The sequence below is a fragment of the Oryza brachyantha genome, chromosome 2, assembly GCF_000231095.2.
Source record: "Oryza brachyantha chromosome 2, ObraRS2, whole genome shotgun sequence".
NCBI lineage: Eukaryota > Viridiplantae > Streptophyta > Magnoliopsida > Poales > Poaceae > Oryza > Oryza brachyantha.
In genome coordinates, this window is record NC_023164.2 from 18,510,686 (window position 1) to 18,581,206 (window position 70,521).

The following is a 70,521-nucleotide window of genomic DNA, read 5'->3' on the forward strand; positions in this document are numbered from 1 at the left end:
CAAATCTTTGAACATCTAAATGAAGCATTAAATATATATAAACATTAAAACTAATTACATAGTTATGGAGAAAATAGTGGAACGAATCTTTTTAGTCTAATTAGAACGTGATTAGCCATAAGTGCTACATTAACCAACATGTGCTAATAACAAATTAATTAGACTCAAAAGATTCGTCTCGCGGTTTCTAGACGGAATCTGAAATTTGTTTTGTAATTAGACTAAGTTTAATACTTTAAATATGTGTTTAAAGTTTTGATGTGATGTTTTTCTAAAATTTTCTGACAAACTAAACAACCCCGAGTAATTTTACATCTTAAAAAGGAGAAAAGAAAAGCAAACCCAGAGCAAGGAATCCAACACAGCCCGAACTGAAACACCCTCAGTACAACCAAAGTTTATCGTTTACCACCCGGTGAAGGCACCATTGCGAAATTCCATCTCTACCCTCATCCAATTACTCTCCAAAAAGCACAGCTGAAAAGCGCAAAAACAGAATTGTGGTACATATGGAGGCATCTCCACTTGCTTTCGAATTAAGGAAAGAAGGGTCCACCATGTTGATCGAGTTGTAGGTACATGATTCCATCTGCTGAAGATTTAAATCCGGGTGATTACTAATATTATGCATACATAACCGTCTGTTCACGGTTATGAAATTGTTGTATTGCATGTTTATATCGTGTAATAAAAAAGATTCAGCAAGTTTTCGTCCATTAGATTATGGTACATACGTGCATGCTATATTGTTTTAAAATGTTAGGGCTGATTGTCAAACGACAAATTTACAAACCAAAAATATTTTACGAATTTTATATATATGTTTAGCAATATAAAAAGGCAAACTGAAAAAATAAACTTGGGTGAAAAAAAAGACCAAAATCAACTCTAAATATATACTTATGTCTTTTCGCTTATGCTTATATAATAAAATTTAATTTTTTAGCTTTAAATTTGAAGTTGATTTTAAGTTTTTCACTAAAATTTATTTTGCCGTATTGACTTTTAGATCACCGAAAATACGTATATAAAAAGTTATTTCATAATTGTTTATTTGTAAATTTTTACATCATTTTTATCACATGTAACAATTTATTTAATTTTCCATATACCATACTAGTTCATTGTATTGTGAAAGACTTAATATACGCTTAACAACCTGAACATCCTTATATTTTGAAGAAAAAAAAAAGGCAACAGTACCTTTTTAAAATCTTTTATATTTTGAAGAAAAAAATGAGGCAATAGTACCTTTTTAAAATCCTTAGTTGTTTAATCATGGCCATTGTGTATGTATATGACGTAGTTATTTAAATTTACAGCATATCTCATTGTTTTCAACCAAATCCGGCTAGATTAATTTATTCATTCCATTTTCACGTTTATGCAACCATTCACTTATTTATTATTTATCATACCGTTTTGCATATTATGGATTTTACCAATATACTCCTATCCGCATATAATAGTTTCATTGATAGGTTGAATCCTATAAAAATATAAATAGGGATCGAAGGTTATAATAGGAAAGGCATAAAATGCTGCTGGCCTGGTCAGGCAGGATCCGAATATTCCGCTAGACCGGAGCGCGCGTCGTTAAATAGGCCACCACTTGGTGAGATGGAGTTTAACCCCCAAAATCCCAGGAAAAATTACTGAAGAATGAGTGGAGAGCTGAAGAGGGACTACGAGATTGGCGAGGAGATCGGTCGCGGCCGCTTCGGCGTGGTCCACCGCTGCACGTCGCGCGCCACCGGCGAGGTGTTCGCCGTCAAGTCCGTCGACCGCTCGCAGCTGGCCGACGACCTCGACCGGGAGCTCGCGGAGCTCGAGCCCAAGCTGGCCCAGCTCGCCGGCGCGGGCAACCCGGGCGTCGTGCAGGTGCACGCCGTGTACGAGGACGAGGCGTGGACGCACATGGTGATGGACCTCTGCGCCGGCCCGGACCTGCTCGATTGGATCCGCCTCCGCCGCGGCGCGCCCGTGCCCGAGCCCGTCGCTGCCGCCGTCCTGGCGCAGCTCGCGGAGGCGCTCGCGCACTGCCACCGGCGCGGCGTGGCCCACCGCGACGTCAAGCCCGACAACGTCCTCCTTGACGTCGTCGTCGGTGACGACGACGGCGCGGCGGCGCCGCGCGCGCGGCTGGCCGACTTCGGGTCGGCCGCGTGGGTCGGCGAGAGCGGCGGCAGCGCCGAGGGGCTCGTGGGGACGCCCCACTACGTGGCGCCCGAGGTGGTGGCCGGCGGGGAGTACGGCGAGAAGGCCGACGTGTGGAGCGCCGGCGTGGTGCTCTACGTGATGCTCTCCGGCGGCGCCCTCCCCTTCGGCGGCGAGACTGCGGCCGAGGTGCTGTCCTCCGTGCTCCGGGGCAGCGTCAGGTTCCCTCCCAGGCTGTTCGCCGGCGTGTCCCCGGCGGCCAAGGACCTCATGAGGCGCATGATGTGCCGCGACACCTGGAGGCGCTTCTCCGCGGAGCAAGTCCTCGGTAAGCACAACCCACCAATCTCCTCCTCCCCCCTTCTACAGACCCTACCTCATCCTGACCTCGAAAATGTTCATCGATTTCAACGCATCCCCTCCCCCCTCCTCCCGATCCAAACAACCATCTCATCGCCGCCGTGTTCGTTCGTTCGTAATGCAGGTCACCCGTGGATCGTGAGCGGCGGAGGAGCTCGAGCGATGGAGCAGCCAACCTGAGCGGCGGCCGTCCACGTCAGGGCAGCGACCGAATCAGTCGGCGCCGTACGCGTGTCGCCGTAGTCCGGGGGAGATACGGCGATATTTCACAGCCGTTTTGTCTATACGGTTTTGTATATACGATGCGTGCGACGGTAGAGGATAAATCCTGCACCTGGATGCTGCAGGGTTTCGCGAGTATTTGCAGAGTTGCAGTAGAGAGTAATCAGAGTATCGACCAAATAAGCTACTACTACTAGGCTTCAGTTTTTTTCCCCCGGTTTCAGCCTTGTAGTCTTAATTTTCGCCTACGTTTTTGTATGATGATGAGTCAGGCTGTACATATACGCTAACGTACGTATGTAGTAAGGCTTTTGTACAAATGGATCGGAGATGAATAAAATCGGTCTTGTGCTTTTGCTTCTCTTCGGCTTCCATTTTTTTTTCCTCTTCGCAATCATTTTCGTCTGGCTTTCGACGGCCCATGCTTGGATGTAGAATAATCAAACGAGGGGTGGGGGGAATGAATCTCCTGAAAAAGTATAATTCTTCTTGCAGCAAACGCTCCATTCAGAGCATACACGCGTACAAGGAGAGCGAGACGAGACCTTTACGCTGAGCATGACTGTTTTTCAACAACGAACGTTCAAAGGGTGAGGTGAGTACGGACGAGCTTATCACGGAGGCTCGTGGAGTCGCAACTCGCAAGCGATCTCCATTTTCTGCTTTCCTCTAAAACGAGGTACTACGTGAAGATGACCCGGCCGGTGACTGACGAGGATCCCACCACCGGCGATTTCCTCGCCTTTCACCTGTCCTGTCCTCTTGCTGCTCCACACAATGCCCACACATCCAACATCTTTACAACTATATTGTTTTTTTCCTTGCCTTTTCTTCACCTGCAAGAAGAGATTATTGATTCATCGAGGAGCAGTACTACTGTACGGGTGGCGTCCCCTTCGCGTGGAGCTCAGTTCTTCCGGGATTTTGGCGCGGCGCGGGGGGGAGAAGCGGGGGGCATATTCCGCGGTTTATCCGCCGTCGGCCTCGAGCACGCACAGCTGTGCCTGTCGCGTGTCGCGCCCGCGGTTTTCTTTTCCCGATCCCTCGTCGTTGGCTGCTCTGCTTGGTTTGCAAGCAGAAAAACCTGTGGAATTCGGAGGAATCCTCGTCGACGCGGGGCGGCGGCGGCCGTACGCACGCACGCGGCCGGCATCGGTTCGCACGCTTTTGGCTGAGCTGCTGCGATATAAGCAGTTGGGGCGAGATGATAGGCCCATGTCCTTATTCTGGTGGCCGTCTCCCTCCGAATCTCCGGTGGCCGGTGGCCTCCGGCCGGTGGAACGGCCAGGTCTAACTGTAGAATCTCCGGTAGATCAATAAGACGATATATAAAAGTTTTATTAAATTAACTTTTATTTATAAATATTCTATTTGATATTTTTCTCTTTAAACAAATGATGACCCTAATGAGATCAAACACAACAACTCTGTATATGTAATCATCTATATGGCCATTTGGATGATCATCCAAAAAAATTCTCATTCCATATCACCTTCTACTCAAAGAGATCATCCATAATACATCATCTATATCTATTTTATTAATATTTCACAACCACCGCTCTCATATGGATATTACTCCCTCATATTACAATTGGATGTTAAAATATATGTGGAGGAGAGAAAACATTCGATTTGAAAGACATCTCTCCAATTTAGATGACTATTTCTTTTTATATGATAGGATACATGATCTGCTGAAGCCAATTTTTATATATATCATTTATTTTTAATATAAATAATGCGATACATAAGCTGTTAGGTTTGCTCTAACGCAGCTTAAGCCGCAGCTAGCACAGAGTTACAGCACTGCCACCAGCTAACGGCCAAGGCCAAGTCTCCCCGTATCTTTGCGTTCAAAACACATCTTTTGAGTAGCATCTTATAAAAATAGTAGAGTTAGATGTCTCCGATGATTCTTCCCGGGCAAGTGGTGGCATCACTGGTGTAGTGGGGTGTGTTACTGCTGGTCCGGGTAATTGGTAGAGTATAAAATTCGTGATCGCTTTCGTTGTTTAGTAGGTGCGCAGATCAATAAGTGTGTGAAGAGTTGCGTGGGATCAATCATCTCTGCGCTTATCGCACGGCACGTTACCATGGTCTCCTCCTTGTATGGAATATTCTGATGAGTGATGAGCATCACCCGGTTTGTTTATTAACTGTCCTTGTTGATTTTTTTAATCCTTTTGCAGCGTTTGAGAACAGAATGAAGGGTTTCATTTTAATATTTTTAAGAGTATCATATAAACAACATATTATTTAATTGATGATTAAATTGTTCATACAATATATAAGTTCCATGTTATTGTTTCGTATTCCTTCCGTCCTAAAATAAACCATTTTTTCATTTTTTACCTATAATTTTTGAGTCTTCGTCTTATTCAAATTTTTTTGCGATTGATATTTTTGTTTTTATTAGATAATAAATCATGAATAGTACTTTACGTGTGACTAATTTTTTTCTAATTTTCTAAAAATTTCTCAAATAAGACGGATAATTAAACGTTGGACACGTAAATCAGAGAATTGGTTTTTTTACTGATGGAGTAGACAATAATACGCGCACAAAAGGCACTGGCAAAAGTGTAAACTGAGTTTCCTACAAATAAAACTATTTTCTCTCTCTTTATTAACTCCTTACCATCCCATCAAAAGTGTTAATGACAATAGACTTTCACCGGAGATGACCTAACGACAGGGATTAGGACTATTGCACTACAGTACATTTCTCCAGGACGACACTTATGATGGGCTCACATGACAGAACGTACTTTCACACTAGTTCATGCTGTTCATCTATGATTGGAGACGAAAAAAAAAAGGGACATTTCGGGATGTCGATTGATTAACGACGAATTTAGCGCTGCCACGCTAAGGCCAGCCAACTCATAACGTTTAAAATCACGTTACCAATTAAACCACTTCCGGAGAGAAAAGAAAAACGAGTGAACTCACAAAGCCGATGCTAAATTCGGTGCTAATTGAGACGTGATATGCTACCACGGAAAAAGCTGTTACGTATCGATTCCGCCGTGTAAATTGCGTGGGAAATTGAACGGGATCGTGCTAGCATCCGTTGCAGCATATGCGCGGTGAGCCGGTGACACATAAATTACGATTAATATTAAAAATATATAAAATAAATTACGATTAAAAATCATAAAATCAACTCTAAAGTTAAAAGTTTAAAATTTTATTTTGTAAGGGGTGCAAGCTAGTGTGACCGATACGATATTACGGTTAGATAGATGGCATACCGTGTTCGCCGATCGATCCGTTTCGCACGTACGCGATCTCTCGACCAGCCGGGCCACCAAACTTATCAACACATCGTATGCGACACGACGCGATGAATACATGATAGCTTAGCCGAGCTGCCGATCGAGGTGTGTACCGAATGATTGAAAGAGAGTAGCCAAGTTTTAGTAATAGGCGTAGTGGAACGGTGATGATGTGGGAGAGCGATGTCACGTTGCGGGGGGGGGGGGGGGGGGGGGGGGGGGTGTACGTGGGGTCGCGTGCGTGCGTGCCAGCGCGCGGCCGGTCACCTCACCTCACCTCACCTGACCTGGGGGATTGTGGGGTTGGGCCCGGCACGTGGTGCTGTCGCGCGCTCGCGCAGCTGGATGGACATGCTGCACGATGCACGCATCACCGATTCGATCATCCGGTGCAACCAAAAGCGAAGCGAGGCGAGCCCGCAAACGCCTCGCGGTCCATCGGTCTCGGCTGATCGTTTTCCGGTGGGTACGAATCGTACGATACGAAATTACGACAAGTCGAGTGCCTAGCTTCCTCTTCCTCTCTCTCGCTGGCTTATCCTTATAAACAACACCATCCGTTGGAGAAAGCCCGAGGCTGATGGAGACCGGAGGGCCTTGTTTAGTTTGAAATTTTTTTTTCAAAAACATCACATCAAACTTTTACACATATATTTAAAATATTAAATGTAGTCTGATTATAAAACAAATTTTAGATTTCGCCTGAAAACCGTGAGACGAATCTTTTAAGTCTAATTAATCCATCATTAGCACATGTTGGTTACTGTAGCACTTATGTCTAATCATGTCCTAATTAGGCTCAAAAGATTCGTCTCACGATTTTCTTCATAACTGTATAATTAGTTTTAATATTCATGTATATTTAATGCTTCATTTATGTGTCTAAAAATTCGATGGGATGTTTTTGGAAAAAGTTTTTGGGAACTAAACATGGCTTTAGTTTGCATAATTTTTTTTGCAAAAACATCACATCAAAACTTTAAACACATATTTGAAGTATTAAACGTAGTCTAATCAAAACAAATTTCAGATTCCGTCTGGAAACCGTGTCTAATTAATCCATCATTAGCACATGTTGGTTACTGTAGCATGGCTAATCACATCCTAATTAGGATTAAAAGATTCGTCTCACTATTTTCCTCCATAACTGTATAATTAGTTTTAATGTTTATATATATTCAATGTTTTATTTAGATGTTCAAAAATTCGATAGGATGTTTTTAAAAAAGTTTTTTTAACTAAACAGGGCCACGCAGCTACGCTGTCAGAAGGGACGTGTACAGTACTACTCGCTCTTTTCTAAACATGATTATTTTGATCGTTTAATGTAGACTAAAGAGATATCAAAATATTTTTTTTTGTCATTCTAGTAGCTATTTTTAAAATTTTAAGATTAGATTTTCTTTTAAACATCTAATTGGCACTATAATAATTCGAATGATTAAAATTAAAAAGGTGAAAAATATTTACATTATAATATAAACTTTAAATTAAAAAAAATGTTTAATATTTTGGAAATGAGCCAGTACGCACAGGAGAACGTCTCGTTGCGTTGCAGCAGTACCCCGTGGCCTAATCGACGGCACGCGTGTACTCTATCACTGGTCACTCCTTCCTAAAACAAATCAACGGTCTCAGTAGCTATTTTTTAAATTTTAAATTAATTGAATTTTCTTTCAAGCATCTAATTCTCACTATAATAATTTGAATGATTGAAATTAAAAAGGTGAAAAATGTTTACATTATAATATAAACTTTAAATTAAAAAATGTTTAATATTTTGGAAATGAGCCGGTACGCACAGGAGAACGTCTCGTTGCGTTGCAGCAGTACCCCGTGGCCTAATCGACGGCACGCTTGTACTCTATCACTAATCCCTCCGTCTTAAAATAAATAAACTTTTCAGTTCTTAAGTACAATGTTTAACTCTTCGTCTTATTAAAAAAATACGATTAATAATTTTATTTTTATTAGATGATAAAATATGAATAGTATTTTATTTGTGACTATTTTTTCTAAAATTTTTTGAAAATTTTTTAAATAAGACGAATGGTCAAATGCTCGAAAAAAACTGAAATGCTGGTTTTTTTAAACGAAGAGAGTAGAGTCGTAGGGGAGTGACATCACAATCAGCGTGTCGACGACGACGGGCAGCAGCACCAGCTCGATCGACGGAGTACTCGCACGAATGATTCGTGTGCTTTTTATGTCTTTCCGGAAACTGGGTGACACGCGAACTTCACCAGCGGAGCCAGGATAGGTGGATGCCACTGGAGTCTGGAGTTCTGAACCCTGAGCTCCTGAAGAACACCTACTGCTGCTCCGGCGAATTGCTGGACCTGGACTGGACTCCACGACGACATCCAGAGAGCAACTTTCTGTTACGGGCTAACAGAAAAAGAAGAAAAAAAGACTGGTACGTGCATTCCAGCTCTTTTGCTAGCTTGGACGATCCATTCCACGCACGCTCAGGTTAGGTGCAGTGCATTTCCTGCTCAGTACCGACTCGTTTTCGTTTCAGGTAGCTTATCACATGCCTTTTGAGTGTAACTGATGTGACTGAAGGCTGATCCGTGATCAAAGGCTCAAAGCTACCGAGGTGATTGTAGGATAAGAAAATAGTTGGGTTAACATAAGATTAACATGTCAATTCTACTCTATACACGGTGAAGATTAGGTGGGTCTTAATGAAGTTACGTGCCACAGATTGTCAATCGACCATTTCTTGTTCCACATCGTTATTATAACTCATATCGAAGAACCAAAGTGGTGTTTCTTTGGCATCATTTTTATCTTAGAAACTCTAGGAATTTAGTCCAAGTAGAGGATCTAGCCTCTCAAATATCCAATCTAAAATTCATGCTTCTATAAAGATTTTAAACCCAGAAACTTGAGTGTTACTCAGATCACTATAACCACTAGGCTATATGTCCTTTTACATTTCTTTGGCTGGTGGCATGTTTGGCTGGTGGCATGGTTTGGCCTATTAGGAAAAAGGGAGATGAAGTGAGAGAACATCCAGAGCTATAGTGCGGTAGAATGCTTCTCTCCGGATTGTGATAGATTTTTGTGGTGGGGAAGCATCGAGCCATCGACGATGAACAGATCGGACTGAGACAGGATGCGAGCAGCTGGGTTTCCGGTCTGCATTTCCTTCTTTTAAGTTCGAAAAAGAAAATTTTTTGAATGTCACATCAAATATTTGATCGAATATTAAAATGGATTTTGACATGAATAAAAACTAATTTTCATAACTCACATAGAAACCGCAAAACAAATCTTTTGAACTTAATTAATCCTCGTTAGTAGATGTGGATTACTATAACACTTATGGACTAATCATTAACTAATTAGTATTAAAAGATGTCTCCTCTAACTGTGTAATTAATTTTTTATCTATACTTAATGCTCCATGCATGTATAATGTATTTTGTCGGTCCATTCTGCACATATTCAATGCATATATTCAAAGATTCACTGTAACGTTTTTGAGGAAAAAAATTAGGAACTAAACAAAGCCTCAGTCTGCACAAGGGCTTTCAGTCTGCATTTCCTTTGGCCCAGCAGATATCTGCGGAATGCAGCTAATGATGATTGGTAGACACGCCCGGAGAGGAACCATGGAGTAGACGGACGAATGGGTAGGTATAGTTTTCTGTTCGAGCTTCCTAGCAGGATTGAATATTGGCGCAAGAGCCATTAACTGGGCGATAGGACGACAAGAGACAAGAGATGAAAGAACAGCACATGACAAAATTAACACACCAATTGGCAGTTGTGCCTTATACCGAGAATAAAGTAGGGGTTTGTAGCAGTGCAACAAATACTACGGCAAAAAAATATTGGCCGGATGAATATGGAAAAGCTCGAGATGATACAGGTAGAACGCACCAAACCACTAATCGGTTAGATGTTCGATAACTGTTCCTCAATATGTGGCTGGATTGGTCCTAGTTGAAGTCAGGCTTCTCAGGGTAAGTGCAGCCAGAACGCTGGATGATAACATTTGCGGCGTAGCAACCGGCCTTCACGCAGTCCTCAATGCCCTTCTGCTGAACCAATTGTGAGAGGAAGCCGCCAACAAAGGCATCGCCTATAAGAATAAAACGAGGGTGGTAGCTTATCAGGAGCAGCAGACCAAATGAATAAAACCTACCTGCCACCTATTGTAACATTTTTAACTTGTTTCTAAAAAAGCTTTCAACGGTTCCTTGGGGGTTACTGAGGACAGTAGAAAATATGTTTTGTTAGGCAGTTGGCATCATCCAGATTTCAAGATGACAGCTATTGTTGTAGCTCATGAAGTCATCATAGTGAATATTCATAAAAACATGTGCCAAAACTGTTTGAGTATGGGACAATAAACCTAGGATTCCTCACAACGATAATGATTCACTGATGAGTGACATTGTTGTGAAACATTGGGTATTTTTTAAGGAAATCCCAGAAATATAAATTAATTTGTAATACTATTAAAAGAACATTTACCTGCACCATTGGTGTCAACAAGCTTCTCCTTTGGCAGTAGGATCACAGGGAATGTTTTCACCTATCAGAAACATAATATGTAGGTTCAGCATATAATATCATGGACTACACTCCAGAAAATTTCCAGAATGCTAAAAAAGATGGATGTCTGATTCTTTATTTACAGAAATTATTTTTTAAGAGACAAGTTTTCCAAATGTGCATGCAAAGTCTTAACAGAGAACCATGAGTTCAAAGCCATTGTTGCGAAAAAAAAAACAATGAGTTGCCTTCACCAAAAGAAAAGAGGAGTAAAGGAAGCATTTTCCATTGGATAAAGTGAAAAAAAATGAAACTAGCAGTTAAGTTGAAGACCAGATTGCTTCAGTTACTTGACTGTATGATAACAATACAAGCTGAAAGTTAGTACCAGGCAGGCAGGCACACATACCTGTCCGTCCTCAGCAACAACTACTGGATCAGCACCCTGAGTAATCACAGCAATCCTCTTTTGTTTTCCTGAAGCCAAAGGGAGTTGGGAAATCTTCAACGCGATTTCCTCAACATTCTCAGTCTGCAAATTTATAAAGCTAATTGATCAGCAGTGCAATCACTAGATGAGAACATTAAAACAAGAAAAGTGACTAATTACCTCCCATCCACGGACTTTAGCGAAGATTCTTGCTTCTGTCTCATTACCGAAGATGTAGTCCACATACCTACATTAGTAACAAGCAAATTTGTCTTCAAAATGACCTTAAATAAATCCATATAATGACTGAACAGAGAGAATAAGCCCTCAATGACATGACAGAAATTTAACTGGCTAAAAGATTGGCACATGCCAAGCATAGGGATATGTCTTGACAGAACATCAATGGATGTTGCTTTATGCATTATGGTTAAGTACATGGTTTCAAGTGAAGTATGAAATATGAGGATTGCAGCACTTACGGAAGAACCTTCTCCTGTGCGTCATGGAAAAACTCACAGATAAAGGGAGCAGAGAGGTTCATCAGGAACACCTGAAAGCAATACGATTGGTCAAACTGTAGAAACCACTTCAAAAGGAATTCTGTTATGAAAGAATATACCTTATTGTTAGCTGCAGCGTGCTCAGCAACAAGCTGAATAGACTCTGGAGAGACCGTAAGGAAAAAACCAGCAATGTATATGTATTTTGCTTTCTCAACTGTCAAGAACAATGTCATATTTGTCACAACAATATCCATTAAACTTTTACACCATTTAAAATGAATAGAGCACGATAAACTTGATGCAAAAGCCTAAGCAGTGCCCCATAAGGTGGGAAATTTGCAAGATTGTTGCAAGAGTGCCACTTTCTTGGAAAGTCATGGATCACTGAACATACCCATATCATTTTGGTAGTAAAATTCATGTCAACAGTCAACTCATAAGCATATACTTATTTCATAATATAAGAACATTACTTTTATTCAGAGCACAAACAATTTAATAGACTACTCTCAATAATCAGTGACAGCTGTATACCAGGTTTGCAGGAGTAGACCAAAATATTCACAAACTAAAGTTACTGTTATCTGGTGGTTAGTACGTATCATTGTTTTTCATGGTAAAGCTTGTTCAGCTCTTCCAGAGTCTAAATATTAACAGAAAGCATGCAGTTTCATACATAATGAGCCACTCAGGAGTCTCCGTTTGCATAGCATCACCAGCACTAATGAGTTTGTACTCTTGACTATGAAAACGAAATGCATAAAGTCCCCAAACAAACTGTGACGAAATATTATGGTAGCAATTGGTCCAGAATGTCTCGATAGATAATTACCTAGTGCAAAGTTCTCCGGTCTCTTCAAATGCTCAGTTTTGTAGCAGTTCGCTGCTGATAAGTTTGCAACCAGTGATCTGATTACAGACAGATAAATAGCTAAATATCAGATACGATTAAAGAAAAAGGTGCTGACAATTTGTGAACGAACATGGCAGGAAAAACAGCTTAAAATCATCAAGATGTATGAAGATAATAACACCTGTGACAGACAAACGGCAGTGAATTACTACAGTAACACTTAGTTAGAAACAAGCAGTGTGTGTCTCAGAACAATAGTTCCATTAGAGACCATACAGGAAAACACTGTAACCTAAACCAATATGTCATGGTTTTAATTAAATTAAGTAACATGTACACATTTGATTTAAGAAGTTTTAGCAACAAACTGCAGCAATTTTACTGTATATCACAGTATAGAACATCACATTGTCTAATCCATACTATATAGATTTGGTAAAGAATGACTCTCTTGTATTACCAATGTAGTATGCAATGCGAGCAGTGAAATCATGATGAAATATCCATGTGTCATACATAGCCAATGGAAGAAATACGAAAGCAAGAAGAATGCATAGTCAGATATACTTGTTGAAAATATTAGCACTACTGCAAGTGCTGTTCCAACATTTGTTCACTACAGAAATAATAATATAATATACAAATTCTGGACAATTGTGTCGTTGCAGCATAAAAATAACAGTGGCAATAAAATAGAAATTGAATATAAGAACAAATTGTCAAAATCATGCCATAATTATCTCTTGTCGCAAGTCTGCAAGTAGTGGAACAATCAATAACCAATAAGGCCACAAGGGTACTATTGATGACAGACCTTTCACCACCAACAACGCAGACAGCACATGTGCCTGTGGGAGCAGCTTCATCCTCACAGTAATGAGCCTAGCCGAGCAAGTAACAAGAACAAGGGAACCTTAGTCATTTGAACAGAGGTAGAACAATATTGCATCAGATGACATGAAGAAAAAGGAATTTAGAACTAACATTAACTCCAGCAGCTTGGGCATTCTTCTTCATCTCCTCACCAAACTTATCCTTTCCAATGCAACCAATGTAACTTGTCGCACCAGGAGTTTGAAGCATCCACTGCAAAGCAAAGACATACAGTAAGAAAACAAGCATTCTACCAGTTTGGTTGCTCTTGCTCATGGTCTTAGTGGATTTCAGAGCTTACTTGGGCAACCCTGATAGAGTTCTGGGTGGCTCCTGGAAGAACAAAACAATGAAGATTATGAAATCAGAAGATTCGCCAAGAAGAACCATGTCGTAAGCACAGGTTAAGACAAAGAATTACCGCCAGCAATATATTCAACATTGCCCTTGCTGGCCAACTCATCATACCTGCAACAGAAAAGGTGCAATATTAAGTACAACAGTTTACACAAGAGAAAGCTACAAGTCTACAAGAAGTAAAAAAAAGGGAAGTGGCTTAAACACATGCATAATAATGACACTGGGATATTTAAGGGCGATACCAATATAAATACTTACATTGGGAAGTGCTTTTCCTCGGCGAGAATGGCATTGTTCAGCTTGATGTCATACCTAAAACGTTGGAGAAGCACGTCAGACTACCAACAACGATGACAACATAATAATGATGTAACAGCGTATATCATTAGAAGCCGTAAACAAGTCATGGTACGGTCCAGCGCTATCCACGGTGTTTTCCCGAGCTTCAGCGTACACACTGTCAGATCCCAAATTTGAAGATCTACGTACGGTGAAAACAAATCACACAAACTCGACCACGAGCGGGAAAACAGATACACCTATGTCACGTGAAATTGGAGCTAAGAGTGACCGCACCAGCGGATCAAGCCGTGAAATTGGAGCAAGCGTGCCAGCACCAGCGGATCGGCTTGATCTATGATGAACTCTACATAAACTTGGTCCACTATACTGATCAGTTTTTGACTCTTGGTCCCGTGCTGCACGCGTCTACGATTAACTTATGACCAGGCATTTGTTGTCGCCTCGGATCTGATGAACCGACGCGACAAAACCACCAAACATTCGGATCCAGACTAAAGCACAAAAAAAAAAAGCGAAAGCAAAAACTGGATCAGCGCAGATCAAAGTAGTAGGATGAGAATAAGGAGATGCGCGCGTACTTGGTGAGGAAGGCGTCGTCGACGACCGCGGAGATGTCGAGGAGGGGGTTGCCCATCCCGAGTAGCACGCCCTCGGACGCCATTTCCGTCTCTCCTCTTCACGCGTCGGCGGCGGCGAGGGAGTGAGATCTGGCTTAGAGCTTGCGCGCGATGGGTGAAGGCAAGCCGAGGTTGAGGAGGAGGAAGAAGTGGCGAGGATGCGGCGGGGGGTTTTAGTTGGACTCGCCCAAACCTCGCGGGGCCCACTCGCCAGGCCACGCGCGGTTGGTGGGCATTGGACTCCCACCCACTTCGAGCTACCCCCTGCACCCGTCCCGACTCTACCTACGCCCTCTGACGTGTGGGCCCTGATTAGGTTGGTGGTGCGCTCGACCGATGGGTGCATCAGGCGCGGGTCGGTTTCGCCCACCAACCCAACCGGGTTGAGGCGGACCGGACCGGACCGGTCGCCGAGTGGCGCCGTTCCTAAACTGAAGCCCACGGACGCACCGAGGCCGCGCCGGATGTTAGGTGGGCCGTGTCCGTCCAGGTGAAAGGCACCCTACAAGTTGTTTGGGCGCCGGCCCAACTGGTGCGAAGGGCGAGTCTGTTTTTTATCCCTTAACCGAAATATAGAAACGTGTACCCGTAAACTTATATAATTCGTTAAAAAAAGGTTTCTCGACTTTTTTTTTGACTGGTTTAACTGATGTGATGCCCGGTGGGTCCAACCTGTCGTGTTTTTTTATTTTTTTCTTTTGTTCTTTCGTTCTCTTCCATGCCACCTCTTCTTTCTCTTTTGGGTTGGACAGTAGGGACGGCAAGCTGGAGGTGGCGGTCGAGGAGGCGGTCAGGCGAGCAACGTTGGCCCGAGCAGGCAGCGTGCGGCGGAGCCAGGCTTGGTGCATGCAGGCAACTAACTCATGCAACGAATGCATGTACTGACCAGTTCTCTACATTAATTAATTAGCCAACTAATTTGATGCATGCAAGCACCACAACCGTAGCAAATGCATGGACTGACTAGGAAGAACATGCAGGCGGCGGCGGTAGTCGTCGGCTAGGCAAGTGCGGCGACTGCACCAGAAAGAACATGCAGAGGCTGAGGATGCTTTCAAGGGTATAAATATACACCATAATACCATATCTACAGAATGAAGCTTTATCTATTACCACCGATCATGTTATTCGACAATGTACATTTTAGGTCTCCAGTTGGCGATCAAGTACAAGAACAGCGACGGCGAGTACGAGAGCAAGGCCGTCAGCAACCTCGACGGCGACGGTGGCTTCAGCGTGCCTCTCGCCGCCGACGACCTCCACGGCGCCGAGTGCTTCGTGCAGCTCCACAGCGCGACGAGCAGGACGGCGTGCCCCCGGTAGGAGCCGTCGAGGCTCGTGCCGGTGATAAGGAACAACGGTGGTAGGGCCAACACCTTCGTCGCCGTCACCGGCAAGATGCGCTACTCCACGTGCTCGTCGGCTGCCGCCCGCCCGCGCCGACCGCCGCACGTCGTCGCCGGCCGCTACCACCCCCACCCGCATCGGTCGTCGCCCGTGTTCCGCTCTCGCGCGGCTTTGCCACCCGCCCACGCCAGACACCGCACGTCGTCGTCGGCCGCCACCGCCCGCGCAGTTTTGTCGCCCGCCCACGTCGGTCGCTGCATGCCATCGCCGCGCCGGCCGCTGCACGCCGTCACCGCTAGCCCGGCCGCCCCCGCCCCCGCTGGCCTCGCTCCACCTTCTAGAGAAGAGTGGAAGAAGAGAGAGAGGAGAGGGAGGGAGAGAAGAGGAGAAAAAAACTGATATGTAAGACTTACAGGACATCACATCAGCAAAATCAGTGAAAAAAATAAGATAAAACTGTCGAATAACCTTTTCTGAACGGATTATACGAGTTTAAGGGTAACATTTATGGTATTGCGGTTAAAGAGCGAAACACAAATTCGTCAATAAGTTCTAACCCTTAATGGACTTTTTCCTATCAGATGTACATTTCTGCTGGTATTCCGGCCCAGATTAGTCCTGAGATTAATTGAATTGAAAGATTCCTTGAATGAAATGAAGAGCAAGTTTAATAGTATAGTCAACGGTTTGCTCTAAATCATTTATAGTCAACTTAATAGTCAATTTATATAATAGTTATCTATAAGCATATGGTACACAATTAATATTCGGTCTCACTTTTCATACACACATATATCGTGGAGTTCGTGCTGCAGCTAACTACTATCTATATCCCGCTGCTTTTCTCTCTCCTCTCTTATCTTCTTAAAATATGTTTATAGTTTGTTGTTGTACCTGCACGAATAAATGGTATTAGTAAACAGTAGTGGAGGACTCCCTCGGTGTACAAAAGACTCATCTTTCCTTTGTCCGCACGTACCAAAATATACTCCCTTCATATGAAAATAATTTTATTTTGCCAATATTTTATAATATTAAAGGCTTTATTTTTAAGTAACCATTACATTGGAATTTAAGAAACTGAAAGACAAGTTTATTGGAGCACGAGAAAGCGGAGGGCATGATCATTGGAGTCTGAGAAAGCATAGGATATGTTTATAGATGAGAAGTTCATTGGAGTTTAGAAAAATGAATGGTATTTAGTGTTTTAATTATATATTGGTATGAGTTGGATGGGGGTAAAGATGATGTCTTTTTGTACGTAGTACGACTGTAATACGACCAAAAACTAAAATATCCATCATGTTCTTGAACTCCAGTTAACTTGTACACGAGTTGCTCATACCACAATGAACTTATTCTCTACTTTTAATACTTTTAAAAACGTCAATGAACTTATTTTCCACATTTCTAAACTCCAACACAATAATTACTTTAAAAATAAGTTTTTGGGGATAAATATAGTTGAAAAGGCAGAAGTTATTTTGGACTGAGTAACTGTAACTCACTTTTAAATATGTCAAGCATCTTTATATAGTTTTGATTAAGTTTATCTAAAAATTTAGTAACACCTACAGCATCAAATAAGGTCCATCAAATCCATCGCTCCATTGGATTTACATGTTGGTAAGCATTAATTCATGTCTAACATAGTGACGTGTCTATTAGCCACAACTTATCGGAGTTGACATTTGCTATTGGGACTATGGTCTTATACGGCTTCGCGGAGCATCACGAAATTCTAGTGTCTCAAGCGCATCTTAGGTAAGGGATCATAGTTTATGTGATATGCGATGACCATGTAAACTTGTTTCTTGGGCCCATCTAAGACGACAGTGAGTTGAAGACTATGGCCTACCAGTGGTGTTATGAACTAAGATCACTAGTTAAGGCTACTTAGGTTAGGGATGCCCTTCCTGTAAGAAAAGAAGTAGTTTTATCATACGTGTAGTAGAATGGTTTAATGAAAACATACTTTTCGTACTAGGAGTAGCTGGACAGAATTTCGAGATCTGCCCCAAAATATGTTCTCCGGACTTGGTTCATGAAAATACAACACATACCGAACAGTGCATTAGACAATAGGGTAATTCACTCGGACCTACACCCTGTAGGTGAAGTTTCTTAAACTATTGTACTACTTCACTTTTTTCCCTCTTATTTATCTCACCATGACTTTATTTTTTAATACTTAATATATTAAAGTTTGGTAAGTGGGAAAATCAATGATTTTTTTAAAACTGAGTCACAAATGTAGTAGAGTTACTAGAGTGAATAATATTATAGTCTTTTTAGCTTTGAATTGATGCTTACGAGATTATTTACTTTTCACTTTGGCAATGCATGCATATTACTAATATGGCTAATTTGTAAGCATTTTTTTCAAATAAGATAAGTGGTCAAAGTTATAAAGTGAACAGTACACAAATGACAAGTATTTGAAAATGGATGTAGTAAAGTCTTTTGTGGAATGAATGAGCGGATTCCATCCTTTGCGCCCTTTAATAACTCAGATTCCATCGTTTTTCGTGCGCATGCTTTCTAAACTGCTAAACGTTGTATTTTTGTGAAAATTTTCTATATGAAAGTTGCTTAAAAAACCATATTAATCTATTTTTCATTTTTTAATAATTAATTAATTATGTACTAATCTATTACCACGTTTTCCACACCGGCTAATAAGCCTAAGTGTCGGATACGGCCTTAGGCATATTTGTTTCAGATTAGGATGATTATAATTTGTATTACAAAAATAATCTAGAACAAACTATTAGATTATTATGACAACTTATTATAATCTAGAGTCCAGATTGTTGCAATATGACAAGTTCCTTCAAGGGTGTTTTTTTTTCAGATTATTATGTGGCTAAAGATCCACTACCCTTGGGTACTTAAAGTAATTACCCACGTTACCATTCATTAACCATATATTCGTTTCCGTATCCGAAGAAAAATATTCGAAATTGAATTCGGGATTTTCCAGATCTTTCCGACCATCCAACAGGCACGGTGGTGGGCATGACAATGGTTTGACGAGAAGCTCATAGGAGGAGAAAGCAAGCATGTCGTTGGTCCCCACAAGGAGCTTTGGGGAGTATAGTGGGCTTGGTAAACCAACCGAGAAGTAGATGAGAAAAAATAATAGAGAAAAGCATAGTGTGACGGAAAAAGTTACGGGGATGATATTGATTCAATTTTACAAAATTCCAGTGACATCCAATTGATATTGTGAATAGTAATAATATTTTTCAAATACAACAAATTTATAATGACATGATCCAGTTAGCCATACAGAGTGCCACTGATATTAGACCCTTTTGCATGGGGAGCTTCTGTCCAATTAATTTTGCGCGGGGCTAGACCACCTGCTCTAAGCAAATGAGGTACTCTGCTACTAAAATTGATCCATCGTTACAAACAGTAATGAATGATCAAAGGCAAATGCAATAAAGATGCTCTACATCCATTTTGCATATTTAATGACATTTTAAAGTAGGGAGGTGGCATTTGCATTAACCTTACTTGTGATTCCATGAATGGTCAATTATCATACAAGGAAACATTGATTAAGCTAAGGATGAGATCCATAATCCAAGGAATTGATCCACATCTCTATTATAAATGTTCAAAAAGAACCTATAAGCAATGCCACTTCTTTCACTCGAAAGAAGAAGTTAATAAGTTTTCCATGATAAGAGTTACTGACTTGAAGTATGCTGTTAAGAATACGCGGTAAATAATCACGCATAGAACAATTGCTGCAAGCTTTCACGTGATACCATAAGCGTGTCGACTAGGAGTAGTGAGAGATAAAATATGATTGGTGATAAATTTTTTTTAACCATCTATAAATTTATTTAGTACGGAGTATATGATACGTGAAATTTGTTGAAATGTGTTTCGGTTTTTTTATAAAAAAATATGATAGTAAATGGTTCGGCACACTAGAAACTTTTGTCGCTTCTCGCGATTTGAGCTGTGTGACCTGGCACTTGGCAGCACGCAGTCACGCTTGGCACGCGAACGACGCAGCCGAAGGCGTGTATGAGCTGGGCCCCACGGCCCCACCCATCAGTGGTGGGGGGAGGGGCATTCCTGTAACTTCGCCTCGACACGACTCGTCACACTATAAATGAAACCCCCTCTTCCCTGCTCGGTTCCATCTACAGTACAGCGCTGCACTGCAGGCACGCCACCCTCCGCCGCGCTCGGAACCGCCGCCGATTGCCCCCCCCCCGGCGCTCTCCTCGCCTCGGCGCCGCCCACCGCTCCTCGAGCCCTCTCCGGTGGGGTGCCCCCCCCTCGGGTTCTCCGCGCGGGTTGATGAGGTGCTCCGTTCCGTAGGTGAGTAAGCAAAGCTTGTTTCGCTTCCGGGGGCGGTGGTGCAATCACGGATTGTTTTTGTGTGGATTTATCTTTGTTTTTCCCCAACTTTTTGTTGGGGGTGCATGTTACTTCTGCGTTTGAGTAGCGAAGGAGCAAGGCATCAAGCGTTTTGTGAGGAGGGGAATCGCGTGCTTTGGGGTGGGGGGTTTGAGTTGAGCGGCGGGTTTGGTGGTTTTTTGTTCGGGCGAGTGGTTTTACATGAGGTTTATGCGATCGGTCCAGTCCTCTCGGTCGCGGATGGCGTGGCTTCCGGCTTCTGGTTTTTTCCCCATCGTCGTGTGGAAAACGTTCGTGTTCTTGGAATCCAGTAGATCGGCCGGGAGTGAAGTTCCCCCTCGAGCCTACAAATACTGGAGTTTGTTTGAATGGGTAAGATTGGCTCGTGTAGTCATTCCGAAAAATTGGTGGTCTGGTTGGGTGTGAATTCAACTCTTGTCTTCCACCAGATGACCAGGGTGGCAGGGCGCCAGACCGGTAACTTGAGCTACGCCAAATTACTAGGATATTCAAATGTTGGTAAAGTTAAGTGCTCCGTGCGTTAATTGCTCCATTCACTCTTCCTGATTTTAGGAACAGTATCTTTTGAATTATCAAAATTGTTTGGTTGTTTGGGACGCACCAGGGAGGCAGGGCGGTGGCTCAACGGGGTTTGGTACTAATGACTAATGGAGTTACACAGTAGTACAGTACATATCCTTATTTGTTAGATACACCACTATTTTTCTATCTAATGACTGAGCAACAGAGAGTAACAGTGAATGCACTGTATCCATTCCAGAAAAAATAGTGTGAACTGAGAGAGTACATTGAGAGTTTGAGGTAGTTTTACAGTTTACAATGTTTAATATCATGGTTACGTTGATTATATATGCCTATAGGCTATAGTAGTGCAATTGCGCTGGAAGTTGTCAATATTTTGTTCTGACGTTAATAGAAGTTCCAGTTCATGCACATCATATCCTCCAATCTATTATATTATCAAGAGAAGGCTAGGAGGAGCCATCACATTGGTCTCAACTCTCAAGGCCTAGAAACTAGCACCTTAATAAGCAAAAAAGAGAGGTCTTTGGCTCTATGCTAATGATTTGGTAGGCCCAAGTTATAACAGTGTTGATTGATTGGTGTAGATATACAAAATAGAATCACATTTATAGAAATATATTTTACGTCAAGCACTTCTACTTTCAAATAAGCTTGAACCTTGCTCTGTGCGATGGAAAAAATGTGCGGGAAATTCAGATGGTTTCTTCTGTTGTTAAAGATTTTGTTGCCATTCTCAGCCTTTTACCTTTTTTAGTGAAGTAATTCTCGCTCCAGCACTTGACCTCGCCGTGACATTTGATGTAAATCATTTCATGTACTGCTCCTTCAGCATTCTCCTTGCAACATTTGCAAAAAGACGGTCCAAAATGTGGAATCCCTTCCTATAACCGATGACCCTGCTCTGTATGTTGCAAGGTAAAGGCATTCTATTTTGTGTTTTTATGTTGTCCTTGCATTGTAAATGTGAGATTTTGTTCATTCCACAACTTGTCTATGAGGACAAGTCCTCTTGGTTTCATGCTCTTCATGGTACTAAGTAACTGGATTACATGGTAGGAAGTAGAAATCGATATTTTTTTTTAATAGAGGGCATTCTAATGGTTTAATGTAAAAGTATATTTTTCTTCTTCAGCTTGCTCTACCCTTTTGCCATTTCACTTTTTGTAAATTCTCTTTTGGTGATCCTTGTTCTAGTATCCAGTTGTTGGCAGGTGATTCCATTAGGCTCTAACGAGCTTTTTTACTAAAGAATTTCTAATGATCTATGATATCTTTGGTTAAGAAGCCAAACTTATGTAGTTTTGTTTTGGTGTTTAACATTACACAGTTTTGTTGCATGATTTCTTTCCAAAAAAAGAACTTTAGTTGCATGATTAACGTAAATATGGGATGTGATTATTTGATGTGGTTGACTGTTGTGGACTATCAAACCTTTCAATATCCCATTCCCACCAGGCCACAACACAGCGCAAGTTTGGTCCTGTTAGAAGGACATGCTGTTTGTTGTTGCTTTGTTTCTATAGGCAAACTACCCTTGGGCCACAAATGTAGAAGATACCATGAGCTTTAGCTTTGGGCTCTGGAAGTCTGGATCCTCGAGTGGTGGATGCATAGTATTACAACCAGTTCAAACAACTGTAGCCTTAAAAAAAGTGTTCTAAATCGGTTGAAGTAGTTAATGTGGAACATCTGTGATACTGCAGACATAGTACCATGCTTAAAATCCCGTGTCATAACACTTTCAGCAGAGAAACTGAAGGTGTTTCTAGCGCCTTCAACTGGCTCTCTTAAGTACAAGGAATTCCTGTAACTTATGTGTGTTTTACATTATGTTGAACATTTTCCGTTTCTTGATAAGAATTGTGCTTGTATTAATGTATGTTTCTGAAGTTTGTCTTTCTATCCTTTGATAGGTTCGCTTGTGGTTTCTATCTGTTGTGTGGCACAATTAAGGTCCAGCTAATTGATGCCTAGATTTGGAGGTGAAGCACACATTTAAATTGACTGAAGTGAGTTCCTAATTTGTTCCATCTTGAGCTGGAAGTTTCACTAAGTACTCTTCATGGCAATAATAACATAGGATGTCCAGTTCAGTCACCCTACTGGCTTTAGTAGATGTATTATGGATTTCTGTGATGCTTTCAAGGAATCATCTGAATGTAGAAAACTTAAGACTGGCAACAGAAGTGAGACAGATACACCATTTTATGAATCTGAACCAGAAGAAGGTGAGATCAGAGAGGATGAGCCACCTGGACCAGAAAGCCCTAACCACAAGGATATTGGGATAAATGCTATAAAGTTGAGTTCTTCTCAAGAGGCAATCATAAAGCAGAAGGTCGATAAAATGCAATCAACCTCACATGAGAGAGACACTTACCAGGAAGGGATTGCAAATACTGTTGTGCAAAAACTGGAGTATGGAGCATCTGAGGGTCGAACTATTAACACGAGGCAGTTGGCATTGCATGGAACATGTTCTGGGGGATACACTCGAAGTTATTTGCCAGATGCCAACAATACATCGACTAAAAGGCACAAACAGAAGGAGCATGGCCATTATAAATATTCCGATTATCCACATGTCTTGAAAACGATTGAAAAAGTTAGCTCAAGAAGATTTAATAAACTATTGGCATGGCACAATGAAGACCGCAAGGAGTTCAATGTTCTGTTCAAGAAACTGGAGTTAGATTTCTTCCAAGAACATGTGCGCTCTTATGAAGTCCAATACACAAGAGTTATACCAACAATAAAACAACGCAGGATGAAGTTACCGAAGCAATGTTTCTCCATTTTGCGCGAGTCTTTTCATAAACATTTCCAATCAAAGCTGATAGAATTTGTGAAACAACAAATAAAAGATAGAGACAAGGAGAACAGAATAAGAAAACGCTGGATATTTGAGGCTGAAGCTGGTTACCTTAAGAAAGATTTTGATATGGTTCCCTTGTCATATTCTGGGCTTAAAATAGAGAAACTGAAATGCCCTTTGACTGACTATTCAAATGGTGACATACTGCTCAATTGCTTTAACATGGAATGTCTGTCTACTGAGATTCAAGCTATTGCTTCTTTGAGTACAGAACCAGAAGACACATGTGCAGGTAAGAGAAGCAATGCATCTGAGCCCATTCCAGAGAACTCACAGCTGCTGCTTGAAATCAATGGATCTACAGAGGATAAGGTTTCAGTTGGTGCTGCTGAAGAAGTTTTCACCTATGAAAGGTCTTCCCAGTCCACCTGTGAGCCTACTACAGTGGTATTTGGTGAAAATAATGGGACAGAAATTGACTTTCCAGTAGCGGCACAAAGTACTGTGGGGCACACGGAGTTACCGAATGCCCCTCGATCTGACATTGGTGCAGGATTAGCACATGCTAATTTGGTGGCTTCTGATTCTGGAAACGTGCCTTCTATAGCAAAGGGAAGGTGTCTGAGTTCAGGTTATGATGTTTCAGAAGGTTCCAGCTCTAGGTTCCAGAGAGAATTACAATCTGAGCCTTCCTCGAGCCTCTGCAAAAATGTATTGCTTCACAAGGTTAATAAGATTCTAATTTTATCGTTTTGTTTTAAGAAATAAATTTTGCATTGCTTTCGTAATCATCAATTTTCACATCGCTTCTCTGCAGGAAACTCCATCTACAAATCATCATATATCCTTGGACCCTATTTCTCTGCAGGAAACTCCATGTGCAAATCAACAGATATCCTTGGAAACTATTTCTCCACAGGAAGCTCCATTTGCAAATCAGCAGATATCCTCAGACACTATTTCTCCGCTTGAGGTTCCATCTGCAAGTTCGCCTTCACCTAATGTGATTCAGATGGAACAAGAACAACCTGAGGACATCAGTAACAAGAAAGCGCCTAATAGCCAAGCTTCTTCATTTGCCCAAGTTACCGAGCAGCCTGACATGCATGCAAATACATCAACTTGTCAGGTTGTTACTCATCAACCACCTGATGGGAATACTCATTCAGTAAGAAATGGGTTTATCAGCCCTCAGGAATCAAATATTGAGCCAGATTTAGTCAACCAGATTATAACAGTCCCTAGTGAAGTTGGGTTTCAATCTGACCCAATTGCCAATGAGTTGAGTCGATTACAGATGTTACGTGTTCTGATGGCCAAGAGGCACGAAGAGAAGGTTTCTTTCTTGATTCCTTTTTTTCTCAATGTGAAATACCATGTGCACATTTCTTGCATCCTCTTAGTTACTTGCCTAATCAACATCTTCTCATGAATTTGATCAGCGGCAACAGCTTATTTTGGCATGCGAAATAGAGATGGCTGAGACTAAAAGGAAGTATGATGAGCTGATCTATAAATCGGAAATGGAAAGGTTACAGAGAAAGAAAGAGCTTAAAATACTTTCTGACAAAGTCTATAAACAACAAATATTGGCCGAGGAATTCCAGTCTATGTTTGTTTCGCACCGATCAAGAGGTACATATGTTAAATGCACTGTAAGATTAATCGATATAGTAAATAGCTTGGTATGATTGGTACCTACACCAGGTAACATGTCTGTAGTTCAATTTGTACACAGCTCTACCTGCCATCTTTTAGAAAACAATAAAGCTGACAGTGTCATGTTTTGGCACTGGTGCAAAAAGACTTCTTTAAAATATGTATGCTTTGCATTGTGATTATTCCATAGATTGTTTAACATTGTATCCTGATGCAGCAAATGTCACACTATCTCCATAAACCAGCAGTACTAGCAAAATACAATAATGCCATGGGCATACTAAATTTTTTTTTTTAACATTCTACACTTATAATGTTACTCTCACAGTAGATGGAATTTCCAGGTTGCACGTTTTTGCAATTTTAGTGAGCAACATTTTCCTTTTAGACCCAGTCACTTATTTTGGGGCTGGAGTTATAATAGTACATTTTAGTTGTACAAGTAAACACTCTCTTAATTAGCTGAAGTGAAGAATGACTTCTGTTTCTCACGAGACTATCTACCATAACTTGTGTTCATCGTCTTCATATGGAATTTTCATAGACTAATATTTTGCTAGTATTTGATTTGTTCAATAGCATATCAATCGAATCTATTGCCTGTGAACTCATTTTTTATGTGTTCATGTTGTGTGTCAGGTGCGGCCAAGAGAAGCCTGGCAGAGCCTAATCGATCATCAGGTCAGCAGGCTTTGCAACCGCCTGCGTCCATTTCAGCCGCGGCATCAGCAGCCGATGCACAGTCATCCATAGGTAGTTCACTCCGACACCCTTCTGCGACAACAAATCACTCTACCATGGACCCTTCGGGCAGATCCTGATCAACCCCATCTCCATGCTGTTGTTGTAAATCCATTGCCAGCATCTGGTCACCGTCTTGGGGTCGCCAGCTTGGAACAGTAGCTGCCAGTTTGACTCTTCTTCGAAGCTTTCGTGCATGCAGCCAACAAGAGGCTACCTCTCGAGTCAACTGCATGGGTTTCGAGGATGACTAACTTCTGAGTTTTGCTTAGTGAGAAATAGATCCGACTTAGCAGAAACCGTACATGCCGCATGCTTCTCTAGCTGTGGCAGATTAACCTGCCATGTGTGTTTCGTTTAAAAAAATAATCTGCATCCTTGTAGGTCAGTAGCAATAGTTTGACTGAGACTGAAGCTGTCACAGGTAGCAGACATGTGGTACACCAAAAATACAGATACCAGTCTGCATCTGAAATGCTTGGCCGTCCTAACTCGGCTTTGCTCCTGAACATGCATGAGTTCTCTCAACGTTGGTCCTGCACAGAATTCATGGACCATCCAACGTTAATGCAGATACAGGCACTATGAGGCCCCGATACACTCCAATGCTGCTACCGTTTTTCTCTCTCATCAGATTGGTACTTGTCACTGCAACTCTGCAAGTACCAATGGTTTAATGATGACTTCTCACTACAAGTATCACTCCAATGCTTAACTTCACCTAGCGAAGTTCAGATTTCGATGCTTACAAGTATTATACATGAAGTTTAAATGAGGTTTGTAATTTCATGTTAGTTTATCTATTTGCAAGTGCATGTTAAGAGGACGAACCCATCGGGCAGACGGGGGTAGAGAAAGCCTGCCGGTTAGCGGCTTAGCCCATTAGCCCTAGTCAAGCTCAAGCTGGACTAGCCATCTCCTTCTTGGGTCAAAAACTAAACTGGGCCAAGACAAATGCTTTGGTGTTTGTGGGTTTTGGCTGGGATTCAAACAGTGTTTAGCTAAGAATGTATATTCGAAGGTCTCGGCCTTTCGGCAGATATATATATTCTGGAACATATACGCTCATAACATGTGTATACTTACCTTTCTAATTGTACATACGCACCCGTACCCATATAAGCATCTCTGAAAATTAGGTTGATGTATCGTGAGGGCAAACGTGTATTGCTGTTGACGGGTGTTTTGATTATCAATTAACTGAAAAATATGAGCACACACATATACCAATCTAGAGCTTGAATTCAGACGAGTCCAACCCTCCATCCTTTTGCTTCTGGTTATGCTTATAAGATAAATCTTAAATTTTTTGCCTTAAATTTAAAGCTTGTTAGGGTTTTTTAAATCAAAGTTTATTTTTCAGCCTTAACTTTTAAATAGCAATAGATGTGTGGCTGCTCAGGCATCGAGGATTGTGTTAACCATTATTAATCAATAAAGTCGTGTCTTCGTCTTAAAAAAAGATAAGAGAAATTTCGCTTCAACACAGAGAGCGAAAATAATAATACCACCCACCAATATCTAAAAATCATGCAAATCAATTTAGAAGTTAACGGGAGATATTTTGATTTGTAGGTGTATTTTGGTGAAATATACCTAGTACTCTAAGAAATGTCAAATAATTGCGGAAGAAAATTGATTGACGGTGCCAAGTAAACGCAAAAGGAGATAGCAACTCACAACATCTGCTGTCATCACCATCATTTCGATCATTTCGCTTATTTAAAAACGGCTTATTAGTCACCAACAAAGCTAAAATATCTATATGCATGCCTATACAGATTAAAATAAATATTGTTACTATAACACTATTGACTTTTTGACAAATATTCGATCATTCATCTTATTAATTTCTATTGAAAATATAGGAAAATATAATATACAAAATAAACCCGATCATAATAAAATAAATAATAATTATAGGTTTTCTAATAATATAAATGGTCAAACATGCGATAAAAGAATCAACGGCATCATCTATTAGAACACGAAATGAGTAAACTATAAGGAAAAAGGCATAAAATAAATTCCACCATTAAGTTTCAAAATTTGCGTAATTATAAGCGAAACTACGGCAGCATACGTGCCTAGATCACGTAGCAGAAGACCTTTCAGACATCCCTATTTTTCTCCGATTGCGACATCACGAACGTACGTGCGTAGACATGGAACCATTAAAACCGTTGAGCCGGCAGGTGAATTGGCCGGACAGCACACTACTTCCAGCCTGACGAATTCGGCACATTTCCATCGTACCGATCCTGCATTTGTTGTTGCTTTTTTTTTTCTTTCAGATCAACGGAATCATTTCCTGGCAGCAGAAAGACACACCACACAGGTCCCCGAATTCCGTTGATCCGTCCGGTTATCACCATCAATTTTTGCCTTTTGCTAGGGCGTTGAGATGAGAAAGCGACGCCGAGGCTACCCTGATCGATTGCAATTACGATTGTCTGGTAGATCGATCAGGGGGTATATATATGTATATACCACGTACCTTCTTCACTAGTATCACTGCATTGCATGTGTTTGGAGGACGTCTTCAGACGCAAGACAACTTGTAAAGTGGTCACTTGATCTCCACACACCAACTATTCTCTCTAGCTAGCTTGTACCTATTGCATTTTATTCGGTCAATCATTACCTGGCATGCTGAGAGAGAGAGAGAGAGATGAACAGGGTTCAGATGAGATCATGAGGACTAGTTGGTAATTTAGGTGTTAAAAGAGCTAGGAAAGTGGGTTAGAATAAGTGTTTCTGGTCAAATTGTCTCACTCACTCAAAACTCTCTAATTAAACAAAGATGAGGTTGAGCTGGAATTTGGTGCAAGGAAAGACTTCCTGCAGAAATTCATCTGTGAACCTTATCTTATTCTGAAGCTTTGGTGGGAAGAGAGGGCATGCACGCATATGGTTGGACTGGACTGAACAATGTGTTGGCTACTAGTTACCTTAAGCTGATAGTGGAGTAGTAGTTGGAACCAACTTTCAATTCTAGCTAAGCAATAACAATCAAAACCTTTGGGTCAACCAGAGCTCCCCCTAAAAAAAAACTCACAGAGCTCCCTGTCTCGTTCTCACCTACCCCACCAGAGGCAGAGAGGTGCACTTCATCTAATCCTAACCGGTCCTCCCTGTGAAGTGGCTCATGGCATAGACCAAGGTTAGCAGTTGTTGTTTGGTAGATGAAAGGAACACATGCCTTAACTGGTTCTGCTTAGCCATCTGAGGAAGCAAACCCAAGCAGCAGCAACCTTGTGATCCAAAGCTAGGAGATTTAAAGCTTTCCTTTTGCTTTGTTCAGATTGATTTCAGCTGGGCTCTTTTCTCATAAACATAACCGAATGCAAGAATGCACCTTTTTTCTTTTCTGTCCTATGCTGTGAATTTGTTCTTGCATGGTTGGGGATTTTGAATCCAGCCTTGCTGAGAGATCAAGGAATATGATGCATGTTTGCTAACGAGATGGTCGGTTAGTTGCATACTTGCATATGGCAACCAACTAAGGGCACATGGTGTACCTAACTAAAATATGTTCACCATGATACCTATCACTACTTGCTGCAACCAGAGTCGTACATCTCTTGACACCATTTTTTTTTCTCTCTAGAAAGTCTCTGTACTATCCAACGGATGCTCACAAATTCTCATAATAAAGATTTCCACGCACAGTGAAATCTCAGTTTGACAAAATGTTAGTGATGAACTGTATAGTCATTACAGGCTGAAGTTTAGTCATTAGTTCCTGTATCCGATTAGATGTTTACCCGGGAAATTTCATTTCCGTAGCCAGAAGGACATGGATGAAGTAGTGGCAATGTGGCATGCCACTCATATAACCCACTCATTGTCCAATGCTCACAAGCTGCAATAGTCTAATGTTCATTCATTTGTCAGGTACATAAACAAATGACATGTGTACATGTTCTAGCGACTTAAACGGGGCCGTGCAGCGAATCGATCGTCTCCGGTCCTTTTTACACTCGTCATTTCTCTTTTAATTAGGTGTTACGTTTTGGTCACAATAGGAATCCTATGGATGGAGAGCACATGGTTCTCTTCAGTTGTTTTTCTCTTGTTTCTTTCTTTCAGTTGCAATGATAGATAGAAACATGGGGCCTCTAGATAAACGCTTCTTCCTACATCAAACCATGAGCTGTCCTCATTGAGTTTTTGTCTACTATATGCACCTTCCATCCATTAGGAACTCTCACTCATGAAGTGAGAGAGGATAAGAATAATCACCAGCACCAAGTCGGCCACTGACCTAGACTTTGACAGGCTAATTACTGGCCTGCTCACACATACACAAGTGCAGTCTACTCATCCCAACTCAAAATACAAGTATTTCTAAATACTTTTTTACAGTAATTAACTCAACTAAGGAAATAAATAAAATTAAACGGCGGAAGTGATTGTTTTAACTTGAAATTAAGTAGGTGATGGTTCACGGTTGTAACTAGTTGACATGAGGGGATAAGTGGAGAAAATAACTACTCCCTCTGGTTTTTTATTTTTTTATAATACAGTACAACGCAGACGCTCACAATGCACGCACACTCTCTCTAAGAACGCACGCACACAAACCCCCCATGAGCACCTCCGAAGACTGGCCGACAAATCCTAGAGAACCCCGAAGTCACCACGTGCGCCTCGTTATCGACGGGCACGTCGTCTCCCACTGAAAGCACGAAGCCGTTAGAAAATCCTGGAAAATTTGCTCCAATAAGGAGTAGAACCCATGACCTCAGATGCTACTGAGGCCTTCAGTTTTTTATTGGTTGTAGTTTGGATCTACGTCCGACCATTCGTCCTTTTCAAAAATTTTGTACAAATGTATAAAATTATAAGTCATGTTTAAAATATTTTTAGTAATAAATCAAATCATAAAAAATAATTAATAATTATGTAATTTGTTTGATAAGACAAATGATCAAACACAAAATTAGAAGCCAACGGCATAAAAAACAGAGAGTATATTTTGGGATAAATTTGTACTCTAGAAATAGCTACGTTTTATGATGGACGGAGTATTTTGCAAGTTGAAGCCTTCAAACGTGTTTACCATATGATGGTTATGATTAATTATGTTTACTGATGCTGGAACTGTCTGCCTCAAGACCTGGCCGGACTACAGCGAATAGGTCAAGCATCATTTGTCTGTTAAATGACAGCTTCTTTCAGTCAGATCACTGACTCGCTCTTCTAATTGTTTGCAAGCAACCTTCGTGGTTGGCAGGCACATAGTTTAACATTTCTGCTGTTTTTTTTTGGAGTTGAAACAGGATGAGTCCTATTGTGGATTTGTGGGGACATGTGTATCCGGTGCAAATTAAAAACTTCTTTGAATCTGGAAGATTGGTAGTACAGCACTGTCTTGGAAGAATGGTCTTACTAGCACAATCTTGAATACAATCTTTTCGATCATATCAGGATCCAAAAACATGACTATTCCTATGCTTATCCAATTGATTTTATGACAAAAAACAAACAACCAAATTCAAAGCTGATGGAACTGTAAGGGCAACGTTGGTGACGTGGCGCACGCTTATTGGTCCTCCCAATCTAGTGGAAATTTTCTTACCTAACCCCTGATATATACTGGGGTGACGCTGATGAAAATTAGGGTGACGGACAAACGATATATTTATAAACGAAAACTATTTTATAAGTAGAAATATTAAATACATGTTTTTAACTATCTAAAATTCAATGCTAAAAAATAAACTACGATAAAAAGATATCAAAATCTACTCTAAATTTATAGTTAAAAAAATCCAATTTTGAGTTATAAGTAAAACGGAAAGATGGAACCGAATGATTCAAGAAACCAATATTGTAAGTGATGTTTACCTCATGTCACCATTTTTGTTTTGGTCAGTTGGCACCATTTTGTATCTTTTGGTGTGGGGTAGCCACCGTGGTAGGTGAGCTGCAAAGCTTTCGAACTCTTGTTAGGTAGCCATACCGATCAACCTGTCCCTGATTTTCTCGCTGTAGTTTTCTGATTAATAAATCTGCTAGCTCGATCCAAAGCAGCGATAAACTGACGGATCAGAACAACAGAGAATAGCTTGCAATGACGGTGAAACATTTGTAACAGATCAGCACAACAGCAGAACTGTGCGAGTGGCAAGTAGCCTTCTAACTGCACCTAACTTCGATCCGGCCTCGGCCTGGCTTCTGCTTGAGGAAGCTACCTGCAGCTGGCTCGATCCAGTTCAGCAACAGTTACAGAATGAACATTAGGTCATCACTTACACATCAGTGGAATTAAAAATGTAGGTCAGGTAGGGGCAGTTGATCTGTCTGATTGAGCTCTAGTTCTTTTAACCAAAGCGGGAGCTATGCTAATTCAATTACAGCAAAAGCAAAGCATTCGCGAAAACGAGTTGCACAGTAACAGCTAGAGGAAGAATCGAACTTAATTTTCAGGTCAAGAATAGAGAAAAATGACCACCTAATAATTTGGTCCTCCTGTTGGCATTAGCAGTTTAGCGACCTAATTCAGTGACCCCACTAGCACACCAACAGATAGCAATGATGAACAGAAAAAGGGGAGCAAATCATGCCCAGTCAAGTTGCAAGTTTGGTTACAGGCCAAGAGCGAAACTTCAAAGCGATCTGGACTGACATCGAAACTCATGAGGCCGCGCCTTTGTCAAGCTTTGGTCCCAAACGGTAGGTTGGTGGCAACGCCCATTGATTTGTGCTCGCCCGCTGCCTACTAGCAATGATCAAGCAGATCGCCATGCCAACTCAATTTTGCAAGGACAAAAGAAAGTGATGCGGTGAGCTGAAGGCAAAAACTTGATGCACAGTTAAGCTGAAGACATTTGTATTATAGGATCAAAACATTTCTATCACCAGTTCACAACTTTTAAGGATGGAATCGAGTAGCAATACTTCACCCCAAAATACAACTTTAACGGCAATATCTTAGAAAAGCTGCGAGCTTTGGCCGCCATGGCTGGCAAGGCTGAGCAGAGCAGCTACACAAAGAACACGGAGATCCACGCAATGAACGAAGAAAATACAGGGTTGGTTCTGAAGGTACACGAAGCGGTTGTTTTCTTTTATTTTTAGTCTCCTCTCCTCCTGGATGGTGTATGGCAATGGCGGGCTTAGTTGATGGGCAGGGGCTCGCCGTTCCACTCCTTGAGGCACTCGAGCATGGGGTCGATGAGCTTGCCCTGGCTGATGCCGAGGAAAACCTTGTTGCACTCCTCGCCGGGGGACTTGAGCTTCTCGCCGGTGAGGAATACGCAGCCGAGCTCCTCGCGGACGAAGCGGTAGAGCGGGAACGACCGGCTGTCGACGATCCGGTTGGCGACGGGGGCGGTGCCGTTGGCGACGGCCACGCGGGCGGCCTCGATCTCCCGGGGCAGCGCCGAGCGGAGCTCCTCCTCGAACTTGGTGATCTTGGAGAACACGGAGGCCTCCGGCTCGGCGTCGCCGCTGGTCAGGGCGTGCTCGACGAGCACGGCGCGGAGCTTCTGCATCAGCGGGTAGTTGGCGCTGCACGGGTCGTCGGCGTAGCTGAACACGGCCTCGCGGTCGATGGCGGTGATGAGGTTCTTCTCGCTGAAGCGGGCGCTGGAGAGGTCGCCGGTGGGGTTCATGGTCAACACCTTCTTGGCCACCTGGGTGACGCAGTTCTTCACTGAGGTCTTGATGTTCTCCTCGAGGTGGCGCAGGTCGACGGCCTGGCACAGGGCGACGATGTAGGTGGAGGTCATCAGCTTGAGGATGTCCACAGCCTCCAGGGTCTTCCTGGCCGAGACGAGACCCAGCGAGTTCACGTCCTGGTTGTGCTGCTCAGCGCTCTGGACATGGTTGGTGATCGGGTTGGCGAGGTACTGGAGCTCAGAGCAGTAGGAGGCCATGGCGATCTCGGTGCCCTTGAACCCGTAGTCCAAGCTCGGGTTGCGGCTGCCGGCCAGGTTGGAGGTCAGCCCGTTGTTGTAGAACTCGTTCACCAGCTCGGAGAACTGCGCGAACATGAGCTTCCCGATGTTGGCAATGGCGAGGCGGGCGTTGTCCATGGACACACCGATGGGCGTGCCCTGGAAGTTGCCGCCGTGGAGCGCCTTGCCGCGGTGGACGTCGATCACCGGGTTGTCGTTGACGGAGTTGACCTCGCGTTCGATGGACTTGGTGGCGGCGCGGATGACCTCGATCTGGGGGCCCAGCCACTGCGGCGACGTGCGGAGCGCGTACCTGTCCTGCTTCGGCTTCAGCAGCGGGTCCATCTCGTTCACCTTCTTGGCGTGGCTCATGAACGAGCTGCCGGCGAGGATGTGCTCCATGATGGCGGCGGCCTCGATCGACCCCGGGTGGTGCTTCAGCTTGTGGGTCAGGTGGTCGGTGTACTCCGGCTTGCCGTTCATCACCTCGCAGAACACGGCGGACAGCACCTCGGAGAGGACGGACAGGATGTTGGCGTCGAACATCACGGTGGCCGCCAGCGCGGACCCCACGGACGTGCCATTGACGATGGCGAGACCCTCCTTGGGGTTCAGCGTGAAGAACCCGCCCTCGATGCCGGCGAGCTTGAACGCCTCGGCGGCGTCCACCTTCCTGCCGTCGGGGGCGATGGCCTGCGCGTTGGGGCGGCCCGTGATGAGGCCGGCGATGTAGGACAGCGGCACCAGGTCACCGGACGCGGTGATCGTCCCGCGGAGCGGCAGGCACGGGGTCACGCCGGTGTTGAGCAGCTTGGTGATCGCCTCGAGGATCTCGAACCGGATGCCCGAGTACCCCTGAAGGAGCGTGTTGATGCGCACCAGCATGGCCGCCCTCACCGTCTCCGCCGGCAGCGTGTGCCCGTCGGAGCCGGTGCCGAAGATTCCGGCGTTCAGATGCCTGCACCACGCACATGGTCAGACCCGGTCCCGGACACGACAGCTTAGCCATGAAACAACGATCGACGTGGATCCAGTCACTTTGATGGGCACACAGACCGTTAATTAACTGCCTAGTTGCAGCCCAGGAAACAACGACAAATTGGGACAAAGTTAACTCTTGTCCTCTGTAACAACTCGCATCGGGATTTGGACAAATTGACAACAGTACTCGAGTCACTCGCGTGTATCGTGCTCCCCGCGAACTGGCATGCGCGAGGCGTGCCACGAGCACGACTAGATCTACTCGAGAACGAGTCCTATGTGATCCTAAAAAATAAAAATATCCCGGTATCCAACCATTCTCCCACCCAGCTTTCAGTTTCAGTAGATAGGGAAAAAATCCATATACTTAGCATTTATTCGATTATTCCCACGTATACAACCCCGTGTGAATATTAAATACAGATATACCTTACTTTATTATACTACATCTCTGTTATGACTTTTTTTCCCAACCAGGACATGTCTATCCAAGTGTTGTGAAACTCGTACGTGCCGACTTGTCAGTCGTCACCCATCCTAAATTTATATTATTCTTAGTATATTTTTTTCTCTCCAAAAGAAAAAAACAAAGATGTTTATACTTTTTTTTCTCTAGCATACCAACAAAAGTGGGTCACTCCCTGACCGTGTCACCGAGCGCACGCACAGGAGGAGCGTGACCTGTTTCTCTGCCCGCGCACGCAGATGGCGTGCAATGGCGACGCCGACGACGCACCCACCGCCGCGGTGGCCGGAAAACGACGCCCTACCGGACGCCTCGCCCAAACCGCCGTGCGTGCGTGCGTGCGTGCGTGGGTGTGTGTGTGCACCGGCCGTTGCCACCGGCGCCGGCATGCGCCGGCCGGCCGGTGAGATCTGGGTGTGTGTTTTTTTTTTAAAAAAATCCTTTTCTTTTTTTTTTCTATACTGTGCCGATGTACACATGGGACAAGTATTTCGAGCTGTTACGGAGGGCTGAACTAAACGGCTTGGACGTGCTGTACTTGGCTATGCTAGCGGAAAATTTCGATGACAGGTTGTAGTACATTTATGTGCTTCCGTTTTTAGCATTTGCAATACAGACTAGCAACAGGCCATGAATCTCAGGACGGCCAAGAGAAAAAGGCACATCACTTTTTCTTTCTTTCATTTTTTTTCGACACATGCAATTTTTTATGTTGATGCTACTTTGGCTGGAGGATGGGCCCCACGCGTGAGGTGAGAGCGTCTATCTATGGGCGAAGTAGTAGTGGTGCAGTGGTACAATAAGAAATCCATGAAACTCCCGGTAAACGCGGGGGATCAACGAAGCGATTGAGATCTAAATGCAAATCTACAGGAGTGATTAGCAAAGGCAGTAAAGATGTGGGGGAAATGATTAGGGGGTGATTTTTTTTATTTTTTTACCTGAGGAGCTCGACCTGGAGGGCCGGGCCGTCCTTGGTGCGGCGGTGGGAGGTGCCGCCGAAGCCGGTGGTGACGCCGTAGATGTCGCCGCCGTGGGCGATGCAGTTGAGGATCCACTCGCTGCTGGCCTTGACGCGGGGGCGGGCCTCCTCGTCGAGCTCGACGGCGACGCCGGCGGCGTCCTTGGCCTGGGCGACGGCGGCCACCTGGCCGACGCGGAGGGTGGCGCCCTGGATCTTGACGAGCGGCTCGCGGAACTGCGCCACCATGCGCTTCACCTCGTCGAGGTGGCTGCCGGTCATCTCGGCCGCCGCCGCGCCCCAGTTGAGCGGGTCCTCCTTGTTGATCGGCCCGTTGCCCGCCATTGCTACGGTGGTGGTGGTGGTGCGCAACGGGGACCGGAGGAGGAGGAGGAGGGAGAGGATCTGATACCGAAGAAGAGCAGGAGAAGGTGGTGAGCTCTTCTTGGAGGGAAATGGAGGCGGAGGGGGCGCTTAAATAGTGGCGAGGTGAGAGGGGTGGGCGGGTGTTGGTAGGTAAGGCCTTTTCCCCTCTCTCTCTTCTTGCCTAGTGGGTTGGTTGGTGACTCGTATGGTGGATCTAATAGAAAAAAAGAGATATAACGTCCATCCTACTTCACTCTTGTGCTCCAGGGAGAATGGTTTTTTATGTGCACTTGAACATCACCGCACTATCATATTTGGACAGAAATAATGAAAGGCTCTTTTTAAAACACAGAAATTTTCTAACAGTGTGATTGTTGGCTTTCTAAAAGAAAAAAATGTCTTATTTATATATACAAAATAAATTAGTAAAAACTTTTATATGCGTTTTTTAGCGATCTAAAAGCAAAGGGTGGAAAATAAATTACGACGAAAAATATCCAAAGTAAATTTTAAATTTAAGATTGAAAATTTAAGTATAAGTAAAAACGAAAAGATGAGGGTATCAATTTATATATGGATAGAGCTATTTCTGGCGATATAAATCTTGCTTCGGACCTCGAACAAGGATCATGACTCGTCGACTTCTAATACTGAAACCACCATTGTGCTTTAGAGTAGTCTAAATAATCGGATGGAAATTTTAGAGTTGTCTAAGTAAACCGATGGAAATTTGAGAGCCTTTTTGAACGGGAATGCACGTCTCTTTAAAAAAAAACAGAAAAAACTTGTGGTGCTCATTTGCCTATGTTTGCTTTTGGTTACTTTTAAGAATGTTTCTTTCCCCAATGTTTTTTTCCCTTGTTCTGGTGATCATCATGCAGTAGTAGCCAGTAGGAAAGTGAAGGAGGGACAAATCTCACCAACCCTGAAAAGGAAAACCAGGCTGCTCTCGAGTGGAAACCGGAGTTGTTGGCTCGACAATTATTGCGTGTGCATCTCTGCCCAAAAATAAAAACTGACAGAGAAGTGAAGAAAGGAACGTCCGCTCTCCGCACCGCACTCAGCAAGACATGCGATTTATTCACGTCAGTGCAAGGTCACAGCACATAGATATAGATAGATATAGATAGATTGATAAGCCTCTCTCTAAGGCCTTGATTAGTTCCTAAATTTTTTTTAAAAAACATAACATCGAATTTTTAGACACCTAAATAAAACATTAAACATAGATAAATCAAAAAACTAATTGCACAGTTATGAAAGAAATCTTGAGACGAATCTTTTGAGCCTAATTAGTCCATGATAAGCCATAAGTGCTACAGTAACCAACACGTGCTAATGACGGATTAATTAGACACAAAAGATTCGTCTCGCGGTTTCTAGGCTAGCTGTGAAATTCGTTTTTTCATCTGTGTCCGAAAACTCTTTCCGACATCCGATCAAACGTTCGATGTGATGTTTTTGCCAAAAAATTTTAGCAACTAAACACCACCTAAGAAAATAAAAACAAAATAGGGATGGATGGATGGATTGGTATACAGCTGGAAGAGATGATGCCTCATCATCAGACATTTTATGACTCCTTAGCTTGGATATTGTTTTGTTCCATGTTTGTTGACTAATGTCAGCCACCGCACGGCTCAACTGTCAGAATGGCAATCGGGATTTATATCCAGCCGTGTGAAAGGAGAAGAACAAAAAAAATGGTGGAGCTCCAGATGCCAGCAATTGTAACCAGGATGATCATGGATCAGAAGCAGTGTATTGCATTTCTATGTGATAATTAAATAATAATGTGCTTTTTAAGGAATGTGGGGAGTCAAATATAGAGGTAAAAGTGAAATAAAACTTATGTTATGTCTTAGGTCGCAACTCAAATAAAACTAAAATTTATTTTTATAGTTACAGAAGAAACGGATGTGGAGATAAATCTAAGCCATAGATTTTTGTCGGTTTCTAAGTTCGTCTATCATGGTAAATATCCTTTCAATGAGATATATACCGACAAATAGCAACTTTAAAAGGGTAACGACGTATACATGTTATAAAGAGGTAACGATATACGTTTAGATACGGTCAAGGTATTTGTAGAGGATTTGTTTGGTTCGGTTTGGGGTAAGCTTCTGAGCCAACCACGTTGACTCATGAATGAAAGAAAAAGGAGTAAAACACGTTTTCTACTAGAGTTGGTGTTGATATATATTGTGATATTAACCTAGGCTAAAATTCTAGACGCATCTCAAAGAAGGGCAAGATTCTAATTTAAGTTATGGAATTGTGGATTCTTGTTGGTTTTGAAATTGTTAGCCAGGGTGAATTGTATTTTGAAGATATAACAACATACAATTGTTCAGAAGGTATTGGTCGGGGAATTATATGGCTAGTTTAAGAGTAACCTTCTAAGCAAACCTTGTGGACATATATTTTTTTCCTAAAGAAACCTGTGTTTTTTAAGTCTGTGTGGAGTTATAGAGGTAGAGTTATGTACCGGACTACCGGTTATCATAAAATTTAAATTATGATTTCAGCCACAACTCAAATAAAACTATACTTCATTTTCATAGTTACAAAACAAATGGATGTGGAGATAACTAAAAATAACATATTTTTGTTGATTTTAAGCCTTCCCTATCCCGGTAATATCCTTTCAATGAGAGTACGACACACAGACAAACAACAGCTTAAAGGGGTAAATGTATATGCCTGTCATAAAGAGATAATGACATATGTGTGGATACACTCTAGTTATTGGTAGAGGATTTGTTTGGCTTGGCCCGGGGGGTAAGTTTTTGAGTCAACCATGTGGACTCATTGATGAAAGAGAAGGGAGTAACACACGTTTTCTACCATAGTTGGTGTTGATACATTGTGATATTGACCTAGGCTTGCATCTCAAAGAAGGGAAAGATTCTAATTGTAGAGTTACTGTATAAAAGTAATGGATTCTTGTTGGCTTTGAAATCGTTAACCAGGGTGAAATGTATTTTGAATGAGAAAATCTAAAAAATGTCATTGACAAACATCTAACTCTAAGAAATGCCATTGACGAATGTGAGTTCTAAGAAATATCATCGTACAAACAAATGTGTCTGAGAAATGTCATCGCCGTTAGGGTTCCGTCCATTTCCACCGTTAAAAACATTGTTCATACTATACCACTAAATGGAAAAAAAATTGACGGAACCCTAACGACGATGGCATTTTTAGACAAATTCGTTTGTACGATGACATTTATTAGAACTCACACTCGTTGATGGCATTTCTTAGAATTAAGTGTTTGTCAATGACATTTGTTAGATTTTCTCATTTTGAATATATAACAACATGTGATTTCTCTTAGAAGGTATTGATTGAGAAATTATATGGGTAGTTTCAGTCTTTCATGGTAACCTTCCAAGCTAACTTGTGAACATATACTTTTTTCTAAAGAAACCTGTTTTCCTTTTTTGTTAAGGTATAGGTGGAATTATAGAGGTAGAGTGAAGTGCCATTAAGTATGGGTGGAGTTATAGAGGTAGAGTGAAGTGCCTGATGATATGTAGATTATGATTTGTCGCAACTCAGATAAACCTCGACTTAATTTTTATAGTTACAAAATGGATCTAGAGATAAATCAAATAATATATTCTTGTTGGTTTTGAGCTTTCGCTATCCTAGTAATGTCCTTTCGAAGAGATAGCGACAAATAACAACTTTAAGAGGGTAATGACATATACATGTTATAAAGAGATAACCGCATACGTGCGGATACATTCTACATATTTGTAGATGATTTGTTTGCATCGGTTTGGGGTAAGTTTCCAAGCCAATCACGTGGACTCATTAATGAAAGAAAAGGGAGTAAAAATCATTTCTACTAGAGTTGGCCTTGATACAGTGTGATATTAACCTAGGATAAAATTTTGGTTGCATCTCAAAGAAGGCAAGATTCTAACTTTTAGTTTACCATGTAGAAAATCGTGGATTCTTGTTGCCTCTAATGTCGCTAATCAGCTTAAACATAATGTCGCTAATCAGCTTGAACTGTATTATGAATATACTAGAATATTGCCGATGCGTTGAAACGTGATTTTATTAAAAAACTATAATTAGCATATTATTAAAGTATAGCTAATAAAAGTGGTTGATATATAGGTTTTAGTTATTTTTTTAAAAAATAGGAGGGAGTTGGTGGTGGTAGATGGCAGATGCACCACCACCCACCACCACCACTACTCCTCTTTATAGGAGTATAGATAACAACACATAAATGTTCTTAGAAGGTTATATATATGGCTAGTTTCAAAACTAACCTTCTGAGCCAACCTTGTGGACATATATTTTTCCTAAATAAGCATATATTGTTTACTTATGGATGGAGTTAAATATAGATGTAGAGTGAAGTACCCCTTATGATAAAATTTAGGTTATGATTTTAGTTCGTAACTCAGATAAAACTTTATTTTTATAGGTACAAAACAACCAGATGTGGAGATAAATCCAAATCATAGTTTTTCGTCGATTTTAAGCCCTTCTATCCCAACAATATACTTTCGATGGGATATCGACAAATAAAAGCTTTAAGGAAGTAACATTAGATGATGTTATAAAGAGGTAGTGATATACGTGTGCATACACTCTAGGTATTGGTAAAGGGCTTGTTTGGATCGCTTCGCAGTAAGCTTCTAAGCCATCCATGTGGACTAATTAAATAAAGAAAAACAGTAGCACACGTTGCGAGTTCATATTGGTACATGATGGTTAGGGTGTAAAAATAGCTCCAAGTTCACAAGTTGCTCGATCTTGGTTAGTCCTAGACTCGATTCGAGCTCTCCAAACGAGCCCATCCCAAGCTTGTGTCTAAGATTCGAGTTTTTTCGAGCTGAACTCGAGCTTCAAATGAGCGTAAACAATATATGCTTTTTTATTATTGTTTATTTCACAAAGAAGTTGATCAAATATGCCATTTTTATATATCCACGTAATGAATTAGCATATGTCGGCACCACATATTTGTCCTATCCTTTTACTTATCTTCAAATAAGACAATCAAATTAAAATAAATTATTCATGAATAAATTATCCATAAATATGTTATAACAATAATAAATCAAGACTGGTACTTGAGCTCGATCTCGCCTAGCTTGCTTGAAAACTTGAAGATTACATAGGCTCGATTCGAGTTATGCTCAAGCTTGATTCGAACTCCCGCGGCCTAGGCAAACAAGCTTGCTTGAGCATGGCTTGTTAACAACCCTACGGTGATATGACAGGCTAAAATTTTGGTCGCATCTCGAAGAATAAAATATTCTAATTTTTAAGTTACAAAATATATGAATATGGGGATATATACAAATCGTGGATTGTTGTTTGCTTTGAGGCCGTTAACCATGGTAAATTGTATCATGAACATATCTTTTTTGTAGATATGATGACAAAGAATGGACTATGTCCTTGAAATATAACTGTTCTAAAGAGAGGATAGAAGCAGTTAAATGACATCGGTCCGGAAATTAAATGGATATATTTTTTCCTTCTCATATTAACATGGAAATCTATGTATGCGAATACCTACGAAGTGATTTTGTAATAGATAGATTATCAATATTTGAATATAATGCATTAATGACAACTCAAGATAGACATAGACATGGGCGCTAGGGCCGCGTTCGTTTGTGACATGGATAAGATAACTTATCCAACACGGGAAACGTAGCAATAAATTAATATATGATTAATTAATTATTAATTATTAAAAAAATATGAAATAGACTAATATGATTTTTTAAAGCAACTTTCCTATAAAATTTTTTTACAAAAAATACACCGTTTAGCAGTTCGAGAAATGTGCGCGCGAAAAATAATAGAGATAAGAAAACTTATCCAGCTCCCGAACGCGGCCTAGGCATGCCTCACTCTTATTAGCTTCAAATTTAAAAAGATAACAAGCACCTACGACAAATACTATCTATCTATCTATCTATCTATCTTCAGATGCGTAACAGGAATACATGATTTTTTTTGGACGAAAGAAGTATCTATCTATAATTAAGGAACGATCCTAAACGACGCAAAAAATTTTTTTTGACTCTACTCCTTTTAGCACTAGAAAAAAAATCAGAAGGAAATATCTTCCATGAATCCCTGTGAGATGCATGCATCCTAATAAATTGATGGTATATATAGTTGCTGCTGCTCCTAAAGGATCGCCCTTTGTAAACCTGGTGCAGAAGCCCATCGTATGAGTATTAGGGACCAACAAAAAAAGCCTGGCCCAACAATTTACTCCAGCCCAATCAGCCCAAGCTTCCTAGGTATACGGTAGTAATCAGAAACGGATGCATTTCACAGGATGGATTCATGAGTCTAACAACTATTCCGAACTGCTTTTGCTTTCTGTCTGAAGCTAAGACGTACAGGCGTGTCAGCGTATGTAACCCCGGCGTCTGCATCGATGGACACTGGGACAGTAGTAGTATTGCGTAGTAGACGGTAACATCAGTTCGTCTCTGCAGCACGTGCGTGCGTGTGCCCCTTCATCCCCATTTTCTTCTTTTATTTTTTCGTTTATGCTTATACCTATAATTTTATATTTAAACTTTTAATCTTAAATTTAAAATGTATTTTGAGTATTTTAACTGGACTTTATTCTTTAGACTTATCCTTTAGATCGCTAAGAATATATATATATATATATATATATAAGTTTTATTTATATATTATTTTTTTATGCCACGGTTATTCCCTTATCTCTGTTCCTCCTCACAGGACACAGCGATGACAGCGAGAGGCCTTTCTCTGACCGTCTTTCGATCGCATCTATCTGCGTACTCCATGTACAGCAGTTGGCCGCCGCTTTTTGTTCCAGTCCGAGACGAAGTGACAAAAAACCAAGGCTCGCAAGCCTCCAAAGATTGGCACCACCTACCAAAAGCCAAAAGGAGCTTGCTGGTAGAGGTTTGGTTGAACACTGCTACCGCTAGATGGATGGTGTTTTTTTCCTCACCTATCTCAGCCGATGAACCTAACGATCGATGTGTTGTCCATATCCATTCCCGGACTCTGAACCGTAGTCCTCTCTGAAGCAGACAGGTTGTTGAACTGGCTGTACACTTCTCTTTTGCGAGCAGATTAGATACATGACAAGGAGAATGCTTCCTGGTTTAGCTTACGCATCTCCGGAAGGCAACACGGAATGGTTCGTCGCGAGCGGTGAACAACCACGAAGGCGAAAGTGGTGCTACTGTGTGATCTTCTCCGTGACTAATCAAGAAGCACTGTATTAGTCTTGTATCTCTGTCACTGTTGGAGTTTTGCTTAACTGACAAAAGTTTCAGTCTCTGGCCCTCTAGAAAATGCTACATTTTCTACTCTTCTTTCTGAAAGCATATCTTTCTCGAGCTCTGACCGTGAAAAAACACACAGTTTTTGTTTTTTTTTAAATATCAGCTTTCCTCTACTGAATACTGAACATCTTTAGTAGGTAAAGTATTTTTCAGTTGGAAAATTTTGCCATTCTTAAAAAAATATCTTAAAGTATCATATTTTATAGCATAAAAACTCTGTACTAAATTTTAGTATAGTTTTTTGGTACCTCGACGTACTTTATCGAAGGCCATAAAATTTCTCTTTTCCGCCACCTTTTCTTACGTAGTTTAGCATCCATTAAAGCATTTGGCCAAACAGGAGTAATGACTAACAAAGAAACATATGCTATGAACTGATAGCTGAAGCAGGCTCTGGATCTGGTCCTTCAATCTCGCATCTACTTGCAGTTAGGAATTCAATTGACGCTTGCGGCTACATCACGCCATGTGCAGATGGCCTCTAATGATCAACTTAACTGTTCGTGCATTGGCTGCCTCCTTGTAATCATGCACTCACTTATATAGACGGTCCTGTATCGTGGAGAAAATTAGTAGTGCGAACAAGTCTCCCAGGAATCTTGCATCTTACTAGCATTTTGCAGCTGCAAGGCAAGGGTGTCAACCTCGTTGCACTGGGACAATTAGCTGTCATCGATGGAGAAGGATTGCCCATGCCCCATGGCTGTACAGCAAGGTTGGAGGCCCAAACGAACAAGGCACGTTGACATCTGAACTAAAATCTTTTTTGCAACTCTTGATAGGATCCAGAATACAAATCAAACAGCCAATTATGGCACTTGTAAATTATAATCCCTGTTCATAAGGTTTACTCTTTTTTTCAGATAATCTCATAACTAGTATGGTGGCCCGCGCATATTGCGCGGCTAGCACCATTATAAATTGTAGCTATATAAGGCCTCTTATCTTGATAATAATTACTTTTTTAATTATTAATTAGAAATTTTAGATATTTTCAAATTGTATTTATAGATGGACTCATCCCTCAATATTAATTATTTTAAAATTTTTAATCCGAGATTTATTTAAGCATGGACTCTTTTATTTTTAATTCCAAAATTGTATTTCTAATCCGATTCTTTTTAACCAGAATTTTTAAATTATATTTATATATAGACTTTCTCCTCAATATCAATTATTTTAATTTTTTTAATCAGGATTTGAATTTTTCTAGACTGTATTTACGCATGGACTCTTTTTATTTTTTATTATTTTTAATTCCTAAATTATAGTTATAATCTGGTTCTTTTAGAATTTTATATCTTTCTAAATTGTATTATAGATGGAATCTTCCCACATTATCAATTATTTTAAAATTTTAATTGAGATTTGAATTTTTCTAAACTATATTAACACATGGACTTTTTTCTTTATTTTTAATTCCTAAATTGTATTTCTAATCTGGTTCTTTTTAAATTTTAGATTTTTCTAAATTGTATTTATAGATGCACTCTTCCCTCAATATCAATTATTTTAAAAGTTATAATTGAGATTTGAATTTTTTTAAACTATATTTACACATGGACTCTTCTTTATTTTTAATTTCTAAATTATATTTTTAATCTAATTATTTTTAATAGATATTTTAGATATTTCTAAATTGTATTTATAGCGTGAATTGTGATGATAGCTCTTTCTGCCTTTTTTTTTTATTCGCCGGGGCCAAGCCAAGGCGGCACGCTCGCACGCAGGCGAGGTGAAGCCAGGAGGAGGAGCTCATCGTCCGTCCGTCCACGGATGGCAGTTTTTTCTCCTTTCCTTTTTTACTCTCATGTAGATGTCCGATTGAGAAAATATACCTTTTCTTTTTTTCTCATATTTTTTTCGATTAATCTCAGAATTTTTAGTACCAATCTACACCATTATAAACTAGACATCTACACCGTTATAATCTAGACCCACCGTGATCTAACGGTGTGTATTTTTCTCTTTTTCTCCGATTAACGTGGTAATTTCTAACCCATGAGAGACGACGTGAAGCCTCCTTTTTCTATTACTTTATATATATATTATATATATAATAGATAGATGTTTAATAGAGTTAATAGTAGTTTTATTTATGATGCCTACTGTCGGTGGACAGAGAGCAACTGATGAACAGGAAAAGTCTAGCTACCATGGGGTCATTTGTTTACCTTTTGAGTGAAAAAACCAAACAATATAATTGCAAACGAAAATTAATTTGTGAATAAAAATGTTATATATGTATTAGTAGTTATCTAAAACACAAGATAAAAAATAAACTATAATATAAAAAGCTCTAAATTTTAATTTATCAGCACATGTAAAAGTTAAAAAGGTGAGGCTCCATGAGGATTCAAAAGCAGTACTACACAATACACCATTCAATTCCAAGTAGAACCAGGTTGGGACTATGAATGCGGGCGTAGTACTGCTTAGTGAGAGACCCACGCTTCCAAGGCACTGACCAATTTTCCTCGTGGTAGGTAGGAATAACAATTTGTAACAGTCACCTTCGTGAGCTGACCAATCCAATGCATGCTGGTATAGCGATTGGTCACCTGCAAAGTTAATTAGTCTGACTTGAACATGCCCGCGTCTCCTGCATTTTCGTGATCTGGTACAGTTGGAAGTACTAATCGGAAAAGGATACAGATGATCGGCATTTCCAGAACGGTTCAGCACAAGACGAAATGGATGTGAAGAACTTATTCAGAGATCAAGCAGCGATTGTAAAACAAAATAATTTACTTTAGTTCATTCCCAACTTATACAAAGTTTACAGCACCAAAAGTTTCAGTCACAGCAACAGTAACAACAACTTAGCTACAAATAAACGTAAACAGTATCATCATCATTTTCATCTAGACATGACAGAAAGCATTAACACTCTCGAAATGCTCTCTATCTTTCAGTTCTTTTTTCTTTTTGTTGCTATACGTCTTCATGTTTTTTGCATGCTTGTGTTCTTGTTCTGTTCAGCAGAGTGGCAGGGGCGCGCCGTTCCACTCCTTGAGGCATTCGAGCAGCGGGTCGATGTGCTTGCGCTCGTTGATGGCGACGAGCACCTTGTTCAGCTCCTCGCCGGGCGACCGCGTCTTCTCGCCGGTGAGGTACTCGGTGCCGACCTCCTCGCGCACGAACCGGTAGAGCGGGTACGAGCGGCAGTCCTTGATCCGGTTGGGGACGAGCGGGGTGCCGTTCTCGACGGCCGCGCGGGCGGCCTCCACCTCCTTGGGCAGCGCGGCGCGGAGGTGCTGCTCGAACTCGGCGACCTTGGCGAAGATGGAGGTCTCCAGGACGCGCTCGGCGTCGCCGTTGGCGAGCGCGTGCTCGATGAGCACCGCGCGGAGCTTCTGCATCAGCGGGTAGTTGGCGGAGCAGGGGTCGTCGGCGTAGGCGAAGACGGCCTCGCGGTCGATCGCCGTGAGCAGGTCCTTCTCGCAGAAGCGGGCGATGTGGAGGCCGCCCATGTGGTTCAAGCTCAGGGACTTCTTGGCCACCTGCATCACGCAGTTCTTCACCGCGGTCTTCATGTTCTCCTCGAGGTGGCGCAGGTCGATGGCCTGGCACAGCGCGATCAAGAACGTGGAGGACATGAGCTTCAGGATGTCGACGGCCTCGGCGGTCTTCCTGGATGAGATGAGACCAAGCGAGTTCACGTCCTGGTTGTGCTGTTCGGCGCTCTGGACGTGGTTGGTCACTGGGTTGCCCAAGAACTGCAGCTCAGAGCAGTACGAAGCCATGGCGATCTCGGCGCCCTTGAACCCGTAGTCCAAGCTGGGGTTGCGTCCACCGGACAGGTTGGAAGGAAGCCCGTTGTTGTAGAAGTCGTTCACGAGCTCAGAGAACTGCGCGAACATGAGCTTGCCGATGGCAGCAAGCGCGAGGCGCGTGTTGTCCATGGACACACCGATGGGCGTGCCCTGGAAGTTGCCACCGTGCAGCGCCTTGCCGCGGGAGACGTCGATGAGCGGGTTGTCGTTGACGGAGTTGATCTCGCGCTCGATCGACTTGGTGGCGAAGCGGATGACTTCGATCTGCGGGCCGAGCCACTGCGGCGACGTGCGGAGCGCGTACCGGTCCTGCTTCGGCTTCATCAACGGGTCGAGCTCGCCGAGCTTCTTCGCCAGCTTCATGTACGAGCTGCCTTCCAAGATGTGCTCCATGATGGCGGCAGCCTCGATCTGTCCAGGGTGGTGCTTCAGCTTGTGCGTCAGGTGGTCGGTGTACTCCGGCTTGCCGGTCATGACCTCACAGAACACAGCGGACAGAACCTCCGCGAGGATGCCAAGAACGTTCGCCTCAAAGAGCACGGTGGACGCAAGGCCAGAGCCGACGGCCGTGCCATTCACCATGGCAAGACCTTCCTTGGGCTGCAACTCAAAGAAGCCGTGCTCAATGCCAGCGATCTTGAACGCCTCGGCGGCGGTCACCTTGCTGCCATCGGGGGCGACGGCCAGGGAGTTCTGGCGGCCGGTGATGAGGCCGGCGATGTAGGACAGCGGGACCAAGTCACCGGACGCGGTGATGGTGCCACGGAGCGGCAGGCACGGGGTGACGTTGGCGTTGAGCAGCTTGGCAATGGCCTCGAGGATCTCGAAGCGGATGCCGGAGTACCCTTGGAGAAGGGTGTTGATGCGGACGAGCATCGCCGCGCGCGTCGCCTCGGCCGGCAGAACATGGCCGTCGGTGCCGGTGCCGAAGGCGCCAGCATTGAGGAATCTGTTAATACAAAAATCGAGGGACACGTCAATTTCAGTTCTAGCTACAATTTTTTTTACACTGCTATTACTGTACTAAAAAAATTCAGAGCTCATAAAAAGTACTAAACGCGTTTAGAAAAACTTGGTCAGAGATACTATGATTTTTTTTCTTCGGTTTGCATACTGCCGCCGGGACAAAAGGCCATTGTGCCGACTCATGATTAATTTAAAGTTTCATAATTGCTTAATTATGTTCCCCATGATAAAGGAGCAAAAATATCAGGTGCGCGTAGTTGTACTTGTGCAGCTGTGCATAACTGTCGGTCACCGCCATGTGCTAGGTCAAATAAACCCCAATATTGTTATATACACGTCATGCATAAATTAAGAAAAGAAAAACAAAGTGTTTTTTTGGACCTTATCTACATATAAATCATCTGGGATACGAATACTAGAGCGACTCGTCCACAACTCCCGCATGTTCAGGTTATTTGACCATCTCTCCTCTCCAATTTTTTTTGTTGTTGCATCGTGTTCGTTTAATTATTGAACCAAGGAAACAAAAACGAAATGGGGGTATATCGAAGCGACGAGATGCTGGAGCAACCTCCCCGCGATGAACGGGGAAAGCCCAAACCGCCCACGTCGTCCCCATGTGATGTTTATGCGGTGCCGAACGCTTTGTTGTCCCGGCGTCCCGCGTGCATGGCGTGACGCGACGCCGCCAACCCTCCACCGAATCAATTAATCAACCCCCTCCATCGCCCCCGCGACCGAACCGAACAAGACGTATTTCAGAGTTGCTCTCTCCGTTTCATATAATAAAATATTTTATTTTTCTTAAATTTATCGATGAATCAATATAGGTGTTTGTATATATACACACACATAATACAATGAAAATTACAAACATCTTATGACCTAAACAGAGTAATTTACAACTCGCGCTGATACTTGACAGAGCAGCTATCTGGATAGGCCCCGGATACCCACCTCGAGATCCCGAAATTCTATGTGTGTGTGTGATGGCAGAAAAAGAAAGAGGAGGAAAGGTTGCTTCCTTCTCTTCTCATCCTCCCGCGAAAGAAGCGAGCTCTAGCGACGCGCCAACGGACGCCTCGTCGTGATCGACGTGGCGTTTCACCTCTTTTTTTCATTTTTTCTTTCGCTCGTGTTACACGAGTCTTGTGGTGCCACCTATCGTGTGTGGGGTTGGGTCGAAACGTATAGGGCGGTTACTACTACTACTACCACTAGTAGATGGTTCAGATGTCGCATGGACGATGGACCCGATCATGAGATAGAGTGCATCTCTGACTCTCTGTTCTTTTGGATGGTTGCGAGAAGTACTAGTTAAGATGGTGACGATTTACCCAAATCCTACAGCTGGATGGACCATGTAGTAATAATGGCTGTGGATATAGCATTAGTGATAGCACTAAAGTTTTCAGTTCGTTTATGGCTAGTCCTACCAGCGACCTGGCTGGCTGACACCCAAAAAGAATCCTTTTTCGGCTTCGAGAATGATGGAATCCCGTGGACACACAACTATGCAACCAGAGCACATGCAGGCGCATCTAGCTCATCCCACAAGTCCTCAGGGATCAAATAAACTAGTAATATATACTGTTCTTCGATCTCGTCGTAATCATAGAACTAAACCGCTGATGTAAAGACTGATCAATGGAAGTTAAACAGCAAGGGCCGGGCTTGCAGACGGCTGCTCACCTGATGAGCTCCCTCTGGAGCGCGCCGCCCTCCTTGGTGCGGCGGTGGGAGGTGGCGCCGAAGCCGGTGGTGACGCCGTAGCTGTCGGTGCCGTTCATCATGCTGCTCATGACCCAGTCGCTGCTGGCCTTGACGCGGCCGCGGGCGGACTCGTCGAGCTCCACCCTGGCGTCGCCGGCGCCGGTGGCCACGGCGGCCACCTGCGCGATCGTCAGGCTGGCGCCCTCGATCCTCACCAGCGGCTGCCGGAAGTCCTCCACCATCCTCTTCACCTCCTCGAGGTGGCTCCCCGCCAGCTCGTCCGCCGCCTTCCCCCAGTTCAGGGGGTCGGCCCGCGGCGCCGGCGCCGACATGCACAGCCCCTCGCCGTTCAGGGAGCGCACAAGCCCGGTCTCGCACTCCATTACAGCTTAGTTACAGATCGAGATATAGTAGTGCACAACCACAAGTGAAGAACACTAGAACAGTATACTACCAGCAGTATAACAAGCTAAATTATGAGTTTTTTTTTTTGTATAGAAGAAGAGCTCGAGTTGGAAGCTGAGGCTCTTCTTGGAGACGAACGGCGGGGGAACGGGGGCTTAAATAGCGTGGCGACGGGGACGATGGTGGTGGTGGTGGTTGGGGCCGGCCGGGCTCCCAGGCCTTGGGTTGGTAGTTGGGTCGCTGAACACGCACTGGCCGTCGGATGGACCTGCCTACCGTGCTCCCCGGCGAGCCGATGCGCGACGCGTGGCCCGCCTGGCTGCCGCCCACGCCACGCCTCGGTGGACCGGGCCGACGCCGACCGGCCAAGCCGGAGCGAACCGGTTGTTGGTTCAGCGGCCAGGGGCCAGGGCGGCGGCGCTTGCCTTGTTGTTGGTGGCGCGGTGGGTGGGTGGAGTGGCGGAGAGACTTGCGCGATTTGGCGGGGGTTGGTGGGGCGAGCGTCAGCGATCGATCGAGCGGCGGGAGCGCGTTGTGTGGACGGGAGCCTCTCCGACGAGCCAACGTTTGACGGACGGACGGTCTCTCGGTCCGTCGGTCTTCGCTTCCGGTCGTTCCGCTCTCGTGCTGTTTTTACACACGCAACCACTGCACTCAGAGAGGGCGATCGTTTCTGTTATCGGAAAAAAAAATCAAGCGTTATATTTATAAATAAAAAATAATTTATGATATTTTTTATACATATTGTTAATAATCTAGAAACTAATACTAAAAATACGAATTAACCTTAAATTTAAAATCAAAATATTTAATTTTAATTTATAAACGTAAAAAAAGAAAAATATAAGGGGCAGGATCCTAAACGCTGCAGGACTGACCGGAAGTGGTTCACGAAAACGCCATGAAATGATGTGATCAGTTCACTACTCTGTAGCGCGAATCGCAGAGCATCGTCCATGTGACAGCAGGACTGACCGCGAAGTGGTCTGGAAAAAACCCTCTTTTGGCTGTGCGAGATTCGTCGGAGTTGCCTCGAATTGATGAACAGCAGGAAATGGGGCTGAAAACTCGCATCATTAGCTTCTTTTTTTTTCTTTGTATATTTATTTTGGGTACGGACACGTCGGGTTCAAGTTGCCGTATTTGATTCTGCACCAACAGGGGGACTTCCAAGGAAAGCAAGACGCTATGTTGTGCCTTTAAGAGTTCGGACAAAAAATGAAGCAAGTTGTATACAATATTTTTCTCGTATATTATACAGTTAAGCAGGGCGATATGCTGTGCGTACAGTACCTGATATAAACAATCATTCACTCCCACAATTGCACACAAGAGTGGCACGAGCACAGTTGAACCATGAAGATTCCACACGTTCCTCACTTTCAGAGAGGATATATTAAAGAGCCGGTTCAATGGGAAGGCAGCTACAGCGCAATGCATCGTCCATGTGACGCAAAAAAATATTGTTATTTTTTCCATTTGAAAAGGGATGTCTTATATTTTTATCCACACCTTTTGCGTGTGGTTGGTAACAACAAATTCATGGTGACCAACTCAGCCTGACGGCCAGACCGATCTGCTCCGTTGTGGTTGGCGACTAAGCTCGCACCAAACACAGGGTGGTGGGTATCTGGCCTCCTCCCGTAAGTTCGATCGGATAAAGTCATTCATATGTAGTACCTCTTACACCATTACACCAACCTCCTACTTGCGTTCTTCAGATAGGGGCCGCTGCGATATTACTGCCGCAAAGTTCAGAAAAACAACCAACTTCATTGAGCTCGACACGAATGGTTGGCATTGTGTTTCAAAACTTCGATGTTTACTGAATTTCAAAACAGCTGTTTTTCTAGGATCATGCTGACAATGGATGTGATAGCTTTTGGATTTTTTTTTACACCAACACGAAAGGTACATATCCAATGAACTACTAAAATAAAAAATAATATCTAGCACAAAATGATGTACATATCCAATGAACTACTAAAATAAAAAATGATATCTAGCACAAAATGATGTCATGTTGAGATCAACAGTTACAAAATCCCTTATACTAGCCATGCAACGACATCCAAAAAGACATTCCCCACGTCAATCACCCAAGACCATCGGGGCGACAAATTTGCTCTCTTGTGTGACACAGCCAACTCTAATGTACTCTAGTTGTTGTCGTTACCTCTTTTCTCCCTCCTTCGTCTCGCTATCGCCAATATGACCACTAGAAGCCACACGACAAGCTAGTAGATCTAATGTGGACAAGAAGGCTTGTGCACAATTGATAAAGGTGTGTAGAGAGGTGGTGCCTCGAGCTCACCGATGATTGGTATGGACAACTAGATCGAGTATTGGTCAGTGTGTGTCAGCACCTCCTACCTATCATATCACGTGATGATGTCTCAAGGTCATCGGTATTGGGGTGGAGCACAAAGAATGGTTGGGGAGGATGGTGCGGTGCCACTAGATAACCAACACAGTTGTGGCTAGCTCAGACGATGGTAGATTTGTTTTCTTTTTTTTGGATCTTCGTTTTATTCTTGAAGCCTTTCCTCTCTCATGGTTGGTCTATCCATATCAAGTTGCATGGATCTCCATGGAAGAGAGCAAAGGTGGTGGTTTTGGGGTGCAATATTGTTCTAGTGCTGCTTGGGTGAAAGACTTAGAGCTACGTAGAGTTACAAGAATGGCGACAGTTCATCTACCTTAGGGTTGAGCCCAACTTTTACATAAAGCTACTCCCCACCTATGGCCAATTCAGGGTGAAAATAATTAGAAACGACTGAAATTGGTAGAACGCCATTAGAAATGACGCTCACTTGATCTAGAATCAACCATATTTATCAATTTGCATATTTAGTATCGACTATAATACGATACATACATAATTTCAAAACAATCATATTCTATATATGACTAAAACATAAATAGTCTGAAATAGTAGCAAACAACACTTGGTCAACTGGGAATTTCCATGATCTTTTTCACCTAGGCCGGTCATCATTATAGTTGGACGCGGGGATTTCCATAGTGTTGGGAATGGGGTAAGGACGCGATGAACTCACCCTAGTATTGTTCGGGAGGAGTGGAGGACCAATGTGTGTTGACTAGGTTGCGACAGCAAGATAGGTGGGCTCCAGGAAAGGTCCAACCAAATAGAATCCTAGGTTGGCAATGGTGATTCCTTTGTGTGCCACAACCCTATTGGGGTGTCCTGAGGTTCCCCCCTCTCTCTGTCTAGTAAGAACCTCAAGGTGAAAACCACATCTAGGCTCCCTCGGACGGGCAAGAGTGTCAGTGTAGTATCTTCAATGTTATAACCATCTTGCAGGTATGGTTTTAGAGATCTCATTTTTGCAATTGTGTTCTAGGTCCAACGCTTATTTGTCATGCATAATAACGCTCACTTATATGTACTAGGCTCCTTCCTTAGTAGTGTGTGCTTGTTATTGTCACCATGACATGATGTCCTTTCCTTTTTCATGATTATAGCCATTCAGGGCTATAGTATTGTAATTTTTTTCCATATCAATAGAAAAAAATCACATTGTTTTGCTTGGGATAGAAAGCAAACTCCGCATCAACCAACAAACAACAACACTCGACCTAGTTACCCTGGTAGGTCCTAAAACCCCGGTACTCTGTACTTCAAATGTAGATTATTTAAGTGGTTATATAATGGTGCAACCCCTATTATGTTTTATTAATTAATTTTTTTTTATCACTTCTACGCACAGTCTCTGAGAGCATAGCATCAAATGGGGTTTTTCTAGTAGTATATGATATTTCGATTGTACTACTTTTTGGCAACTGGTTCTTGGGTCAGAGATAAGGTACATGCTATTAGCAGTCAAGATTATAGTTCTTTTATCCTATGAGGCTTTGAGTTTATTTTCAGTGTTATGGTAGGACTAATAGGTACCAAAAAACATACTACTACCTTACTTGAAAGCTATTATTAGATACTCATCGTTTTGCAAAATATAATCATTTATAAAATTTGAATTTTATACCATAGCATACTTTTTTTGTATCGTTCATGTTACTACTTATCCATCAATTATTTTCCATTTAAAATTACTCCTATTTTATCTCCCACACACCTGTCACCCTATCAATTATTCATTTATTAAGAGACAATATAAATTTGTCTTCTTAAACTTAATCTCTGCTAAATATTTTAAAATGACTATATTTTGAGGGGTGATTGTCTGTTTTTTAAAAAAACCAAACAGAGTGTTTACAAATAAGAAATAATTTGTGAATAAAATTTTTATATATGTATTCTTAGCGATCTAAAAGTCAAGCCTGGAAAATAAACTTCGGTGAAAAAACCTACAAAATTAACTTCAAATTAAAAGTTAAAAATTTAAATTTTGGTTTATAAACTAAGTATAAATGAAAAGATGAGCATGTGAGACAGAGTAGTACACTGCCTGTATGACATTTGAAACATGTAAATGTTGCTAGTCCAAATAAAAGAATAATCGTAAATAATACTTCAAAACTTAATAGCAATTGCTTTAGCTGCTTGCCAGGCCAGTCCTAGCCAGGTTATGGTATTGCAGCTAATACAGTATACACGAATGAATTCTTAACAAAACAAAGGTCAAAGGTATAAAAAATGTTCGATCAACTACCTCTACTGGTATAATCCTCACAATACTCGAAACAAATCACTATGACTGTACCCTTCTCATCTCTGATGTACGTACAGGTTTTAGCAGATGGGCAGGGGCTCGCCGTTCCACTCCTTGAGACACTCAAGCAGCGGGTCAATGTGCTTGCCTTGGTTGATGGCGACGAGCACCTTGTTCAGCTCCTCGCCGGGCGACCGCGTCTTCTCGCCGGTGAGGTACGCGGTTCCGAGCTCCTCGCGCACAAACCGGTAGAGCGGGTAGGAGCGGCACTTGGTGATTCTGTTGGGCGTTGCCGCCGTGCCGTCCTCCACTGCTGCCCGCGCGGCCTCCACCGCTCTTGGCAGCGCGGCGCGGAGCTCCTCCTCGAACTGCGCGACCTTGGCGAACACCGAGGTCTCCGCGTTGAACTCGGCTGCGCCGTTGGCGAGGGCGCGCTCCACGAGCACGCCGCGCAGCTTCTTCATCAGCGGGTAGTTGGCGCTGCACGGGTCGTCGGCGTACGCGAACACGGCTTCGCGGTCGATCTCCTGGAGCAGGTCCTTCTCGCAGAAGCGAGCGGCGTGGAGGCCGCCGGTGGCGCTCGTGCTCAGAGTCTTCCTGGCCACCGTCATCACGCAGCTCTTGACGGCGCTCTTGACGTTCTCCTCGATGTGCCGCAGGTCGATGGCCTGGCACAGGGCGACCAAGAACGTGGAGGACATGAGCTTCAGGATTTCGACGGCCTCGGCGGTCTTCCTGGAGGAGATGAGACCAAGCGAGTTCACGTCCTGGTTGTGCTGCTCGGCGCTCTGGACGTGGTTGGTCACTGGGTTGCCCAAGAACTGCAGCTCAGAGCAGTACGAAGCCATGGCGATCTCGGCGCCCTTGAAGCCGTAGTCCAAGCTCGGGTTGCGGCCGCCGGACAGGTTGGAGGGAAGACCATTGTTGTAGTAGTCGTTCACAAGCTCAGAGAACTGCGCGAACATGAGCTTGCCGATGGCTGCAATGGCAAGGCGGGTGTTGTCCATGGACACACCGATGGGCGTGCCCTGGAAGTTACCGCCATGAAGCGCCTTGTCGCGGGAAACATCGATGAGCGGGTTGTCATTGACGGAGTTGATCTCGCGCTCAATGGACTTGGTGGCCGCACGAATGACTTCGATCTGCGGGCCAAGCCACTGTGGCGACGTGCGGAGCGCGTACCTGTCTTGCTTCGGCTTCATCAACGGGTCGAGCTCGCCGAGCTTCTTGGCAAGCTTCATGTAGGAGCTGCCCTCCAAGATGTGCTCCATGATTGCAGCAGCCTCTATCTGTCCAGGGTGGTGCTTCAGTTTGTGTGTCAGGTGGTCGGTGTACTCCGGCTTGCCGTTCATCACCTCGCAGAACACGGCGGACAAGACCTCGGCAAGGACTGCAAGAATGTTCGCCTCAAAGAGCACCGTGGAGGCAAGGCCAGAGCCCACGGCAGTGCCATTGACCATGGCGAGACCTTCCTTGGGCTGCAACTCGAAGAAGCCGCCCTGGATGCCAGCAATCTTGAACGCCTCGGCCGCGTTCACCTTGCTGCCATCAGGAGCGACCGCGACAGAGTTCTCGCGGCCGGTGACGAGGCCAGCTATGTAGGAGAGCGGGACCAGGTCGCCGGACGCGGTCACCGTGCCCCTGAGTGGCAGGCAAGGCGTGACATTGGCATTTAGCAGCTTGGCAATGGCCTCCAGGATCTCGAAGCGAATTCCCGAGTACCCCTGCAGGAGCGTGTTGATGCGGACGAGCATTGCCGCGCGTGTGGCCTCGGCGGACAGAACGTGGCCGTCCGTGCCCGTGCCGAACGCGCCGGCATTGAGGAACCTGATGAGCTCTCTTTGCAGAGCGCCGCCCTCCTTGGTCCTCCGGTGGGACGTGGCGCCGAAGCCGGTGGTGACACCGTAGCTGTCCGTGCCGTTCATCATGCTGTTCATCACCCAGTCGCTGCTGGCCTTGACGCGCTCGCGAGCCGACTCGTCGAGCTCGACCCTGGCCTCGCCGGCCGCGGCCACGGCGGCGACCTGCGCGATCCTCAGGCTGGCGCCCTCGATCTTCACCAGCGGCTGGCGGTACTCCGCCACCATCCTCTTCACCTCGTCGAGGTGGCTCCCGGCCATCTCCTCCGCGGCCTTCCCCCAGTTAAGCGGGTCGGCACGGGGCGCCGCAATGCAGAGGCCGTCGATGCCGTCGGCAGCAACCTGACCGTTCTCGCACGCCATTGCGACTGTCTAGCCGGCCGGAGAGAACTGATTATCGCACCGATCAAGTGAGCAGGAGGATGCTCGAGAGGATCGATCGGAGGAGCTGAATGCAACGGCTTCTTTCAGCGTTGTGGAGAAGAGCTAGCTATTGTTGTACACTGGATCGTGTGGCTCTTCCTGGAGAGAAACGGTGGGAGTGAACGGGTTTATATAGGCTGGCTGGGGTGGATAGGAGTCTGGCCTGGTCATCGGCTTGGTTGCTGGTCCAAGGCAGCAAAACGGCTGGGTTTTCCTCGGTGCGACGAAGCGCAGTGTGGTGTTAGTTGGTGCAAGAGCGAACAAATAACACGTGTGAATCATTCGATGGATCAGTGAAGAAGTATTATCCATTGTTGCCTATTGGGGTGGGTGGGCGTCGAAATTTCGCGGTCGTCAGTCGGGGCTGCGGGCTCGGTCGCGCGCGCGCGCACGGGGCACGGGGTCCGTAGTTGCCTGGTTGGTGCGCGCGGCGCGGCCATGGGATGGGGTTGGTGAAAGGGCCCGAAGAGGCGAAGACGAAGGCACATTGCGCGGGTGTGCCCCTCGGCTGACCATGCTTGCACAGTTGTTTGCTCGCTCTTCACTCTCCAGTCTTCAGTCTTCACCTTTGGCCAGTGTTCGGTGTTCCCACATGATGCTGAGGTGGAATGACCAGCTGAAGGGGGGATTTTTTAATTTTTCACAACTTTTTAATAAATAATTTCATTAAACATTCTAAAGATAAATATTTTTTTAGCCTTTTTAATAAACAAGCATGGTGACCTGCACATATTGCGTGGCTAGATCTCTTATCTTGATAATAATTAAATTTTAATTTTTACTTCAAATATAAATTTTCCTAAATTTATTTTTACATGGAACATTATCTGTATTATAAATTGGACGTGCACATAAATTCTTTTCTGCATAATAATTAATTTATAATTCCAAATTTAGATACCTCTAAATTGTATTTATATGTTGACTTTTATAATTCAAATTTAGATACCTCCAAATTGTATATATATGTTGATCTTTCTCTTAATTTTACTTATTTTTAACATGAATTTTACATATTTCTAAATTGTATTTATAGATCTTAATATCAGTTATTTACACATGAACTCTTTTATATTATTTTTATTTTTTAATTCTAAAATTGTTTTTCTAATTGGATTCCAGATGGACTCGTCTCTCAATATCAGTTATTTTAAAATTTTTAATCCAAAATTTGGTTTTCTAAATTGTATTAAGCCATGGATTCTTTTATATTCTTTTTCTTTCTTTTTAATTTCAAAACTGTCAATCTAATCGGATTCTAAATGTTTCCAAATTGTATTTATAGATGGACTCCCACGCAACATCGTATGTGTACACGTTTTAGTATTTTACCCTATCTGCTCGGACTACAATGTGTGTTAATTTACACAAATAACACTCGATTTTGTATTAAAACTATGGTTAGATATTATTATACACTTTAAAATATTTTTAGTACTATGAATTTGTTTTAAACATTGTCTTTTTGTATTTAGAAACGATACTTCCAACATATTTATTATTACTGTTTGTTCTTATTCCATCTTTTATGCTTCATTTGTTTTTGTTTTCTGAGATCATATTGAAATGAAATTTCTGTTTTTTCTTGTACCTTTTATACCAATCTAAATTGATCTCCAATTGTGTTTTAGATGGAATCTCCTCTCAATATTAATTATATTTAATCCATATTACAAATAATTTAAATGTGTATTAGCGCACAAAATCGTTTCTATTATTATTTATTTCAACCCTATTTTGCATATTTACATGTTATTTTTCTACATGGAGCCCTTTCATATTATGTTGGACCATATTGGAGCAAAACTGTATATATACACAATTTACCCTATTTGCACGGTTTACTACGCGTGCAGGCCGGTCAAAATTGGCACAAACAACGACTAAAGTTAAAAGAAGTTTGCCTTGATAACGAATAATTGCAACATTGAGATGTCCAAAAGTTAAGTTTTCTTTACGTATTTAATAGCATATATCCAACAACTCATACAAATTTGATAATTTATATCTCTATTTTGAATGATCACCCAAAAATATTCCTCCTCTGTATCTATTTGTACTCCAATAAAATCATTTATATTACATTATTTATTTGTACTCCAATAAATTCGGCTGACCGTGCTTGCACAGTTGTTTGCTCGCTCTTCACTCTTTAGTCTGCAGTCTTCACCTTTGGCCTGTGTTCGGTGTTCCCACATGATGCTGAGGTGGAATGACCAGCTGAAGGGGCGATTTTTTTTTATTTTTCACAACTTTTTCATAAATAATTTTATTAAACCTTCTGAAGATAAATATTTTTTAGCCTTTTTAATAAACAAGCATGGTGACCTACACATATTGCGTGACTAGATTGTTATATAGGGTCTCTTGTCTTGATAATAATTAAATTTTAATTTTTACTTCAAAATTATTTTTTTTCTAAATTTATTTTTACATGGAACATTATCTAACTGTATTATAAATTGTAAGTGTACATAATTTTTTTTACATAATGATTAATTTATAATTAAAATTATAGGTACCTCTAAATTTTATTTATATGTTGACTCTCTCTCTTAATTTTACTTATTTTTAACGTGAGTTTTACATATTTCTAAATTGTATTTATAGATTGACTCTTCCCTTAATATCAGTTATTTACACATGGACTCTTTTATATTCCTTTTATTTTTTAATTCTAAAATTATATTTCTAATTGGATTCTAGATGTTTCTAAATTGTATTTATAGATGGACTCGTCTCTCAATATCAATTATTTTAAAATTTTTAATCCAAAATTTGGTTTTTTCTAAATTGTATTTAGCCATGGATTCTTTTATATTCTTTTTCTTTGTTTTTAATTCTAAAACTGTCTTTCTAATCGGATTCTAAATGGTTTCAAATTGTATTTATAGATGGGCTCTTCGTGCAACATTGTATGCGTACACGTTTTAGTATTTTACCCTATCTGCTCGGACTACAATGTATGCTGTCCGGTGAAAATTTACACAAATAACACTCGATTTTATATTAAAATTATGGTTAGATATTAGTATACACTTTACAATATTTCTAGTACTATGAATTTGTTTTATACAGTGTCTTTTTGTATTTAGAAACGATACTTCCGACATATTTATTATTACTGTTTGTTCTTATTCCATCTTTTATGCTTCATTTGTTTTTGTTTTCTGAGATCATATTGAAATGAAATTTCTGTTTTTTCTTGTACCTTTTATACCAATCTAAATTGATCTCCAATTGTGTTTTAGATGGAATCTCCTCTCAATATTAATTATATTTAATCCATATTACAAATAATTTAAATGTGTATTAGCGCACAAAATCGTTTCTATTATTATTTATTTCAACCCTATTTTGCATATTTACATGTTATTTTTCTACATGGAGCCCTTTCATATTAGGTTGGACCATATTGGAGCAAAACTGTATATATACACAATTTACCCTATTTGCACGGTTTACTACGCGTGCAGGCCGGTCAAAATTGGCACAAACAACGACTAAAGTTAAAAGAAGTTTGCCTTGATAACGAATAATTGCAACATTGAGATGTCCAAAAGTTAAGTTTTCTTTACGTATTTAATAGCATATATCCAACAACTCATACAAATTTGATAATTTATATCTCTTTTTTGAATGATCACCCAAAAATATTCCTCCTCTGTATCTATTTGTACTCCAATAAAATCATTTATATTACATTATTTATATCCCATAACTAGTATATCTTATTAATATATATCATCTCACATTTCTCCTTAAGCGTATGCTATTCAAGTAATCGTATCCCCCATTTAGAGTCGGAGGGAGAAACTTCAATTCAAGAGCACGCATCCAAATTTGATCCTTCGTATCTCCACCAGTACTATACCTGCGCTAAAGTTACGTTTTAATTTCTTAGTGCAAATAATATATTCTAGCTCTTTCAAATACAATCATGATATCAAACATTTGAAGTTATTTATCTATCGAACAAACATTCACAAATAGCAACAGACCCCAGTTAACGGTGACTATTGTAGCTTTATAAAATTAATTATACGTTGGTACGCATTGCAAGTGCAATTTTCTAGTTTAGAAGGTAATTTCATAACTTCCAAGTCCAAATTTATACACTAATTTTAGAAATATTGCAATACCAAGCTCACACACCCATTTTAGAACCAGTTCAAGATCAAGTTTACACATAGCAAGAAAATATTAATTAAATAAATTATTTACATTATCTAATAAAAGCTCAAAATTTGTACTCTATAAAGCTAAATTGAATATGAGCTAATTTATAAAAATATGAGTTTCATTCCGTAAATTGTTGTATATATCAATGAAAAAAGTAATTATGTAACTATCAGATAACACACAATTCGAAGTCAATTCTTTTACGAGTTGAAAAACAAAAATTATTGTGTCTCCTTATATTACATCAAAGAAATTTAATAAAACATTATTTATCATACAATACCTAGAAAATATAATTCAAAAAATATACTGCATAGTTTTTAATAAAGTGAAATTGCCTGCAATTTTTCATTGATTACCCTTCAATGATTAAAAAAATATTATACAGTGATTTATCATTTGGCGTATCGAGAAATTTTATTGATTTCACATAGAAAATGGTGCCCAACACAATATTCATATAACCCTAGATACTCATACCGATTTACCATAGATTTATTTGATGGCATTGCTAGTAATTCGACTATTTGAGAATCCAATAATCATGGTTTAGAGCTTTGATTGATTTGATGATGAGTGCAGCTGTGACGTGGTGAGTAACTCGAAGTTAATTGTCTTGTCATGATGTCATCGATGTGGGTGTTCTAATGACACTCCTCTTTGGCTTGTGCTACTGTGCTACCACGTCGATATTGTGATTAGAATTTTTTCTAAAAATATATAATACATATTTTTAAAAAATTATAATTAGAAATTTTATATCTTTATATTTATATAAATTATCTAATATATAAATGTATTCGTATTGTTTCTAATTGAAAAACGTAATTTGTAACATATGGAAACTGTAATATAACTTTTAGTTTAGAAAATCTCTAATATAAATAGAAAATCTATGTAAGAAGAGAGAAAATCCGTCTTAGTCACCGATCTTATTGGAGATAATTTTGGACATGGAATTTGGAGAATGATGAATGAATAATAAAGTATGGATAAAATCAGTTGGTACACCGTAGTGTATATTTGAATGACCATTCAAAAAGACTTTTCCTCCATATACATCTATACTCCGGAAGATCATCCATATTACAATATACATATCATATCTAGCTATATTTTTAATATATATCAACCACCTATTTTTCCTTAAGCATATACTATTTCATTCCTCATACGTATGATGTCTAAACTAGAAGATTTTTGTGGAGAAATCGCTGGACCACATTTTTTTTACTATTGGTCCTTTATTTTGTAGGTAGTGGATGAGATGGATGAGCTGCTATGCTTGCTTTGAGATCGTACGTTGAAATATCACATTTTTCTCTTAAAATTTTGAACTCAGTACCTATAGGTAACAACTAATAAGCACCTCGAGGTATTAGAATATAAAAAAATATGGTACTTGTAGATACTTTTCAACGCGTAAAATTTTTCCAAAAACTTACATGTAGCAATAGTAGTTGCTTTTGCAACCTGCCATTCGTGGCAAGCTTCACCGTAGCAGCTATGCAACGAAGAATTCATTTCGAGTAACACCAAAGATACATGCATGCAACTAAAATATTCACCACACAAAACACAACAACTCACGCCTTCACGGTCCACCGTTACTGGGCTCCACTAGCCAGTTCAGCAGATTGGCAGGGGCTCGCCGTTCCACTCCTTGAGGCACTCGAGCAGCGGGTCGATGTGCTTGCCCTGGTTGATGGCCACCAGCACCTTGTTCAGCTCCTCGCCGGGGGACCGCGTCTTCTCGCCGGTGAGGTACGCGGTTCCGAGCTCCTCGCGCACGAACCGGTAGAGCGGGTACGACCGGCACTCGGCGATTCTGCTGGGAATCGCCGCCGTGCCGTTCTCCACGGCCGCGCGCGCGGCCTCAACCGCACCTGGCAGAGTCGCCCGCAGCTCCTCCTCGAACTGCGCGACCTTAGCGAACACGGAGGTGTCGGCGTTGAACTCGGCGGCGCCGTTGGCGAGGGCACGCTCGACGAGCACATTGCGCAGCTTCTTCATCAGCGGGTAGTTGTGGCTGCACGGATCGTCCGCGTACGCGAACACCGCCTCGCGGTCGATCTCCTGGAGCAAGTCCTTCTCGCAGAAGCGAGCGACGTGGAGGTCGCCGGTGGAGTTGGTGCTGAGAGTCTTCTTGGCCACCGTCATGACGCAGCTCTTGACGGCGCTCTTGACGTTCTCCTCGATGTGCCGCAGGTCGACGGCCTGGCAGAGAGCGATCAAGAACGTGGACGACATGAGCTTCAGGATGTCGACTGCCTCGGCCGTCTTCCTGGATGAGATGAGGCCGAGAGAGTTGACGTCCTGGTTGTGCTGCTCGGCGCTCTGGACGTGGTTGGTCACTGGGTTGCCCAAGAACTGCAGTTCGGAGCAGTAGGACGCCATGGCGATCTCAGCGCCCTTGAAGCCGTAGTCCAAGCTCGGGTTGCGACCGCCAGACAGGTTGGATGGCAGGCCGTTGTTGTAGAAGTCGTTCACCAGCTCCGAGAACTGCGCGAACATGAGCTTGCCGATGGCAGCAATGGCGAGGCGGGTGTTGTCCATGGACACGCCGATGGGCGTGCCCTGGAAGTTGCCACCGTGCAGCGCCTTTCCGCGGGAGACGTCGATGAGCGGGTTGTCGTTGACAGAGTTGATCTCGCGCTCGATGGACTTGGTGGCGGCGCGGATAACCTCAATTTGAGGGCCAAGCCACTGCGGGGATGTCCGGAGCGCGTACCGATCTTGCTTCGGCTTCATCAATGGGTCGAGCTCTCCAAGCTTCTTGGCATGCTTCATGTAGGAGCTTCCTTCCAAGATGTGCTCCATAATGGCGGCGGCCTCGATCTGTCCTGGGTGGTGTTTGAGCTTGTGAGTCAGGTGGTCGGTGTACTCCGGCTTGCCGTTCATCACCTCGCAGAACACGGCTGAGAGGACCTCGGCAAGGATGGCGAGAATGTTGGCCTCAAAAAGCACGGTCGATGCAAGACCAGAGCCCACGGCGGTGCCATTGACCATGGCAAGACCTTCCTTGGGCTGCAGCTCGAAGAAGCCGCCCTGGATGCCTGCAATCTTGAACGCCTCAGCGGCGTTCACCTTGCTGCCATCTGGTGCGACTGCCACGGCGTTCTCGCGGCCAGTGACAAGGCCAGCGATGTAGGACAGCGGGACGAGGTCACCGGACGCGGTGATCGTGCCCCGGAGCGGCAGGCAGGGCGTGACTTTGGCGTTGAGCAGCTTGGCGATCGCCTCGAGGATCTCGAACCGGATGCCGGAGTATCCCTGGAGGAGTGTGTTGATGCGGACGAGCATGGCCGCGCGTGTGGCCTCGGCGGAAAGAACGTGGCCGTCCGTGCCCGTGCCGAACGCGCCGGCATTGAGGAACCTGATGAGCTCTCTTTGCAGAGCGCCGCCCTCCTTGGTCCTCCGGTGGGACGTGGCGCCGAAGCCGGTGGTGACACCGTAGCTGTCCGTGCCGTTCATCATGCTGTTCATCACCCAGTCGCTGCTGGCCTTGACGCGCTCGCGAGCCGACTCGTCGAGCTCGACCCTGGCCTCGCCGGCCGCGGCCACGGCGGCGACCTGCGCGATCCTCAGGCTGGCGCCCTCGATCTTCACCAGCGGCTGGCGGTACTCCGCCACCATCCTCTTCACCTCGTCGAGGTGGCTCCCCGCCAGCTCCTCCGCCGCCTTCCCCCAGTTCAGCGGGTCGGCGCGGGGCGCCGCCACGCACAGGCCACTCATGCCGTCGGCAGAAACGCGGCCGTTCTCGCACTCCATTGCAGAAGAAGGATCAGTCAGCTAAGCAGAGGAACGACGAGACAAGACTGTGTAATTGCCTAGCTACTCGATTAGCGACCGATTAGTGATTGAAGAAGAGCTAGTGTATTACTACTGCACTGGATGGTGCGGCTCTTCTTGGAGGGGAATGGAGGGGGAGGCGCGGCTTAAATAGGCGGGCGGGCGGGCGGGCGGGAGGCTCGGCTGGTGGTTGGTCTGGTCTGGTGCTGCAACGCGGGAGGGAGTGGGTGCGTGCAAACGAGACGGGCACGCTGGTCAGCGCGTCGCGGGGTAGGAGACTGGGGTTGTGTGTGCGTGTGGCGTGGAAGTTTCGCCCGTGCGGCGCTGGGGCTGTGGTTGGTGCGCGCGGATGGAGCTTTCCTCACTGACCTGCTCTGCCCGTTCTCCTGATTTTTTTTGGCTCGTGCTCTTCACTTCGTCAGTCGTCCGTCACAGTGCTGCTACTCCCCCGGAGAGAAATGCCGTGGGAAGAAATCAGTTCGGACAGTCTCCAGGAGCGAGACGATTTTTCAGAAAAAGATATTGTCGAATGGATATATGTTTATAGTATTAGACCTTTCTTGGAAATAAAAAAAATGAATACTGTAAGGCTATTATCCAGTGGAATTCAGATTTGGTCAGAAACTATCCAAATATTTGTTCAGACAAACTGTTCAGATAATTCTAGAAAAAGGTCTATTATACTGACTTATCGTTTAAACCCATAGATTTACCCCAATTTATTTGTCATTTTTTCATTTTAAGTTATAGTATATTATTACAAACCTACCTATAATGCTCCGGTATTACCTTCGTGCTTTATTTTAGAATTAAATCATAAAATACTGATTTATGATTTTAAGACGGACGAAAATTCATATTTGTTAATTCTAAATTTAAAATTATATGTTATTTGGAAAAGATAAAATAAAAATATATGTAGTGAAAACTAAATAGTCATGTTATTTATGATGATCTATTTTATGTAATGCAAAAAAATTAAATACAATATTCTATCACAATAATATATATATATATATATATATATAAACTAGATATAGTTATATACTGTTGTATTATCTTTGCGTTGCAATGAGATTGTATTCAAGAAAATTATCATTAGCATGTTACTTAATTAGGAAATTGGCTATGGAGATTTTGCGTGATTACAGATTCATACGGACACAAAGGAGCCCTTATTTTAAAGCGGGAAAGTCATTTCGATACGATCCTTTCTTAGGGTAGCAACTGTTGAGATTTAACATAATAAAAAGACTTTGTGCTGTACTAGCTCAATCTTGACATACTTGTCGATGTTTAATAGTTAAAAAAGTAAGTTTAAAGGAAAATAAACTATTATATCCTTTATTAAATGATGTATGATTGGGAGTAGAAGGCTAGTTAGGGGTAGGATGGAGATAAATTTAAATAGTACTATCTTTGTTTTATAATGCAAGATGTTTGATATTTTTGGTTATAACGTTTGACCATTCGTCTTATTTAAAAATTTAGTATAAATATAAAAAATGATAAGTCATTCTTAAGTTTTTTTATAATAAAGTAAGCCACAAGCAAAATGATATTTTCATAATTTCTTGAATGACAAATGGTCAAACATTGCATGAAAAAAGTCAAACATCTTGTATTATGAAACGGAGGGAGTAGATGATTGATGTGATCATACTTTGTGATTAGTTTACCCTGACAAATTTTAAATGTTAAAGTGACGGGCTATTTAGGACGAGGAAAGTATTAAACAAGAGATGATTGCGGTATGAAAGTGGTCAAAGGAAAATATGAAGAAATTTAAAGGCAAGAAGATTGTCAAGTAGTACCTATATTTTAATATAAACTTAAATGCTAGAAGTGATTATATTTTAAAACGCAAAAGAGTATTAAAGGAGTAACCATGTTTGATTAAAGTCGGTGTGAATCCTCTCCTGAATCAACGTATATATCTATCAATTTAAATAATAAGGCAAGACCTCTGCTGCTGCTTAAAAAAAATGTTTGATGAAAGAGTCTAGGAAACAGGAGTCTAACTTCTCAGGAAATAACCGGTCAAATTTCGTGAAGCTTATACAATTTGCAAAATGCATTCCGTTGATTGGAACATGCCTATTCAAAAAATGCATTCCACCACGCCGGCGTAGATATTCAAAATGCATTAGCTCGAACATATCAGAGCGAGACCTGAATATGATTGTCCGCTGATCAACAGAAGACCACGCGCGTTCCAGTCAATGTCTTCGAACAGGTCTCTCCGCTTCATTTCGGGAAACTGACCGTCCTCTCGTCTTTTACATATCTTTAAATAGTTATTAAAAAATATAAATATGATGTATCGCTACATAAACATATAAATTAAATTATGACTTCTATGATCTATAGCAAAAATAACAAACATATACTATTTATAATTTAATTTATTATTTTTGTTGTGGATTATAGAGGTCATATTTTAACTTGAATGTTTGAGTCATGATATATCATATATTAATCTATCTAAAAAATTTTATATTTTTAATGACTATTTAGATAGCATACGATAAATGAGAGACCGACGAGGAACGCCTCTCGAGAGTTTAAAATAGCTTCGTTTCCCTGTGTAGGTGAAAAACTGACCAGGGTGACGGCCACCATCTCAACGCAGCGTGCCACACACCAACAGCTGCGGCTTCTACTCCCTCCCATATAGGACGTTGGTTCGTCATACATTCATGCACGGAGGGAGTAATAAATTGGGCACGTCGTACCACTGCAGAGAACCCATCTGAGCATGCGCGGCTGAGCGTGCCATGTTCAGATGTTCTCATCACCTCGCGTGATTCACAGCATGTATGAACATCCGGTTCTAGGTCAAGTCCATGGATCTAGCTAGCGTCCTAGTCTTCGTCGGGTCGCGCGTTCGTCTTTTGTTAGCCACTCGCGTCTACACAAATGTCCCGTGTTGGCCATGTTTAATCCCATTTGCAACTGACAGAACTGAATAATAATTCTGCGTCCTTTTCTGTCTTAATGTTGGGATCCCTTTCCCCGGTTTAATTTGTTTCAGCTCTGGAACATCACGGCATAGCGAAACGCCATGTGGACCACGCCGTTCGGCGTGAGCTAGTGGAGAAGCTAGGAGCGTCTCGTGTGGGTGAAGGAGGCCATAGAATCGATCGGGTTCGATGCGTTTGGCTACATGAGGCCGTAAGAGCACCAAACTCGTATGCAATTAATCGTACGTATGCGGGCCATCTTACCATTAATTCTTGATATCGTACATTTATGTACTAAAATATGCATTTAAAATTTGGATACTCTAAAAATACATAAAATATATAGAGTATTAATTAAATTTTACACTAAAGATTATCTATCTACTCCCTCTATTTCGTAATGTAAGACTTTCTAGCATTTTAGATTTATATGGATGCTAATGAATCTAGACGCGTATATAAATTATATACATTCATCAATAAATAAATTTAGACAAGGTTAGAAAGTCTTACAATATGAATTGAAACGGAGGTACTATAATTTATTCTAAGAATAAGAATAGTATTTTTTTTGACAATCAGTAAATTACTCGTAGTATATATCTCCGGTACATCCATGTATATATCTCCGGTACTAAAGAAACTGGTATATGAGGTGTCGCGCATTTAATCAATACGTTTTGTATAGCTCACGCGTTGCCCTCCAATGGCGCAAGTGGCATGGCGACGCGACGCGCCGTATTGTGTGGGAGAATGCAGTGTTCGATGGTGTCAGGTTGAGTTCTTCGCCACAGATGGTGTTAAACTGTCGAGCGGTGGCCGCACTGCAACGTGTGCTGAAGTTGTTGAGACTGTAGGGGTGTCAGGGATGTGATACCTTGGCCAGCTGTTAATGCTGGTGGTGGCTGTCAGCAGAGGTGATTGCGTGTCTTTTTCATAAAAAAACAAGATAATATATTTGTAAATAAAAATTAATTTATAAATAAAACTTTTACATATATATTATTAGTGGTTTAAAAGTTAAGACTGAAAAATAAATTTCGATAAAAAATTTTAAATTTAAAGAAAAAAAATTAATTTTAATTTACAAGCATAAGAAGAGATAAAAGATGGGTGAAAATTAGTGCGCACGAAATTACTCCAATTAAAAAAGGAGAAAAAATATGTCTTACTAACATGTAGCCTTTGCTGAAAAGGGAAAGCTAATCAGCCGACCATAATATGATTGAAGCTCTAAGCTTTTAACGCAGGATGACTACCCATACGATGAGCTATCATGCACGTTGGTCCACACAGCTTATCCGGCTAATTAATAAGTTTACAAATTATATTCACATGGTAATAAATATTCTTTCACATTTTTATGTGAAAAATATTTATGATATAATATTATATGATATAATATAATAGACGGACAGACATACAGGAGGAACGAACGAACGAATGAATGAATCTGGAAATGAAGCGAACCTCTTGTCCAATTTATTTTCTCTCTTTTGTGCTCCTACGCGTGCTAATTATCCATATGCCTTTGTTATTTCGGACATTGCTTTTATCTGGCCTATATGTAAGTGCCAACTGCCAAACCAAACAGAATAGCAAACACATGAAAGAGAAGCACAGCGCAGAAGCATCATTTTAGTATGCACGGCAAATTCGTCTAATTGTCATTGCATACATAACCAAATCAAGGGGGTTAGGAACAAGTGTTAGGCACTAGTGCCACTCTTTCTCCCTGTCTCGTCTCTGTTTGAAAGTACAACAATAAATTTCTAAGCTCTTCACCAACCCACTACGATTTGGACCATCACTATTTTTCCCCCAATGCCTGTGTGTAATT

The 70,521-nt window shown here is 42.5% G+C and overlaps 7 protein-coding genes and 1 pseudogene across 7 annotated transcripts; 3 read left to right on the plus strand and 5 right to left on the minus strand.

The window, feature by feature from the left end:
- The first annotated feature begins 1,572 nt into the window (after window positions 1-1,572).
- Window positions 1,573-3,101, plus strand: LOC102714896 (phosphoenolpyruvate carboxylase kinase 2-like). The gene is made up of 2 exons (XM_040520850.1): window positions 1,573-2,485; window positions 2,642-3,101. Exons 1-2 carry the CDS (start codon window positions 1,663-1,665, stop codon window positions 2,695-2,697), a joined length of 879 nt encoding a protein of 292 aa, XP_040376784.1. The 5' UTR covers window positions 1,573-1,662; the 3' UTR covers window positions 2,698-3,101.
- Window positions 3,102-9,762: 6,661 nt separating this feature from the next.
- Window positions 9,763-14,622, minus strand: LOC102717128 (adenosine kinase 2-like). Its single transcript, XM_006647478.3, has 13 exons — window positions 14,433-14,622; window positions 13,810-13,863; window positions 13,613-13,659; window positions 13,493-13,524; window positions 13,303-13,404; window positions 13,133-13,200; window positions 12,298-12,374; window positions 11,582-11,679; window positions 11,442-11,512; window positions 11,140-11,206; window positions 10,939-11,061; window positions 10,509-10,569; window positions 9,763-10,113 (listed from the first exon to the last, which is right to left on the minus strand). Exons 1-13 carry the CDS (start codon window positions 14,513-14,515, stop codon window positions 9,971-9,973), a joined length of 1,026 nt encoding a protein of 341 aa, XP_006647541.1. The 5' UTR covers window positions 14,516-14,622; the 3' UTR covers window positions 9,763-9,970.
- A 799-nt stretch (window positions 14,623-15,421) lies between these two features.
- LOC102715184 lies at window positions 15,422-16,450 on the plus strand (annotated as a pseudogene).
- Window positions 16,451-20,441: 3,991 nt separating this feature from the next.
- On the plus strand, window positions 20,442-26,562 carry LOC102717405. The gene is made up of 10 exons (XM_015833181.1): window positions 20,442-20,573; window positions 21,577-21,662; window positions 21,880-21,958; window positions 22,271-22,349; window positions 22,451-22,553; window positions 22,911-24,288; window positions 24,380-24,898; window positions 25,005-25,197; window positions 25,861-25,974; window positions 26,084-26,562. Exons 1-10 carry the CDS (start codon window positions 20,442-20,444, stop codon window positions 26,122-26,124), a joined length of 2,724 nt encoding a protein of 907 aa, XP_015688667.1. The 3' UTR covers window positions 26,125-26,562.
- Window positions 26,563-32,780: 6,218 nt separating this feature from the next.
- On the minus strand, window positions 32,781-36,763 carry LOC102717680 (phenylalanine ammonia-lyase). Its single transcript, XM_006647479.3, has 2 exons — window positions 36,258-36,763; window positions 32,781-34,827 (listed from the first exon to the last, which is right to left on the minus strand). Exons 1-2 carry the CDS (start codon window positions 36,620-36,622, stop codon window positions 33,087-33,089), a joined length of 2,106 nt encoding a protein of 701 aa, XP_006647542.3. The 5' UTR covers window positions 36,623-36,763; the 3' UTR covers window positions 32,781-33,086.
- A 9,935-nt stretch (window positions 36,764-46,698) lies between these two features.
- Window positions 46,699-50,970, minus strand: LOC102717957 (phenylalanine ammonia-lyase-like). Its single transcript, XM_040521334.1, has 2 exons — window positions 50,403-50,970; window positions 46,699-48,693 (listed from the first exon to the last, which is right to left on the minus strand). The coding sequence occupies exons 1-2, from the start codon at window positions 50,804-50,806 to the stop codon at window positions 46,947-46,949; spliced, it is 2,151 nt and encodes a 716-aa protein (XP_040377268.1). The 5' UTR covers window positions 50,807-50,970; the 3' UTR covers window positions 46,699-46,946.
- Window positions 50,971-55,245: 4,275 nt separating this feature from the next.
- On the minus strand, window positions 55,246-57,839 carry LOC102718239 (phenylalanine ammonia-lyase). The gene has a single exon (XM_006647481.3). It carries the CDS (start codon window positions 57,682-57,684, stop codon window positions 55,543-55,545), a length of 2,142 nt encoding a protein of 713 aa, XP_006647544.1. The 5' UTR covers window positions 57,685-57,839; the 3' UTR covers window positions 55,246-55,542.
- A 5,499-nt stretch (window positions 57,840-63,338) lies between these two features.
- LOC102715460 (phenylalanine ammonia-lyase) lies at window positions 63,339-65,831 on the minus strand. The gene has a single exon (XM_040520591.1). The coding sequence runs from the start codon at window positions 65,695-65,697 to the stop codon at window positions 63,556-63,558; it is 2,142 nt and encodes a 713-aa protein (XP_040376525.1). The 5' UTR covers window positions 65,698-65,831; the 3' UTR covers window positions 63,339-63,555.
- Window positions 65,832-70,521: the final 4,690 nt, after the last annotated feature.

What these genes read in the sequence shown, in the direction of transcription:
- LOC102717957 (XM_040521334.1), bottom strand. Translation starts at nt 50,806, where the DNA reads ATGGAGTGCGAGACCGGGCTTGTGCGCTCCCTGAACGGCGAGGGGCTG. An exon ending in CTCCAGAGGGAGCTCATCAG is followed by an intron (nt 48,694 to 50,402) that starts GTGAGCAGCCGT and finishes TTGTATTAACAG; the next exon opens with ATTCCTCAATGCTGGCGCCT.
- LOC102717680 (XM_006647479.3), bottom strand. Translation starts at nt 36,622, where the DNA reads ATGGCGGGCAACGGGCCGATCAACAAGGAGGACCCGCTCAACTGGGGC. An exon ending in CTCCAGGTCGAGCTCCTCAG is followed by an intron (nt 34,828 to 36,257) that starts GTAAAAAAATAA and finishes TGCGTGGTGCAG; the next exon opens with GCATCTGAACGCCGGAATCT.
- LOC102718239 (XM_006647481.3), bottom strand. Translation starts at nt 57,684, where the DNA reads ATGGCGTGCGAGAACGGTCAGGTTGCTGCCGACGGCATCGACGGCCTC.
- LOC102717405 (XM_015833181.1), top strand. Translation starts at nt 20,442, where the DNA reads ATGGCGTGGCTTCCGGCTTCTGGTTTTTTCCCCATCGTCGTGTGGAAA. An exon ending in GAAGTCTGGATCCTCGAGTG is followed by an intron (nt 22,350 to 22,450) that starts GTGGATGCATAG and finishes GTGATACTGCAG; the next exon opens with ACATAGTACCATGCTTAAAA. An exon ending in CGATGCACAGTCATCCATAG is followed by an intron (nt 25,975 to 26,083) that starts GTAGTTCACTCC and finishes ATCCATTGCCAG; the next exon opens with CATCTGGTCACCGTCTTGGG.
- LOC102714896 (XM_040520850.1), top strand. Translation starts at nt 1,663, where the DNA reads ATGAGTGGAGAGCTGAAGAGGGACTACGAGATTGGCGAGGAGATCGGT. An exon ending in CTCCGCGGAGCAAGTCCTCG is followed by an intron (nt 2,486 to 2,641) that starts GTAAGCACAACC and finishes TTCGTAATGCAG; the next exon opens with GTCACCCGTGGATCGTGAGC.
- LOC102717128 (XM_006647478.3), bottom strand. Translation starts at nt 14,515, where the DNA reads ATGGCGTCCGAGGGCGTGCTACTCGGGATGGGCAACCCCCTCCTCGAC. An exon ending in TGCGTTGTTGGTGGTGAAAG is followed by an intron (nt 12,375 to 13,132) that starts GTCTGTCATCAA and finishes GTCTGTAATCAG; the next exon opens with ATCACTGGTTGCAAACTTAT. An exon ending in GCACAGGAGAAGGTTCTTCC is followed by an intron (nt 11,207 to 11,441) that starts GTAAGTGCTGCA and finishes TTACTAATGTAG; the next exon opens with GTATGTGGACTACATCTTCG.
- LOC102715460 (XM_040520591.1), bottom strand. Translation starts at nt 65,697, where the DNA reads ATGGAGTGCGAGAACGGCCGCGTTTCTGCCGACGGCATGAGTGGCCTG.